Genomic DNA, 71,822 nt, shown 5'->3' with positions numbered 1-71,822 from the left:
TGGAGTGTTCCGAGCTGCCATGGGCCAGCTCGAGTCAGCTTTGTGAGGCTTGGGGCCCAGTATAGTTCGTGCTCCTTGCAGGGAGCTCGGGTTCTCAGTAGGGAGCTCGCTCTTAATAGGGAGCTCGGACTCCCAGTAGGGAGCTTGCTCTTAATAAGGAGCTCGGACTCAGTAGGGAGCTCGGGCTCCCAATAGGGAGCTCGGACCCTTAACAGGGAGCTCAGGCTCCCAGTAGGGAGCTCGGACTCTTGGTAGGGAGCTCGGACTCAGTAGAGCGGTCTGGAGTTCGGGCTCGGTAGTGAGCTTGGACTTGCTTCCGATGTTCGCTTCGGGCGCTCTACTGTCCCGTGTTGCTTGCCTTTGCCACGTGTCGGGCGATTGCGAGGTCGGGCCAAATTTCCCTTCATCAGAACCCATCACGCTTTGACTGAAGCCGAACCCGATCCCATTCCTATATATAATAATTAACAAGTACGGGAGTGTTCCCAATGCATGATAGGATGTGTGTGTAAGGCGCCAAGTGTGAGGAGCAGATCCGGCCTCATCTCTTTAGAGACATCAAGGTGACCGTGGTGTTCCGTCATCCGGGAGGTGGTCGTGGTGTTCCATCGTCACTGTAATTGCCACCGATGATGGTGTTCCAATAGCGGTAGTGAACAATAAGGGTATTTTAGGAATTTTAAAATAATTAACACTCACGTGATGTCACATGTGAACGGAGTGTGACAGAAAATTAATGGTAAGGGAGGTGTTAGACAATTGTCAAAATACTTAAGGGTACCACAAGACAATTTCTAAACAGTAAGGGTATAGTTTGTCAATTTCGTGAATAATAAGGGTAGTTTAAGAAATTTAAACCATGAAAAATATTCCTGCCCCATTTTACCAATTCTTTTTTGGTTGGAAGTTTGAAAGTCAAGTCCTCTGGACCAAAGTCACTAAACCCTCATCCTCTCTCTCTCTCTCTCTCTCTCTCTCCCTCTCTTTCCAAGGTAAAATCGATATGTTGAAGCAGATCTGGCCTTATTCTTTTTCTTCCTCATCTTTTTTCTTCTTCTTCATCTTCTTCTTGATGTAGTGCGATCTGGTCACTCCTAGCTGGCGGTGGCTTGGCTCCTAGTTGGCGATGAACAGTACCTGAGGTGAAGAAGACGGTGAAGGATTCCCGGGGAGTTCGCCCGGCAGGAACACTCTGATGCATAAGTTAGAACTCTGAGAGAGAACTGTGGAGAATAGTAAGAGGGCTAAGAGTGCAGATAGCGCAAGATCACATTGTTCTCGTCCCCCGTCCCTTGGGGACCTGGGTCCTTATATACTGATGTTCCGTCAAATCGGGTGTAACCGCCATTTGATCCTCTACTACAGTCGTTATCGCCAGGCTGATTCGATTGGGGCAGGTATCCGTCGCAGTGTACGGTCTTGTCAGCTGAGAGACGTTATGCAGGGCCGGTGTGTACCGTGCCGCCTGACGCGAGACATGGGAGCAGTCCTCTGGACTGGTAGGTGCTGCACCGTCAAACAAGAGACGTGGGAGCAGTCTGACAAGCACGGTCTTGCCGGGTAGGAAGCTTCCTGAAGACTTCGAGTTATTCAATAACGAGCTCCTTTATAGTGAGCTCCCCAGCAGCGAACTCCTTTGTGGCGAACTCCTTTGTAGCGAGCTCCAATAGCGAGCTGCCTCGAGTTGTAGCGAGTTGTCTTGTAAGTTACTCTATTGGGGTTCCAGCGAGCTCATTACGCCGAGTTTTGTCCGAGATGTCATGCTGAGCGACTCACACTGAGTCATGTCCATGTGTCACCTGGTTAGGACGCCGGGTCAAATCACCCTCCATCAATTGCCCCCCACTCCTTGAGTTAAGGATCTTGCCTTAGCGCGGGGAGTTCGTGAAGTGACGGGTGGATTTGACCCGTAATTCAAATTAGGTTGACCGTTTGCATGATGTACACGCGCGGGTGTCAGACAATTTCTGGATTTTTCGGGTGCAAAAAAACACGCAAAAATGCATTCAATTTGAGAAGACGTGCAACCGTCTCTTCTTCAATTTCAGAGGACGTGCAGCCGGCTTTATTGTAAGCCGTTGGATCTTCTTTGATCGAAGCCGTTGGTTTTTCTAGCACAGTGGCTATAAATAGGAGGGCCCCAAGCCTCATCTTCCTTATGCCAACTTACCTTGCATTTAGTTTTGAGGTCGCGCCTTCGCCTTGCTTGCTCGAGCTCTCCTTGTTCTTCGTCGCTTTCTCAGTATACCTTTCCGGTGAGTCTTCTATTTATGTCCAAACAATGTCTGGGTAGCCCGAAGGGCGGTCTTTAGAGGCTCGGGAAACCTTAGGTAACTCTGCTTCTACTTCCCGGGATAGCTTCAGCCCCTCTTCCATGTCAATGGAGAGACTTTGGGCCTTAGTCTTCTAGTATGATCTCCCTAGGGATCTTATCTACAGCCTCCCGACTGGTAACTACCCCTGGGAACATGGTCACGACGAGATCGTGATCTTCGATAAGAAGCTCGTGGCTGGTCTCCGGCTTCCGCTACACCCTCTGATAGTGGAGGTTCTTTGCCATTTCAATATCACCATTGACCAACTGCATCTGAACTCTGTTCGAAACCTAGTGGGAACTATTTCCTTCTTTTTTTAATATTGTCTTCCTCTTTCTCTTGACATTTTTGCCACCATTCTGTCAATCAAGAATGCCTCCCCTGGAGCTCCTCCAGAGAGGCATTCTTATTACTTCTCCCCCTGCCCCGGCTTCAAGCTCCTTCACGAGCTACCCAATAAGATCCCGACCTAGAAGCGGGGTTACTTTGTAGTTCGCAACCCCGAGGGGTGGCCCTTTTCCAACTCACTAGAGGGCCGGCATCCAGGATCTAGGCATTGAGTTGGACCCGAAGATTCGGGAAACGCTGCAGTCCTAGGCAAGGGTCGGTTGTCTTTGTTCGGACTACTTGGCAGAGGACAAGCTCGTGCAGGCCGGCCTGAGCCCCGGTAGATTACCTTTAGGTCGCCATTTTTTTTTGCGAGCTGGACTAATGCCTTGTAATTCTTGCAGCCAACATGTTTGGTGTGGATGCATGTCGCCTGCTATCGAGCAACCAGAAGCACAGGGCAAAGAGGTCGCACCCTAACCAAGCGTTCACCTTTGGGACCACTGAGTTCGAGGCTGCTGACCCAGCCTTTGTTCCGCCACCCGAGGTCCCTCCTGTGCCGTTCGAGGGAGTAGCCGCAGGAGGCGGCAAAGAAGAAGAGGTCCCACCCTAGGGGCAGTACCCTCCCGCTGCACGGTCCGGTCCCACCGTCTTTCTGTCGTTCCCTACCGAGGGGAGGGACGAAAGCGTCACTAACTTCCTCATGGCTGCGTGGAGGAGCCGGCAGGCGGCCAGCAATGAAGATGTCGCGAGCTGGGTCGGGATGCATCACAGGGAGCTCGCCAAGGTGGCCTCAGCTCACTGCATGGTGGTAAGTGCCCGTTTTTTCCCTTTTTTCTCCCCCTCCTTTTTCTCTTCTTCTCCCACTTACCTCAGATTTTTATTGGCAGCTAAACTCCGCTATCCATGCCATGGCCTGCCAAACTGCCATTCACTTCCAAGACGCCATCAACCAGAGGTTGAACGTGCAGAACCTCCAACGCGAGCACGGCCGGGCCCGAGATGAGTTCCTTCAGGCTCAGAAGGGGAGCGAGGCCCAAGAGCTACTCGTCAAGGACTAGGAAGCACGGATCTCCCGTCTATCTGAGGAAAGCGCCTGTTACAGGGAGGAGTCTTCGAGGGTGGCGGCGGAGAGGGAGCTTCTTCGCCAACAAATCCAGAACTTGGAGTCCACGCTTCATGAGCGGACTCGTAACCTTGACGCCACAATGGAGGCAGAGCGGGCTAAGGTGGTGGAGGACTTTAGAGAGTCCCAGCAGTTCCACGACCTCCAAGTCGAATACGGCTCTAAGTCCTACCGTTCGGGGTTCAAGCTTTGCCAATGGCTGGTCTGGAAGAAGTTCTTCGGCCTTAACCTTGAGGGCGTAACAATGAGAGACCTGGCCCCAGGGACGGCAGACGTGGTGGAAGAGGAGGAGCCCGACTCTCTAGAGGAGAGTGACGAGGACGTAGAGGAGGTGGGGCGTTGAGGCTGGTTGCTCTCTATTTTCTTCTTATGAAAAAATGATTCTCTGAAGTGGTTGCTCCCAGGCGGCTGAGCCCAGTTCTTTTTCTTTTCTCTCTGCTTTGTTGATGTATTATCGGGCTGTTAGGCCCGGTTTCTATTTTAGTAATGAAAATGTTTCTTTTTTTTGTTAAGTGCTGTGCTATTTACTCTTTTGCCAAAGTGACTGTTTCACCCCAACTGCAGGAGCTAAGCACCCAAGGTCTTCGTTAGCTTGGCATTTTAGCCCTTAGGCTGGGAGAGTAACTTATGGTCCACTCTCCTAGAGTTCGTCCATACCATAGAGGTGACTGGGTCTTGTAGTGTCGAGGTCCCTTGTTAGCTCGGCGTTTTGGCCCTTAGGCTTTGGGAGTGACTACAGTCCACCCCTCTTCTGGAGTTCACCCATGCCGAAGAGGCGACTGGGTTTTATAGTGCCGAAGTCTTTTGTTAGCTCAGTGTTTTGGCCCTTAGGCTCTGGAGCGACTACAATCCACTCAGCTCGGTGATTATAGGTAATACTGCCTTAAGTTGACAATATTCCATGCCCAAGGTATTTGTTACCCTTCTAGGGTTTCGAGCTCATATGTTCCTTCCCCGAGCACTTGCTTTACTCGGTAGGGTCCTTCCCAATTTCGCCCGAGCTTACCAACACCAGGCTCAGGCACCATAACTTTACGTAGGACCAGGTCTCCGACACGGAGGTTCCACTTCTTGACCCTGGCGTTATAGTACCGAGCTACTCTCTACTGGTAGGCTGCAGTCCTAATGTATGCGAGGTCCCGTACCTCGTCAAGTAGGTCGAGGTTGGTGCGTAGCTCGTCTTCATTTGCCTTGTCATCATACGCTTCTAGACGTAGCGTGGGGACTTCGATCTCGGCTGGGATGACTGCTTCAATGCCATAAGTAAGGTTGAAGGGAGTCTCGCCTGTTGCGATCTTTACTGTGGTCCGATAACCCCAAAGTACACTAGGTAGCTTGTCTTCCCATAGTCCTTTATCTCGGTCGAGGCGTGCCTTCAGTCCGCGGAGAATGGCTCTATTTGTGACCTCCGCTTGACCATTTGCTTGAGGGTACATCACCGAACTAAAATTTTGCTGAATTTCCATATCTCGGCACCAGTTCTGGAACTTAATATCCCCGAACTGCTTACCATTGTCAAAGATCAGTACTCGGGGTAGTTCGAAACGGCACACTATACTCTTCCAGAAGAAGTTCTACACATTCTGGGTTGTGATCGTTGTGAGAGGTTTAGCTTCTACCCATTTAGTGAAATAATCAACCACCACCACTAAGAACCTCCTCTGCCTTGTCGCTGGTGGAAATGGTCCGAGTATATCGATCCCCCACTGTGCAAAAGGCCACGGGCTGGTGAGATACTTCAGGTCGACAACAGGCTGATGGTGGATGTTGGCGTGCTTCTGGCACTTGTCACACTTTTTGACAAGCTTGATTGCATCTGCCTTCATCGTTGGCTAGTAGTATCCCTGTTGTAGCGCTTTCTGGGCGAGGGCCCGGCCCCCCAAGTGTCCACCGCATAGGCCCTCATGAGTGTCGCGGAGCACGAGCTCGGCTACGGAAGGTCGCAAGCAGCGTAGGTAGGGGGCGTGTAAGATCTTCAGTACAACCATTTCTCTATCATGACGTATTTGGCCGCCTGACGCTCTACCCTTCTGGCGGCATTGCGATTTGCAGGGAGGGTCCCATGCAGCAGGAAGCTTGCGAGCGGATCAATCCAGCTCGGCTCTGCTTGAACAACAGGAGTGACATCCTCTGCCCCCCCGAGAATGCTAGGCCGAGGCAAGTTCTCTATGTACACGGTTCTCATGGTGTTATCACTGGTGCTGGCTAACCGGGACAGGGTGTTGGCCTCAGCGTTCTCTGATATCGGGATTTGCTTGATAAAGTGTGACCGGAAATTGAGCAGAGCCTCTCTTACTTTGGCTAGGTAGGCGATCATAGTTGGCTCACGGGCTTCGTATTCACCTGTAACTTGGTTGACCACGAGCTGAGAATCACTGCAGATGACGATGTGTTTGGCTTTCACTTCGTTTGCTAGGGCCAGCCCGGCTAGTAGCGCCTCGTATTCCGCTTCATTGTTGGATGCCGCGAACTCAAAGTGTAGCGCGTACTCCAGTTTCACCTCGCTTGGCCCATACAGAACGATTCCAGCTTCGTTGTCCCGTTGGTTGGACGAGCCATCTACGTGAAGGATCTAGGGCTCCTCATCCCAGCTCGGGTTCAATCTAACTAGGAGAGAAGCCGCACTGGTTGCTACTTCACGGTGCTTGGGCTCAACCGGCTTGGGAACCACGGGCTCGACCGACCTAGGGACTTCGGTGCTAAAAGTACATTCCACGACAAAGTCGGCTAAGGCTTGGGCCTTGATAGCAGTTCGCGGTTTGTACTGGAGGTCGTACTTGCTGAGTTTGATGGCCCACTTCGTCAACCTACCAGAGACCTCGAGCTTGAGTAAGACTTGCCTCAAAGGCTTGTTGGTGAGGACGACAACAGTGTGATCTTGAAAATACGGGCGAAGCTTCTGAGCTGCAATAACTAGAGCATACACCAATTTTTCGATCTCTGGATATCTCGTCTCTGCTCCCTGCAACACTTTGCTAACATAGTAGATAGGTCATTGGACTCAATCTACCTCTCTTATTAGTACTGAGTTGACCACCTCGTCACTTGCAGAGAGGTACAGCTCCAAAACATCACCCTCCTCGGGTCGGGTTAAGACCGGGATACTAGCGAGGTACTTTTTGAGTTCGTCGAACGCGAGCTAGCATTCTTCGATCCATTCAAAGCCTTTGCTTTTAATTGCCTTAAAGAAAGGCAAGCAGCGATCTGCCAATTTGGACATGAAGCGGCACAGAGTGGCTATGTGGCCATTCAACCTCTGAACCTCCTTCAATTTTCAGGGTGGTCTCATATCTATGATGGCCTTAATTTTATCCGGGTTGGCCTCAATGCCGCGCCGGTTAACGATGTACCATAGGAATTTACCCAAGGTGACACCGAAAACACACTTGTTCGGGTTTAACTTCATATTGAATTTATGCAAAATTTCAAAGACAGAATGCAAGTCTTTTATTAAATCATTTGAGAACTGAGTTTTGACGACCATGTCGTCTACATAGCATTCTATTTTCTTGCCGATCAACGGCTCAAACAATTTATTTACGAGTCTTTGGAATGTTGCCCCAACATTTTTCAGTCCGAAGGGCATGACCTTGTAGCAGTACAGGCCGAGCTCAGTTATGAAGGCAGTTTTTTCTTCATCAATAGGGTCCATCCTGATCTGGTTGTAGCCTGAATAAGCGTCTAAGAAACTCAACAACTCATGCCCTGAGGTCGCATCCACCAGACGGTCGATCCTGGGGAGTGGGAAGCAGTCCTTTGGGCAAGCTCAGTTCAGGTCGGTATAATCGATGCACATGTGCCATTTACCATTAGCCTTTCTTACCAGAACAGGGTTGGCTACCCAGCTAGGGTAATGGACTTCCCTGATAAAGTCGGTTGCAAGGAGCTTCCCGACCTCCTCGTCAACTGCTTGCTAGCGCTTTGGGGCTAAGTTGCGTTTCTTCTGTCTAACGGGCCTAACTACAGGATCAGTATTTAGCTTGTGAGTGATGATTCTAGGGTCTATGTCGGGCATCTCTGCTGTGGACCATGCAAAAACATCTAAATTTCCAAGTAAAAATCTTACTAATTGGGATCGCAGAGGCTCCTTGATTGAAGCGTCGATCTGGAGTGTTCGAGCTGGATCCTCTGTTGAAGTTGGGACAAGGGCAGTTCCTTCTGTGGGTGCAGCTCGCTCCTCGCACTGCTCTGCAGGTCACTCCAGCTCGAGGTCGTCTGCCACCATGGCTTTCCCTTTGAGGGCGGCGACGTAGCACTTGCAAGACTCAAGCTGATTGCCTCGCGCCACCCCAACTCCGAAGTCCGTAGGGAACTTCATCACCAGATAGTAGGTGGAGACCACCACGCGAAGGGCGTGGGTGATGGGCCGACCTATTATGCCCTTGTACGGGGAGGGAGTCGCGACCACCAAGAAGTCATGGTTGAGTCTCACTATGCTAGGTCAAGTGCCGACCTCCACAGATACAATAATTCTCCCCAAGGGCTTGACTTCCTCTCCGCTGAAGCCCACCAAGGGATTGTTTACGGGATAGAGGTCGCTTTCATGAAGCTAGAGCTTGTCAAATGCCACTTTGAAAAGAATGTCCGTCGAGCTGCCGGAGTCGACGAGAACACGCTTGACTTCGAAGTCGTTGATCCTTATCTTCACAATGAGAGCATCATCATGGGGGTAGTGGACCCCGCGCGCGTCATCCTCTGTGAAGAAGATCAGATCTTTGATCTTCGGCCGCTTCGGGGGTTCCGGTCTTCCCTTCCGACCTTGCAGGCTGACACCCGTGCTGCAGCCGAGGTGCAGCCTGCAACGATTGATCCTCCGACGATCACATGGATAGTCCCTCGAACTGGTCTTTCTTCCGGGGGCTGCCTCTGTGGCTGCTCTGCTTGCCTACTGGATTCGGGAGAATCTCTACTTTACTCACCCTACTGACTTGCTTTATTATTATTATTCTGTACAAAATTTCTTAAGTATCCACGACGGATGAGCTTCTCTATCTTGTCGCGGAGGTTTTTACAACTCTCGGTACTATGACCGTGATCTTTATGGAAGTTACAATACAAATTTTTATTCCTTACATTAGGGTCCTCTTTTAGCCGAGGTGGCCATACGAGGCGTCCTTGATTGCCATAAGGATCTCGGCCCGCTTTGCATTTAGGGGCGTGTAGTCTGTCCTCTCCGCTAGTGGAGCTCGGAAAGGCTGACATGGCCTTGCCCCCCGAGCAAGGTCTTTCTTCTTCTTGCTGTCCCCTTGGGCCGAGGGCTCGTTCTCCCTTTTTCTTTTTTTAGGGACCTGCTCACCCTTTTGGTTGATTTCCTCCTCCATCCCTATAAACTGGTCCGCGAGCTTGAGGAATTCGGTTATTGTCTTGGGCCGATTGACAACCACGTGCCACTTGAAGTCTTTGTGCGCGATGCCTCTCTTGGTCGCAGTAAGCCGAACTGCAGGATCCAAGTCGGGTATCTGCCAACAAGCGTCATTGAACCGCTTGATGTAACTTCGGATAGATTCTCCTTCCCTCTAGACTATGCCAAGGAGGCTCTCCTAGGTCCTTGGGCACCACTTGCTGGTGACAAAGTGCGAAGTGAAGACTTGCGCGAATTGCACCCAGCTCCTTATTGACCCGGGCGCGAGGTTCCTGTACCATGTACGGCCACTCCTTTGAAAGTGGTGGAGAAAGCCACACACATGCAGGAATCACTGGCCCTTGCCAAGTGCATCTGTGATTGGAAGGCGTCAACATGATCATTTGGGTCGAACGACCCGTCATACTTGTCTAGGGGAGGTAGTTTGAAGTCCTTGGGCATTGAAACAACCAAGAGTTCTGCAGACAGAGGGGATGGTACAGAGAGGAGCGGAGTGGCTTTCACCTTGCCCGAACATACCTCTTCCTTACCCTTGAGCTAGGGCAGGTTGTGTGTTGCAGTTTGGCGAGCTTGGCGACGTCTCCGCTGCTTCTTTGTGGGCTCCGCATTGGTGTTGCTGGCCTCGATATTGTCGGGTATAGTTTTCGCAGGGAGGGGGACAGATTGTTGGTGATGGCTGCAGATAGAGGGGTCTTGCCTAGAGTCTGCGGCCAAGACCTCAAACCGGTTCTCCACAAGCGGGGCCACGAACTCAGAAATCTGCGGTGATGTGAGCCTGGTAGGCTGGTACCCTCCCGACCTGACGACGCGCGGTGAGGCAGGGGTGACGGGTCTTTCTTTCCTCCCGCGGGATGAGACTTGGCTCTTGAGGGGATTCTGGGTTTGAGAGGTCTCTCCCCGGCGAGAAGGACGCTCATTCTGACGGTGAGGCCAGACTTGTTGCGCGACCGGATGCCGAGGAGGAAGGGGCTGTTGGGTCTGATGCAGCGAAGGAAATTGTTGTTGATAGTGATGCTGAGAAACTTGGTGCAACACTTGTTATTGATATAGTTGGAACTGTTAGACAATTTTGTATGCCCTTAGCTTCAATTAGAATGATGAATAAAAGTGCATATTTGATTTATGTTCCCTTGGTATGTTTCTGTGTAATACCCTTAAACTGGACACTTAATGAGACTCGTGTTAGTTTAGAATGTTCATAGCCAGTGGGTTGGTCTAGGGAGACCTATCCTGACAAGGTTGACACTGTGGTGCCACCAAGTCGGTTGGGGTGGCCTGTCTCAGCTACCAGGGTGAGACCCTAGGCACATACAGTGTAGGATTAATTGAATCTTTGAACTGGACCAGATTTTCAGTATTGCCCTGGACCTTGGAGATTGATGGGTAAAACTGGAAAGTTACACCCAACCCCTAGACTCGATTATGATACTGCACTAGGTGTCGGATTGGGCTGTCTTTGATATACCATTTAGTGAGATCCTTAGCGGGGGTCAAAACCTGGGTATGTTGGGACTGTTCAAGAATTCATCTGAGTGGGTGATCATACTGACAGGATCAGCCCCTTTGTTAGACAAAGGTAATGATTGGGGATGCACTCTCACTGATGGAAACCAAGACTGCCGGCAGCCGATTTCAACCGTTGAGATTTGTTTTGCAAAGTATATTTTATATGAGATATAAAAGTATATATTATGGTTTCTAAAATGTTTGCAAGAAGGTTTTAATTCCCATGATCCATATAAGTGGAGAGTGCAACACTGTTCCTTGCAGCTGAGGGAGAGGTCCTCTCTTGTCGGGCAGTGTATGATCATTATGGACTGAGAGGTTAAGTGTAAGACCATTGAGGATAATACCTGATGGGCTAATCTTGCATCTGCCCACAGCCCCTGGGTGTTACAAGGTGGCTTGGCCCAGAGACCACTTAGGGTAAGTGTTGGGCCCATAGAGCCCATTCGATGGGTTTCAGGGGGTGCACTGTCTTTAACAGTGTATTCGACCAGGCCTTGTAACAAAGGCTGGGCCGAGCCCATGTGGCTGATGTGTAGATCAATGCTTGGGTCCCATGCCATACAAGGAAGCCCAACTAGGCAGTAGTTAGGACGGTTAAGTGAGCACATAAGCTTAATGGGCCTAAAGCCCATTTCGAACTGGACTATTTATTTAGTTAATAATGGGGCGAATTCTTAGATGGATTAGCAGATAGGATAGGGTCTTGATCCTATCCACTCAGAGAGTCCAAATCTGAATGTGATTCAGATTTAGAAACCTCCTAATGAGATTAGGAGAAAGCTAATCTAATCTGCAGATAAGATAAGGGTTTATCCTTATCACCTGAAGAGAAGGCTGATCCAAATATAATTTGGATAAGTAGCTCCTAATGAGATTACCTACATAGATGCCAAATATGGAAGTTCCTTTGACTGTTTCAACAACTCCACTAAATGATCTGACCAATATCTATTGGAAGAAACATGGGAAACTGGATTACCTACATAGATGTGAAATAATATGAAACTAAAGAGTAGAGAAAAGCAATCATAACCAACATATATGGATGAAAAGCAGTTGGGATTTAGGAATAGATTTAACAAGATCTAATGAGAATGCATCATTACAAGAAAAGTTGAACGACTCAAAACTCATTTAAAACTTAATGAACCATATAAGGATACTGCCTTGGTACTTCGATCTTGGGTAGTAAATATCTTCACATTTTGGACAGTGGATCTTCACAGTGCTGCACTGAGGAATATCTGATTGACCAATCGGAACTTGGAAGACAGGGTTGTCCACAGCAGTAAACTCTTGGGCATCTCCCAAAGTCATAGTTCTTGTACTTGTCCAACTGTAGAGGTTCCAATGTAAATCTTAGCCATAGTCAAAGACTAGCTACCAGCCGAAAGAATAGGAGAAAATACTCTGGGGTGAGCTCTCACCATTGATCTAGATGGTTTAAATGTTCACTTGAATGATTAAACTGGCAAATGGACAATTCTGCAGTTCAACAACCAGTTTTGTTTCTAAGGAAATTGCTTGAGCAACATTATCAGAAGCTAATACAAAAGCAAAGAAACAATTCATGGAGAATTAAATCACTTTTCCAAGTCCTATGACAATTTCAGAATTTTTGGGTGATAATATATTGGTATTGTTTCAGTTTTTTATTTATTTTCTATTTTTAGGTGTCTTAAGAATAGGATTCTGTTTTTTTTTTTAGAATTTTATTGCTATTTCAGAATTACTGGTTATGATAACTTTAGGACTTTGCTATTATCTCTCTCTAAGTTCTTGGATCATTCTTTGGTAAACAGCAAGCTGTCTACTTTAATCATTATTCTTCATCCTTGATCACCCAAAGCCACTCCATCCAACAAAGCCCATCAGCAGAACTGAAATTTGTAGGAGTACTACCCCATCTTACATCATTATCTTCGCATTGAATTTGATCTATTAGAGGAGTAAGCAAGTAGCCTGACTCTATGGCCTAGAGGTACAGGTAGCCATTGGAGTGCAATGGCAGAAAAAGAAATATTTTGGCATACCCAGAGCAGCTAGGTTATGGCAGAAAAAGAATTTTGCATTAGAGGGATAAGCGACTAACTCTATATAGTATCCTGTTACTTTTTCCATGGATTCTAAGATCAGTGAAAAAGATACTTACACAAGAGAATTATTTATTGTTAAAAAATAAACCAGTATAAGGTGATTAGAAACAGATAGCTTGGGGATTCGGATTCACAGGCAGACTATGAGTAGGGGTGCCAACTGGACTGGATTTGGTCCAACCCGATCCAGTTCAATGTGAGTCCATTATAAATGGACCAGGTCCAATCCAACCCAATGAATGTTTTGGACCAATTTGGACTAGTCCAATTCAATGTCTGGACTGTCTAATCTGTTCAAATTCATTTTGGTTTAGATTGGTTTCAACCCAAACCTGATCCATTGACAAATATATTATTATCTTATATCAATGGACCAGATATTGGCTTAATCCAACATAAATTTGTTATGGATGGACCAAGTCCAATCCAACCTAATAAATATTTTGGACTGGATTGGTCCAATCCAATATGTCTTATTGGTCCATCCAATCCGTCCAAATTGATTTTGGACTGGACGCATGAGGGAGATTAGAAGATTATCAAGGGAGTTCAATGCATCCTTTAGATGGGTGAGAAGATGTGCAAATGGATAGGGCTGAATTTTTTGGGTTCCATTGTAATAGTGAAAGCTTTTGGGAGGCTAGTTCCCTATTACTTGGGGCTGGACCGGTTTATCCTTAATGGCTTAATCTACATTAATGAAAATTTCCATTTCCAATAAAAAATACCAATATAAATTTTAGTATTTGTTTGTCCCATTTCTGGGACTATGAAACATAGGGTTGTTCAAAGTTTTCAATAAAAAAAAAGAGAAAAGAAAAGAAAAACAAAGCTCAGAAAGGAGACTCCGGGAAGACCAAATTTTCAGTTCACATAGATTTCCAGAAAGAATGAACTTTTAGGAAGGAGACTCCAACACCTTGAATGTTTTGACAGTTGATTCATTTCTCATTAAACCTAAGGTAGGCTACAGAGACATCTTGGCTTCTACAGCCTCTTCATTAACAACTGGTCTCTAAAACAACCCCTTTCACAATTGTTGTAAGGGTCTTTATCCTAACAGCTTCTTGTTGTACTCTCTTTTTCTCAAGTCTTAATAAAATTTCTTGAGTTGCTGATCAAAAAAAAAAAAAAACTTTATGAGATGATTTTCACCCTTCAAAAGAATGTTTTTTTATAAAAAGCATATTGCTTCTTTTCTTTCTTTAATTATACTGTTTTGGTGTTAGAAAGTTGGCTAATTAGTTGGTTCAAAAGTTGAAATGTTAAAAATTATTGAAAAACACAAATTTGTACAACAGCTATGATGGCGTCCAACACTCCAACATGCCAAGATGGTCTGCTGTTATGGGCATATTGATGTTGCATGGCTGCAGCAGTCACCAATTGACACTGCATAGGATCTGTCTTCTTTATGCAGCAAAAGCAATAGCAATACGATCCTAACCTGGTTAGCCCCATGGTAAAAAGGTTGACAGTGATTTTGGCCTCAGAATGAGAAAACCTGTCTTGGCAGCTAACACTTAAAATAGATTTCTTAACCTTTTACATCGACTGTCCAACACCCTGTCTAGTGGTTAGTAATAAAGCAGCCATAGTCAAAAAGCAGTGTATGGGTTTTCAAGATGATCAGAACAGACTTGGGCATTGGTGACACCAGACTTGGGAAAACTAAAGCTAACTCTGATGGATGTGTACTTGGAAACTGAGGACATATGTGCACTTGTATTCTTAGTAATATTTAAATCAAATAAGTGCATAGGACCATCAATTATGATTTTTTTTTAACGTTAAAAATGAAAAGTTAAGGCGACTTGTCAATTTATTAAAGGGAATATCTATCCCATGGAAAATTTACAGGAATACCTGCGATAACTTGCCAATGTTTAATTTAATTTACGCTTAATATCATTTGTTGTATAATTTTCCTATTCTCTTTGTGTTGAATTTCAGTCATTGGGAATTCTATTTGTTAACTCCATTTAAGGGAGATATTCCAAGGGAAGAGGATCGATTGAAGCCATTCTCTGAACCTAAACCTTTCTACTCACAACCTACCTTTGTGATGAATAACTATGATCTATATTTAGAGCTGGTGATGGATTGGCCATTAACCCAATAGAGAGAGAGAGAGAGTTTTAAGAATGATCTTATTGAAGAGAGTAATGATTGACTTTATCATTGAAAATTGAGACTTTTATTTTGATTTTTTATATTTGTAATCATTTAATTTAAAAATAAATAACCAAAAGTGTGAGAAATGAGAGGATAAGGAGAAAAATGATTTTCTTTTATTTTTAATCATTTAATTTAAAGTTTTTATATATTTTTAGTTATCTACATATAAATTAGTAGAAAAATGATTTTCTTTTCTTTTTAAGTTGTTGAACTTCAAATTTATTCCTTTTTTATATAGCTTATATATTATGACAAGTACATAAACCAACTGATGGTAGCTCAGTTAATAGGTTCTTTCACTTCTTTGGCTAGTCGTATCAAAGACCTAGGATCAAATCCTATTGCCCCTGGGGTTGGGGGATTAAGGGTTTAGGGAATGGGCTACCCCCCATTGTGTAGCCCTATAAAGCCAACAAAATGTGCTTACCATGAGATCAATAACTAAGTTTAAAAAAAAAAAAAAACAATTTCAAAATTAAACTAACAAAGATATCCAAAGGCTCATGTTAAGTTCTTTCTTACTACATTTTATTATTAAACCAAAACAATCCATGAAACTAATCTATATAAAATTAATAGAAAAAGGGAGAAAATGTTATAATCCATGGAAAGGAGTAATGGTTTCTTTAGAGTTTTTAGAAGAAGATTGGTTCACCCTATGTACTGGGTTGGCAAATTTGGATTTTGACATTAATTTGGGTCCAAGTTAGGTTCATATTTAGAGTTGGCCCTAAACCTAATCCAATTCATCTAATTTACACTCATACTTTATTAGAGAGAGCCGAAAGGGATCAAGAGAGTTTAGAGTAAAAAAGGGATTTAATGGGGAGGGGAAATGTTACAAGCATTGAATATCAAGGTGTGAGTGAGAGAGAGAGAGAGAGAGAAAGATCTAAGAATGATCTTATTAGAGAGTAAACATGGATTTTATGAGAGACAATGAAGATCTATATGGGTTTACTTTTGACTTGTTAAGTTTTTAATGATTTAATTTAAAAATAAATATGCACATGTGAGAAAGAGGAGAAGAAGAAGTATATGTGAGCTCTCTGGTAAAAGGACCCCTCACCTTAATGAGGTTCCACCAATTAGTGACTATTCCAATTTCCAGAGAGCTATTTCGATAGAAGGTGAGTATGCCCCTGTTCATCTCCTTCGTGAATCACTTGTTATAATAGCTTAATAGCTAATGAAACCTCTTCACAAAAGACCAAGGCCTTCGCTAAACAGACCCAAAACCATCCATCCTGAGTTTCTAATAACCTTACAACCAATTCAGCCGAGGAGGTAGAAGATGCACCATCAACATTTATCTTCCACTACCCAGCTAAAAGGAGGTTTCCCACTTGGGCTCCATTGTACTCCGATACACACCGATCTCTTATATTCTTGTTTCACAAGGGTTTGATTGGTCAAAGCTCTTCTACTATTGTATCTTTTTGGTATTACTGATTTGATTGATCAATCCAAGTCCGAAGTGTAAAATGGTAACTTGAGCCAACCTGAGCTGCGTTCGTAGAGGTTTGGAGAGAGAGAGAGGCATACAAGGATATTGTATTGATGGGTGATAGCCCACCTAGGGTCAGGTATTGACATTCTTGAAAATAGTCCCATTGCACATCTTCCAAAGGTGAGCAATAATCCAATCAAACAGAATCAAAGCATATATGAGAATCACATCTAGACAAAAACAAATAGACAAAGGTACACCAAACCAAATACGTTTTGCCACCAAGCAATTAATGAAGATTGAAGAGATGCTATTTAATTTCTTATACTTGAAACTACGACACATAATGACTCTGGCTCGATAAGAGTGGGTGTCTGGATAAGACCGCACGAACAGGTAGTATTAGTAATGCATTGCCACATAAATGAGAAGAACCGAGGGGGAAGATGTTTCAGTTCCAGATTTTCCTACATAAGAGTTGGAGCAATGGGCAATAATGGGCGGTGGCATCTCCAAATGATTAGCATTACTTCATAGCAAGTAAAACTAGTGGGGACATGTGTGATGCAATTTGTTAAGTGAAAGTGAAACAATAAAATATATATATGAATACATATTTTATTTTTAAATAAATAATAATAATTTGTTTTTTATATACTATTTTTTATATTTTTTATAATACAAAAATAATAATAATTAATTTTAGCTGAATTAATTGTCTAATCTCTAATAAATAACAATAGTATAATCTTCGATATTTGTTGAAAGTTTATGGAAAAAAAGCATAATTATTGAAACTAAATTTATAATTAAAGTACAACAAATAATTACTAAAAATACAATAAACAACTAATAAAAATATAATAAATACAATAATTATGAAAATATAGTAAATACTGAAAATATATTAAATTAATCAATAGTGTAATCTCCAATGACAGTCTAATCTCTAATAAATATTAATCAATAAATTATGATGAAAATCCATTACTACTGAAAATAATTTATAACAAAAATACAATAATTTCAATATATACAATAAATTAAATTTCAAAAAGTTAAATAACAATAGTTTAATATCCAATAGTTATTGAAAATTTATTATCAAATAACAAAACAAAAAATTGACATATACATAATTTTGTTAGTTAACATTTTAAAATATTATTTAGTTATTAAATTGATAATCCACAAAATTATAATTTATATTATTGTTACATAACTTCGTTATAATATTTAAATAATTTTTAAATTTTTTAATTCAAACTTTCTTTGGATAGATATAGACGAGAAAGTGAGGGAGAGGATAAATAGGAATTAGAGATAATTTAGGAGAGAATAATGGGTGTGCTTTTTTAAGAGATATATATATTTTCTTAAAAGAATAGATGGGAATTGGAATGGGGCTCTACTAAAGGGGATAATGGTGCCGTGTGGCTAGGTATAAAAAAAGCAACTATCTCTTTCTTTATTTATTGGTTGTTTGTAAAAATGACATGGAATAAAATAAAATAAAAAATTCAAAAAAATATGAGAAAAAAGATAGACTTCCTTGTTTTAGTGTCTATGTGTGTGTCCTGCTATCTAATTCAATGAATGAAAACACTATAAAGCCACCCCCCAATGTGCCATTTTGATCTGGATTCATGTTTCTTTCAACTCGACCCCTGGTCCAACATGACTATCATTTTGGGTTGGGTTTGGGTTAACCCAACCCAAGTTGAAAAAGGATCTACTAAAAGCAAAAAATCGTCTACATATGACAATGTCATAGCCCCTCACTGAAACAAATAAATTAAATCCTTTGATTTGTTGTCATGGCCCCACTTGAATTAGATGAAGTGATTTCTTAGTGGGGCCACTGCAATAGATCCAAGGCCATGATTTTCTGTTTTAGCCATGCACTACAAGAGTATCGTAGCAAAAATTAACTCATCTTGGCATTCAGTCTAGGGGTGTTTATGGTCCAATTTGATTCGATTTGAAGAATATCTCATACCAAAAATTAATCATGGTTTGAAAAAAAAAAAGATCAAACCAAACCATTTTAGTACAAAAACAAAATCAGACCAAACCGTAATAGCATGCTTTGGTCCAGTTTTAATAACATGCATACCTACATAAATAACATTATAATTGAAATATTAAATTGAAATGTTAAATAGTACCCAACTAGTAGGACCTAGAATGTTAGTGCAATCTGTTCTTTATTTGGGGATTTCTCTATAGATTTAATTCTGATGATAAATTTGGGTAGGGGTGAGTGGGACGACGTTCTCTTGTGGTTGCTGGATGGGAAAGAAAAGATTCGATGTTCGTTCAGCTTAATACATTGCAAAAAATGGACCTTTGGAAGATTCAAGTAGAGCCCAAAGTAAAAGCTTTCCTCTGGAAATGTTATAAAAATGCGATCTTGATTCATTCTAATCTAGTTAAGAGGAAAGTTGATGAGTCTGAAGAGTGCAAACTTTATGGAAAAGGTGTTTTGTCAGTTTTCCATGCTTTGTGTCATTGTGACTTGGTCAAGGGAGTATGGTTTACTAGCCCCGTATTCAACAATGCTCTAGATCCACTATTATCGATAAGGAGCACTTGCTTTCTTATATTGCTTATCTTATATGGTTTATTTGGAAAGATATGAATGTTGCCATTTTTTATAATGCTAACTAGTCTTTGGACTCCATCTTGGTGAATGTGAACAGACAATTGTAGCACATGATAGAGAGTAAGAAATATCAATGCATCTGACCTGCCCCATGGTCATCCTTCTTTTTGGTGACCCACAGATCCCAGCTTTTGTCAAGGTGAACATGGATGGGGTTTAATTAGTAATGGTGCTGGGAGTTTTGGTGCAGTAGTGAGGGACAACTGGGGTATCTGTTAGCGGCTTGTTTTGGTCCCATTTTATTCTAGTTTCCCTATCAAGCAGAGGCAATAGCCATCCAACAAGGTTTGGATCTGGTGCGTATGGCTGGTTTTGAGAGCTGCATTATGGAATTAGATTGCCAGGATTTGGTCAATGTTTTGTCTAAAATTGCTTAGGCTTTGTTGATGCCTCTCTTATTTTAAAAGACATCCAGAAGACGATGAAGTGTATGGATGTTAGTTTCATTTTTGTTCGCAGGGAACAAATACCATAGCTCATAGGCTTGCTTAGCAAGGTCTGCAAAATCATGGTTTTTTCTTCTTCTTTTTTTTTTTTTGTTTAATTGCCCTGAGTGGATCACCCAACAACTAGCGAGGATTCTGCTTCACTTCGTTTGAGTCTCTGTTTGTTTTTCTTGGTCTTCTTGTTATCTAACTCTTTTAAGTTGCTTTAATACATCCACACTTTCTCAAAAATAAACAACAATAATGCATCAAATGTTAAATGAATATATGCACTTTATAATTAAAGGAATTCTCAAACGAAACCAAATCGTTTTAAGGCTAAACCGGACCAAACCACCAATTGCAGTTTGGTTCGATGCAATTTGGCGGTTTATATCATATAATGAACACCCCTAATCCAATCTTATGTTGGGAATATCTTCCGTGCTAAATTGTAAATATTCCTTATTTATGGCTGAATATTATGCTCTCAAGGTGTGTGGGATGACCAATGGGATACTTGTGTGTTTTTGGGGATGGAGAATGGGGTGAGTCTACATCCGCTAGCCCAACCCCCTTTAATTGAAAATTGATAGGAGTCCAGATTAGCACCAAATAATATTTCAATTTTATTAAGACTTGTCGTTGAGTTCCATAACCAACGAGGTCTCTTTCTTCCCCAAAACTGATAAAGCTTTGAAAACCCTTTTCACCCTTCTCCTAAGCTATGAACTGTGAACTCTGGAACTAGACGATGACGACCATTTGAATAGAAATAGTTTGGACGACGAAAATAACTCGAACAACCACCTATGAACTTCATACTATCTATTAGTGGTTAAGCATGAGTAACTCTATATTGGTCTGTTGGTTGAAGCTAATAACTCTATTACTTGGTTTCTTATTTTAATAACTTATTTGCTTTTATACAACTCCGGTGTCCGGTAGAAAAAGAAGAAAAGTTGAGTATGTCGGAGAAAGCTTGGGAGGGTCTACTGTGGAAGAAGAAGAAGAAGAAAAAGAGATCAGAGGGAGATATAGCTGATTATGCCAGAAAAAGTAATGGTTGAAGCTTTTTTGGTTTTCGGTGAAGATGACCTAACAGTCGATGTAAGTTATCGTCACCATTCAATGGTTGTCGGAGCTCACGGGTTACAAGTTGGGGGGAGGGTAATCGATCCCTTGTCATAGATTTTGGAACTCAACTACATGTTAATTGTTAAATTAGATTGAAAAGTTATTTGGAGTCTAAGACTGCCGTTAGTAGGACTAGCAAGATGCTGGTCCAAAGGACTAGCAGATGCGGTCTTGAACGAGGTAGCCCATCCCCATACCCTTAAACCTCAAACCCTTGTGTTAGCTGGATAACAACTCATCCTTGAAATTCTAGATTAGTACCATGTACTTTGGGTTTAGTGTCACTTTGGTCCCTGAACTTAAAAATGTGTCAAACTAGTATCTGAACTTTCAAAGTGTGTCAATTTAGTCCAAAATTGTTAATTGCCATTAACGGATGCAAATGCCCTTCGGCTATCTTCTAATTTTCTTTATAAACCAAATATACAAAAACTGTCAGTTGGCTTTTGTCATAGTTTAAAAGTTAAACAACAACAACAACAACAACAACAACAATAATAATAATAATAATAATAATAATAATAATAATAATAATAAACCACCAATACAAAAAATTAAAAAAAAAAAGAAAAAATATCAAGTCAGAGGAGACCCGTAAAGCAAGAGGTCCGAGCTGCTTTCTAGATCTGGCAAGTTCAGCCTCATCAAGGACCCATAAAGCTTAGGAGCCACATCGTTGTAAGCCACGACAACTTCCAGCGACATGTTGAATGTGCCAGCCAAACCCTTGCACCTCAAATTGGCTCCTAGACTTCGGCCACCCATTTCCCCCATGTCCTTTACCTTATGCCTAGGGGTGGCCACAAGTCGAGTTCTTCACGAGCTACTCAAGCTTGGCTCATGAAAATCTCGGCTTGACTCAGTTTCAATTGAGCTTTGAGCTGAGCTCGAATAGCTATATAAAATAATAATAATAAAATTATAGAAAATAATATATATATATAATAAAAAATATTGTATATATAATATTTTTATTTATATATAATAATAACTAATTATTATAATTCTTAATTTTTTAAATATCAAATAAAAATATTATATATATATATATATATATATATTATTTTTATAAAACATTTTTCTCAAGTCGAGCTCAAGCTTACGAGTTTTTGACTTGAGCTTGAGCCTTGTACTACCTTGGCAAGCTGAGCTCAAGCCTTATACTATTCGGCTCAGCTTGGCTCGAATCCACCCCTACTTACACCCTTGTAGGGGCATAGAGCATTCTTAGGCCCTCCTTTGCCTCTCAATTTTGCAGCAGGAAAATTGCCGATTGAAGGGTGGTTCATCTCAATTCAAGGTTGCTATCTTGGGTGTGGTTGGTGTCATTGGCAGCCAGCCTCTCACAATGTTTATGAAGATGAATCCATTGGTTTTGTTCTCCACTTCTATGATGTTGTTAATTCTCCTGGTGTTACAATAGACATTAGCCACATGAATAGTAGTGCTCTGGTAATTTTCTTCTTGCAACACTATTATTTTTTTCTTAGAGATTGAAACCTTTGGTGCTTTTTAAGACTATTTAAACTTCTATTGTTTGGATTGGAAGTGGGTTTGGTTCGTTGTTGCACTACCACAATGGTGACGACAACAGAATCCCGATGAACAATAAGAAGAAGAGGTTTTAGTTGACTGCTTTGCTGCTTAGTGAAAAGGAATGGGTAAGGAAAAGGTTGGGTCAATTTGTTCCCAGGATACGACAGAGCCTTAGGCGAGAGTTCAAAAATCTTGTGTGTGCATTTGCTTGATTCATGTTCCTTAAATAATTTCGAAAGAGCTATGGAGCAAAGGAAGGTGTTGGTTGAGAAAATGCTCTTTGAATAGTCACATTTTCAAACATTGTGATGTTAACTTTGAATAGTGCATTTTGATCACACCTGATCGAATCGTAACCATCGAAATATCAATGAGCAAAATGCACCTCATTGTGCTGCACACACGCATGTGTGTTGCATGGTAGCAAGCTTCCATACTCTCTTTTTTATTTCTAAGGAGTGTAAATAAGTTCCTATTTAAAAACTCAAAACAAGTCTTGTAATTTCCCAATGTGGGACAAGTTAAAAACTAGTTTTAGTAAGAAAAATAAAAAAAAAAACTATTTTTCAAGACATGTATACAAGTGTGTTTTTCATGTAATTGATCAATCAAACCCCGTGGATTGATGTGTCCCTTTATTCCAATAGAAAATTTACCTTGTTTCAAAAATTTGTGAGTCATTTCATGGTGATTGGTTATATGTTTTAAGCTTATCATCTAATCACTACTGGTATGCAATGTACACTTGCCTTTGTTCTTGTTTGCACAATGGACCTGAGTTCTTAATTCTCAATAACCGTACTGCCTATTAACTAAAAAAAGATTGGAAATTCTTCCAATCCTTCAATTACTGATGGTGTAGCTCACAGGACATCGGATGTTCTTGCAGTCTATTTGTTATTTTATTAATTCTCTATCAAAACTCTAGTAAAAGATCGAAGAAAAATATTTAAGGGGTGGACGATGGGAAGCATTGATCTCTATGCCTTCCCACGTTCCATCATTCATGTCAAATAAGCGAATTTGCAACGTTAAGAACTGATGAACACTTGTTAGATTAGCAGGTTGGCTTGATTCTCGGCAATGAAAGCTAGGATTAGCAGGTGTATCGATTGATGAATACACCTGAGATGTTTCTATACACCTTAGGCTGCTTTTAGAAAGGATGCAAATAAGTCTGAATGAAAATAAGTAGAGTGTAAAATGGTCCTTATAAATGTAAATCCTATTTTTACATCTTATTTATCAATATATATATAATGTTGCATGTTGCCAAATACAGATAAAAGTGAGCGAGAGTACAAATTTACCCGGAACTTCAATTTACACTCCATTTGCATCGTTTTCAAATGCAACCTTAATGACTTTAGCTTAGACAGTCCGAATGAGACACAAACACCTTGTAATAGATTCTGATAATAGATTTTTTTCTAGGTTTAGATTATTGAATGAATCTATCCATCAATGTGAGAGATCTCATTTTTGAGCAAACATTGAAACCAATCCAAGCCTAACCTGTAGACTAGATTGATAGTGTGGTCAGAGTCGGTGGTGGACGATGAATGGTATCTTGCAAAAGAGTTTTCATTTCCGTTTCATTAAAACCAATCCAAAATCAATAGTGTGATTGGAGTCGGTGGCGGACAATGAATAGTGTTTCAAGAATAATTTTGAAATTTTGAAATATTTGATATGCATGTGAGATCATGTGATACAGGTAACTAACAAATTACTAACGAGAGAGGCTAAGCTGACACATTTTAGAAGCTCAGATATTAAATTGACATATTTTAAAGTTCAAGGATCAAAATGACATTAAACCCAAAATATAGGGTACTAATGTGGAATTTCCCATATTATTATTATTATTATTTAGGAGTGTATTAAGTTGGATTTGGACTAACTCGGCTCAAGCTACACTTAAATTGAGGGCTGTTCAATAAGGCTACAAATGGGTCGGATCGGATTCGGTAAGGACATATCTGATCCGATCCATTAAGAAAAATTGACTGATTCAAAACCGATAAGGATCCATCAGATTTTCAAAAGCTTGATTTGAAAATTTGAATTCGAATGTATTATCGGACATTTGATTTGATTAGAATTATATTTATATTATCTAATATAAATAATATATAGAATATACATATATAATATATAATATTTCATAATTAACGGATCAGCTAATATCCAAATCCAATCCATTAAATTAATGGATCAGCTTTCTAATAAGATCCGATTTGTTATGATGTCTCTTAACGGATCGGTATCGGATTCAAATCGAACCTAATCTGACTTATTTACAAACTTACAGTCCTGTTCAATAACGGCTGACAGGAGATACTCCATTAGCGTCATAATTCAGTCCTCACAAAACCGTCACCACACCGTGTTCACAGCTAGCCGTGCATCGAGAACATTTCCGTACTTTTTTCATTCACGAGGAGATATTCGCGATGCACAGCTGCAAGCGTCTGTGAGCACGGTGTGAGGAGGGTTCTTAGAGGACTGAATCCGAATTCTACCTAAATTAGCAAAAGCAACCATACCATACACTTGCCCTAGAAAAATTTGAAAGGAAAAACCCTAGCTAGGGTTTAAGCAGCAGCTCCTCTTAAACAAAACGAGTAAAACGGAAACAAGCTCTTCCTCGTTCTCGCCTGTTTATATGGTGCTGCGGGTGTTTCCAATTATGACTTCCCATTTCTCTATCTTCAATTCCATGCAGGCTATATCCTACCTTGATTTTCAAAATCCTTTTTCTATCTTTCGCGATGGTGGAGTTTAATCACGCCGTAAAAGAACCCAACGAAGTTGAAAAGCTCACAATACCAGAAGGGTCTCTCGACCCTTTTATTCCCTTTCTGGACGACTTCTACCTACCGATAGTCGAGGATTTTAGCGGTTTCAACTGTATACAGGATTGGATCATGGAAACCGGTTCAATCGAAATGCCAATTGAAGAAAACCAATCCCTGGACGGGTCTGACTTGAAAAAAGTCGAACTTGCTTACTCCGGGGAGCCCGTTCAAATACCGGTTGAAGAAATCCATGAAGAAACCTATTCACGAAATCAGTTTGAAGATGGAGTTGATGAAAGAACGGCTCAAGGAGATCTTTCTGAGAAGGCAGAGGATATAGGTTCTTTAATCGAAGAGCGAATGGAGAAAGTTAGTTTGATTGGAGCCCCAGATGGTAGTCTTCTTGGTGAGCATGATCCGATTTCAGTAAATCGTGAAAGCAATGAATGCTTGCTTGAGGCATCCGTAACTTTGGATGCTTTGGATAAGAAGGAATTAGATGGACCAGCCAAGGCTTTCGGGACTGTTACTCAAGAGGACAAATTAGAGCTGAGTTCAGATAAGGACAGCAAAAATTCTTTTGCAACTGGGTTGGTAACTACAGAGGATATTTCTGGTAAAAGTGGCAAGGAGAATGTTGAGTTAGTAAGTGATGGAGAAGATGGTGATAGTTCAGAGTCCGAGAGTGACAGTTCTTCTTCATCTTCCTCTAGTTCTTCCAGCAGTGAGGAGGAGAATGACGACGAAGAAGAGGAGGACGAGGACGAAGAGGATGAAGAGACAAAGATGGTTGAGTTTGAAGAAGGTGAGATAAAGAATTTAGATGGAGAATATATTGTCGATGGCAGCGATGATGATGGCGAGGGAGTTATAACTGGACCCATAAAGTCTAAAAACGAGCTTGAGGTAAATATGTTGGCCTTAATGTCCCTTAATGTTTGTAAATACAGAAAAAAAGGTCTTATGTTTATACACTGCTTTTGTATATACTCTTCAATGCTGTCATTTTTGTCAAGTTTATGGTAAGACTAATCATGAGAAGACTACTTTCTGCATTTTTTTTTCTTATTAGGGCCATTACAGGTTGGTTGACTATTTGTCTGCTCTTGAAAGAACACAAGCTGGGAATGTTGATTCGTCCGTGCTATTTGTGTCGTATATGTGAACTGCCTAGCTATCAAATTATATAATAACATATTTCCTACTGTTTTAGCTATTGGATTTGCTTAAGTAACTCTGGCACAAAATGACACTCACACACTATCAAAATCTTGATTGACTTGCTACCAGAAAAACTGAAATGTTCAATGCATTGCATTTAGATTATGAAGGTAATAGTATAAGTAACACCATCAAAAAAATCTGTGTATAGAACAGAGCTAGGGGAAAATACAATTACATCATGAAGTATGAGCTATAGATATTGAAACTAGTGGAGATATAAATGAAGTTCTACTATTTACATTTATTTTGTGTATGATAATTTGTCTCTGCTACTATTTTCAATTTATTATGTTTTATATATCTGATGTGAGTGTAAAGTTATTGAATGCTTCAAATGTGTATCTCTTTATACATGAAAAGGAACATTTAGGCAAACCTTTAAGACAAAGATGAATCATGAATGATAAACACTGATAGAGAGTTGAGCAAATCAATTTCAAGCCAGATTAGTTTTAGTGATCTGAGAGTTTCTACACTTGAAATGAATTATACTAGTACACTTATGTGGTTTGATACCTAACTCACCCTTAAGGAATCATATATGCAAGTTTAGAGTTCTAAAACGGCTGGTTGGTGAAGTAATAAGAAAACATCTATGGACTGACCATTTAAATGTGGTTATGACCATTGATGGAGTGAAGTGGAAGAACAGTATGCATGCAGCTATCCCAAATAATATGGATAAGGTTGTGTTAAATTGAGGGTTAGTCAACACAACCTGGGAAGTCCCCGTGCTGCACAATCATAAAAAAAAAGTCCCCGTGCTGCACCACAACTCATAAGTAATAGTTTCCTTTTTTCCTCCTTATTGAAAAAAAGAAAATCGAGGGTTATTCAGTTTTACTTGGATGATCAACTGATGATGCATCTCAATCTGACTTAGTATAGACATAGCATTTGGTTGGTAGTTGGTAGCTCACTATCTAATTTAATATTTAGATGCATGTTGTAACTGATACAACTGCACGTGTGTGTTGTGTTTGTAAATATAATGTTTGTTGGCTTATTTATTTATTTATTGATGAATGTTTGTCGGCTTTTTTATTAATTTCTTTTCTTTTTTGATGTTAAGTCGGCAAGTCCTCTTTTCTTGCTATAGTGTCTATTTCTTTATAATTATGTGTTATATTGTTTTATTTTTGTTTTACCCACCATGTTTCTGGCAGAGTTTATCATTTTAAATCTTGAATTGAGATTTTTCACATGTTGGTAGTCAATCAATGTAATTGGGGTTTTAACCAAATATCTTGCAGTTTCTCCCTGAAGTTCCTCCAGTGAATGTCACTTTGGAGCCACATCATCAGATCCTATCTGTTGGAGTTATCTTATCAGTAAGTTCATATTAAACCTGGAAGCATATTCTTGATTAAAAACCATGGATGATTTCATGACATTAAGAAAATTGGGCACCATCACACAAGTATATAATGTAGAACATACTGCACAAGAGGGATAATCCATTCAACAGCTCATTTCAGAACGTCTTGTTCTATTTCTTCAATGCAAAGAAGGATGACTCAATCAGATGTTCATTCCCATCTGAAAATTGCATGTTTGATAATTAGTTAATATTAATGCTTATTTATCAGGTTTTACCAAGATCATCCATCTATAGTTGTGTGCCAGTTTAGTTCTCTCAATTGATTGGTGGTTTCTTTTTAACTTTTCAGATTTTGGGTACCAAAGTTGTTGTAGAAGGAACTGAGAAGCACAACCCTCTTAATGAGGGTTCTATTCTCTGGATTACAGAAACCCGCTTGCCACTAGGGATTGTAGATGAAATCTTTGGACCTGTCAAGAACCCTTATTACATTGTAAGGTACAACTCAGACAAGGAGGTTCCATCTGGAATCAGCCAAGGCACCCCTGTGTCCTTTGTCCAGGAATTTGCCAATCATGTCCTCAATGACAAGAATCTGTACAAGAAAGGATATGATGCATCTGGTGAGAATGATGAAGAAGTCTCTGGTGAAGCTGAGTTCTCTGATGATGAGAAGGAGGCTGAGTACAAAAGAATGCAACGGATGGCAAAACGAGGTGCAGATGATCGGAAATGCAAAAATCGGGAGTTTGCTGATAAGAAGAAATTTCAATACAAGGGTGAGGCCAGGAAGAATGTCCGACCTCCAATTCATCCACCAGCATCAGAAAGTCGGCCACAAATTCCAAACCAGCTCCATACACCACATGTTGCAGCACCATTCAGTTGTGGAAGTTGTGTTTGCTCACCTGGCGCAGGGCCAGGCAATGGTAGCTTGCCTGTTATTGTTCCTCCTGGGCCCCAGATGGTGCAGACAGCCTGTTATACACCTCAGCATTTATCGATACCTTCAAGTGGACTTTGGACCAATGGAATACCTTGTCAGCAGCAGCTCAACGGATTTCCAGTGAATGGGATGCCAATCCATCAACATCCACAACAGACGCTAATAAGTTTCCCAAATGGAATACCAGTTCAGCAGCAGATAGATCCTAGTCAGATGCTACTGCCTAATGTATCATTTCCTTTTGGGCAGCCGAACCCCTTAGCTGGGCCCACTTCAACATCTTGGCCAGGGGTTGTAAGCCAGAATGGGTTCAGCCAGGTACCATTTGGAATAGGTTTACAAGGTCAGTGTTTGCAATCATCCATGAGTGTTGGTGACCAAAGAATTCCATCCAGTAACTCATGTGCCGAACAGGGTTATGGACCTGCTGCTACACAAGGCAACATTACAACACCCTTGCAATTTAATCAAGGATCAACATCCAGTCATGGGAGAAAACCATACCGGCGTGGTGGTGGTGGTGGTTATTTTAGAGGTGGGAGAGGTCAGAGGCGATCTGGGTGAGATTGATTATTTTAATGCTGTAAAGTATTTTCTTAATTGCTAGTCAACCGCCATGCCTACCCCCTAGAAAAAGAAGGAAATGAAAAGAAAAGAAAAAGAAAATTTGCTTATAGTTATCTAAAATTTTGTACTTGTCTTTTTTTGTTATGTAATGTAGTAGTAGTTCTCATTTCTTCTTTGATAGATGCTGGAACCATAATCATTTACATGTTTATCAGCAGGCTATAAGGATAATATGCATAGTTGGAATTATGCCATCTCATCCATTGGGCTTAATACCGATTGCTTTAGAAATTTGAAACTTTGCTTGCTTTACCACTGATTTTGTACTAGGTATTGTAGTGCTTATGAGGGGAAATTATTGAACCCACTTGATGTTATTGTTTGGTGTACAAGAAAAACGTAAGAGATGCTCTACGTTTTCTAGATAGAAGAAAATCTTAAAATTGCTTTATGTATTTTCTTGACTATCTAGACTACAAATCATAAAATGAAACCAAATGTTAGTAGATACTGCAAGAACTTGAACAATTAGCCTTCATCATCTGAGTTCATTGGCTATACAAAGGAACAAGTCAAGTTTATGATTTGGATATAATGCCGATTTAAGTTGGAGCTGGGATTTCATGTTCATGGTAACCAAAAACTCTGTTCAGAATCATGGCTAATCTAACTCCACCCTGCGCTATCCGTTTGTTGACAATTGGCAGCCTTGAATTGAAGTAGTCATCTGTTAAGAGACAAAAGTAACACATTTATTTGTCATGAAGGCTAAAAAAGTTTCAAATCCAAAACAAGTAGACTGAGTATTTGATAAAAAAGGCCTGGAAGTGTGAAGGAAATCACAAAGTTGCTATATTTACATTTGATATATTTTTCTCCATATTTTACCCTAATGCATGTGATTAGGCTTTGAAAAAATTATGCATGTACTATGTCTACTGATTTTTTCAGCAGAAGTTTTATTTATTTGTAAAAATTGTTTTTAACATAAAAATGATATGCAGTAATTATGCTAGCAATAGAACAGAGTCAACTTATGGGGTATTATTAATATTATTGTTGAGCTGTATGGGCTATGAATAGTGGTTTACTTTAAATTCAGTAACTTATTGGAAGGAATAACAAAATAAGATTAATTTAGATGGATTATGGATGAGGTATGAAAAAGATGTGAGAAATTTGTGGAATAGTTCAGTAAAGAAAGCATATTAGCCCTTAGCCAAACTACATATATTAATTTTTACTACAAGAATCTTATAAATAACAACTATAATAAGGTGTATTAATTACTGTACTCCTTTTAAGAGATTTCTTAATAAGTAATATATTGAAGCTTACGTTGTGTTGATGTACAACCAATCAAAAGAAAATACTGCAGTCTTTGAGCAGACAAGCTTTTTTAATTTCTCTATATCTTTTTGATTTCCCAAATTCCCTTTGTCTTTTAGATTTCTGAGCAAGTTCTCCCAAAGCTTTTTTTTTTTATATTTAATTCTCCCAAAGCTTTTGCTATCTCTCTTTATTGCATGGTAGAATTTCTAGCAAATTTAAATCTTGAACCATCATTTCCATACGGAATAAATATTACCAATTTTGAGTCAACTACATGGTGTAGAATGCTTTTTGTAGTCTTAAATAGAAAATTAAAAAAAAAAGGGAATTTTAGTAAAATCTCTGAAGGTGTGGAAGTTATATTTATCATGTAAACATGATCACCATTTTTGTTGCTCAAATGCTTCATACATGATCCATTAGAGGGTTCCATTCCCAATATCAAAGTCATATAAACCTTTTTATGCTCCTAATCTTTAATTATCCTTGCATATGGACATCCTGATCATCTTTTTGAGCAATTCATAGTGCACTTCATATCTTAAAGAATTTTTTAGTGAGGATGACTCACTTACCTGCTAGAGTTTCACCTGGTGTGACACCTTCATAACCCCATTTGCAAGCCAAGTTTATGCTCTCTGTAGCATACCTGCATGTATGTGTAGAGGAAGACTGCAGATATGAGAACCTCAATAAGAGAAGGGAGTGATTTTAGATGGTTTCTTAAGAACAATGGAAGATCTTAGGGTTTAATGGTTGATTAGAATCATTAGATCACCATACTCACTTCTTAGGACAAGAGAAGAGATCCTCACAGTCTCCCCATGACATTATATCATCTGACCAGATACCCTGTTTTGTTTATTAACAAACACACCTTGTATGAAACTCACTCTGATAACTGAGGAAAGGAAAAAAAAGAACATTTCAAGACGCAAGAAAGCCATTCAACTGTCCTTACAGCAGTGAAATTCTTCTGTATGTCTTCTTGGAAGAGATCCATGTCCTTATCATAGAAATCCTTCATAGCAGTAAGAATTATCTCTCTGTCCCACACCTAAACACAGTAGGGATCAGTCATAATCAGTGCACAAGAAGTCAAGAATGATCTCCTTCCGCCATTCCATTGACATTGATGATCAGTCTTAATGGAGGCAAGAATATCCCTTAGTGGCCTTTTACACTATTAGAAATGACCACTTGTGATCTTGAAACAGTGCTAGTAGAGAGACCTCAGCCCCATAAATAAGTTCATCAACGATTATTCGTCCCTCTGAAGTCTGAACTCTTTCAGAGAAGACAACCAATAAAGGTTGTGTTCCAGTGTTTTCAAAACTGGACTGGACTGGATGGACGGACCGGAAAAAATGGGAATCAGTCACCTGACCGGTTCCGTTTCACTCCAAAACCGTTTTTTGGCCAAAAACCGTTGGTTTGATCACCGAACCGCTGATTCGGGCGGTCGAACCATCAACCAGGACAATTGATGTTTTGGTCTCTTTTTTGTTTTTTTAATTTTTGTCCAAACAGTTGGACCGTTTGACCCAGGAACCAAACCCAGAATGGTTCCCTGTCCGGTCCGGTTTTAAAAACCTTGGTATGTTCTTATATATGCACTGATAATCAGAAAAATAAAGATCCTGTAATGTTGCACATAACGGTTCTGTGAATCAATGCCGGTAGGCATATTAGGCAATACTGATAGTGTTTTTTTTATATTTTTTTTCAAAACCGGTTCAGGGGGCCGGTTTAAGGCTCCTCCATCCCCTGAATCGGTCAGAACCTCGATACATCCTCGGTAGGGGCGTATCAGGAGCTCCTGAAATAATACATATCGACCAATACGGGCTGATACGTACTTGCTGTGAATAACATGACAGTTTAATTTGGCTCTTTTAGAAATTAGGGATTCCCTCTTTTTGATGGTAGATAAAATCCACGTCACCCATACATTTTGTCCTTTTTTGATTTAAAGGGACCATGCTCATGAGTCATGACGTATCAAATTGACCATGTTCAATTTAAACAGTCATTCTCGGTCTGTGATTTTCTCTTGCTGTGGTAACTGTGAGTTCTGTAAGATGACCCACCTTGGAGCTACCAAGCAAATAAGAAAAGGTAGATTGCAGAGGTACTCTGTATTTTTGGGGTAGTGGCACTATGAGTATGAACTTTCAAGTACGCCCTTAACTTTCAATATATACACTTAAGTCGAACTCTATTAAACTATCTTATAATGAGATTGAAAATTACTAAAATGCCAATATTTTACATTATGCTTTTTTACTGTTTTTCTTGTGTTATTTTGATGCAATTCAATAGTGTGGCACAAAAGAAACACCGATTCACAGAATAGCAATGCAGTTAAAGTCTGCACCTAAGGCTCAGTTTGAAAGGAGTACAAATGTAAAGTGCAAAACCTGGTATTTTGTATCTATTTGTACTATATATATCTGTATTTATACTCCTTCCAAACTAAGCCTAAATAAAAACATTTTGAAACAGTTAGAACATTTCCAGATGACGAGGATGGATGAATACTGAACAATTCTTACGTTTGTGGTTTTTGTACTCCTACAAATACACTGCCCACCATAATTTTTTGCCGCTACTATTTGCGTCAGAAAATATAAGAAGATGAAAAAGAGAATCTAAGCATTTTTATAATTTTATTATAATTTTAATAGAATTGGACTAAAAGGTTAGATTGAAAAGAATACAAATACTTTCTCCAAATTGAGCCTAAATTTATAAAAGTTAAGGATACTTAACTGTTGGAATTGAAATTGTAGACCCTCAATATCACTGCCCTCAAAGTACAGGGTACCTATTTGCATGGTGGTTTTCGAATTGTCATTGACCCGGACGGTCGAACCATTCAGTCCGAAACCATTCCGGCAACCAGTTTTGTTTCACCTTAAAACTGTTCATTGGCTAAAAACCATTGATTTGGTCAGTGACTTGCTGACTCAGGTGATTAAACCATCAACCCAAAAAACGATTTTTGAGCATTTTTTATTTATTTTTTTTTTAAATCAGAATGGGTTGGACCACTGACCCAGAAACTGGTGGGCAAAGCTGTTCCGGTTCCAGGTCGATTTTTAAAACATTGCCTATTTGTAATTTACCCAATAAGAAATCCTGGTTACTGGTACTTACATGGTGCAAATTAGATTTGTGCTTGAACCAGATTAAATCTATAGTGTTCCCACCTTCATCGCTTGTGAATCCTACATGCATGGGCTGAAAAAGAAAACAAGGAAAGCATTACAAACCAGAGTGCCAAGAGAAAATGAGGGATAGTTAATATTGAAAGATGAATACCATATAGATTACCTGGTGGATGTCTCCCATGAAGTGTGATAAGAACAGCAGGGCCTCAGTCATATTATCTACAAGAGATGAACAAACAAGGAAACAAGTAGAGAGCCATCCAGCATCAATGACAAGATTTTCAGTAGAAGTATGTGGAGAAGAGATATATTAATTTGAATTTTGAAGAGAACATAAATTAAGGGTCCATTTGATTTATAATGGGAATCGGAATCAAAATCCTTCAGAATTGGAATCAGAATAGTTTATTTCCAGTCTGTTTAATTCAAACAAGAATTGAAATGAAAATTAGAATCAATTGAACTGGTATTTCATTCCCAAGAAATGGGGAGAGAGAGTGGACATTCGGATTCCGATTCCTCATTCCCATGAACAAAACGGGCCCCAAGCATAAAGAGGTGAGGCTTTGTTACATCGACGATCAGAGGTTCCATGCTGATAATGCATGAGCTGAGTGGTGAAGTTCTGAACAGCACCAGCAACGCACATGCCCTTTACTCCTTGTGGGTCGTGGCAATCCCCTGTTCGTGTACAGTTTCACATTATCACTTCACTGTATATAAACAACAAAATCAAACAATAACGAAACACAGAAAGAATAAAAACTTGGGTTCCAGTCAGGTACTTGAATAATCGAAGGTACAAGCCTTGTCCGGGGTGTCAATGAAGTGAAGAGAACTTGTCCAGCGATATCTGTACCAGTGGCGGATTTGATCGGGCCACGTACAAAGGGATGACAAGTCACCCTTGGCATATTCAGGTAGCAAATTCTGAACAGCGTGTGCTGCTTCGGGATCTAGAAGAGACTATTGGCATTAACATTTCTTAGTTAGTTACTCGTACTTAAGCTGCTTTCCAGACAGGTTTTCTAATAATTAGTACTTGGAAAGCTCCAAAAAGCGTGTGCTTATGAGATGCTTAAAAGTCATATGATGATGCTGATTTTTGGCCCAGCCATATGCTAGTAGGTCTTTTTGTTTTTCAACAACTGAGGCCATATTAACAAAACCTCCCACATTTCCCATAGTTAGAGGATCTGAACACAAAGTGTATGTGTGTAATCCGGGTTTCCCTCTCAGACCCACCTCACAGCACTTCCTTCTCAAACATACTATGAGAATGAGAGATGTTTCCGATGTGCTATACTGCTATTACAACGTGCTGTGAAGTGGGTATGAAGAGGATTATGCGAGGAGGATTATACCCATCTCCAAACTCCAGCCAAGGCAGGATTTGATCTCAAATCTCTACTACACTAGTGGGATCCATTCATTAATGGGTTCTGACCCTCCAAATATGCAGTACTGGCAGGTCGTTTATGGGTCCTTAATTTTCATTTGAATGAAAAATAGTTCCATGGAACTACCCTAAGATAGAACTTGGATAAAGGAATTGATTTACCTGGGCAATCCGGCATGTCATGATATGCCCTTCTTTGCTCCATGCCTGAGCTCCGGGCACCGGCAGGGAGACAGAAGCCACCAATATAACAAATGCAAGTTGAGGCAACCCCAGCAGAACTGCAAACCGACCCATTCTCCCAAGTGACTCTCCGCTTCGACAAGCAATGAAACCATCAAATTAGGTATTATGCTTGCTTATATATATATATATATATATATACGTATAGAACAAGTTCTTATTGAGTACAAGGATCGTGTTTCCCACATGTTGACTTTGGATTGCTCCAAAAGTAAGAGATTCTAACTTCCAAACCCTCCATCATTGGAGGTGGAGAAAGGGGTCATGATGGCGTTCTCCCTAAGGCTGAGAGAACAGCTAAAGCTGGCCCTTGGATTAGTACTTTACACTTGGGAGACGGATGGAATGCATCCTAGTTCATATAGTTCATATTAAGGATATAAGCCATGCATAAGCAGTAGCACCACTATATTGGAATATCATAAGGTTCAAAATTTCAATAACCCATATTCGCCGATATATATTGTATGGGGGTCTTCCTAATAAACCCTTACAGGGGGTATTTCAGCTCGGCAAAAAATATAAAAAATAATAAAAAAAAAACAGTATCAATACAGGCCCCCTACCGGCATATCACCATGCATCGATATTTTGAACCTTGCCTCACTCTAGAGATTAAAAATTCCAACTACACGGTTTTAGGCTTTTAACTCAAGGGAGATGGTCTTCGTTGTCATCAAGAAGAGAATAGGAGGATAAAGGTATATACTTAGAATAACGAACATAAGACGCACCTTCACTTCAACACAGTTAAAAAAACTTAATGTACAGAGAGAATATTATACATGCTCAAAATAAAGAAAACAGCCTCAATACTTGCAAAGCAATAAAAAAAAAAAAAAACGAAATCAACTATAATATACATAGTGTCTCGAAATGGACAAGTAATGACTAATGAAAGAGCGTCATTAGCTCACAAATGACAAGGTTGGCGTGTAGAGACGTCAAATCAACGTAGGTCCTTGGACCGACCCCTTGATCCGAAGCCATCCTCTACTGGCGTTACTCCCATCCCCTGTTGTGAAATGTGAGGGTAGAGGTTTGGAAGCAAAGAGACGGTTGAGGGTGGCAGCTAGGCGGACCCCACTTTGAGCTAACCTCTTCTCCACGACAGGCAACCTTGAGAGGAAGTAATCGTCTGCAAGCAACAGAACAACACAAGGAAGAAGTGAGATTAAGAATTTTCAGAGGGGGGAAATAAGCTTCAATTAAAATAAGCAATGCTGCTGAAAGAAAGAGGGATTCATCATAACAGCTATGAGGTCATTGAGGTGTCCTCAACTTCCATGTGTCTCACAGCTCATATCCAACTCAAAGATTCTATTAAGCTATGTTTGATTTGATAAAAAATAAGAAAAATAGAAAAATTCTATAGGCTCATTTTGGAAAGAATACAAATGCAAATATATACAAAGTAAATACATACAAAATAATACAAAATATAAGATTTTACACACTACATATTTGCATTTGAACTCCTTTCAAACTGAGCCATAAGAATTTTCCCCCAACTTTCTGCTTCTTTCCTATTTTCTACCAATCAAACTAAACACTCCTTAAGAGCTTGGGGAAACTATAAATTAGATCTTTAAATGTCACTTACATATGCTGCTTTTTTTTTTCTTTTGATTATTTGAAATTATGAATTGGGGATCCGTAGCAGTTGAAAGTTTCTTTTCTTTTTAAAATATGTATTAGTTGAGAATTGAGAATTGCCCTTTGAGAGCATCATCATTGAAAGGGAGTATTATACTTCCTATGGACTATGTCCCATCCAACCAGAGGGCAAGAAACACAGAAGAACCCTGTCTGTGCTTTCTCCAGTCCTTATTGGCCCTTAAGGATGCCCTTATGGACCTTGCTGTAAAGAATCTGAACTCAACATATGCACTCACAGGTAAAACTGCAAGCCAAGATGTAAATGTTTAATTATCGAAAGATCATCTATAATTACAAATTTACAATTTGTGTCGAAAACAGTGCTGATTGGTGAAGACACTTCAAAGGTTCTTCATCTGTGTTCTTTTATTCTCGTTGAAACCCCCCTCCCCCCAAGGAAAAAGAGAAAATGAAAAAAGAAAATAAATTGTAAATAGATCCAAGAAAGCAATGTAGGTCATGTTTGGTAGTATTTTATATTTTATACTTTTAAGAGTATCAAAATGCAAAGCACATGGATTATTTTTCTTTGAAAACCGTTTTGATGAAAACTTTTCAAAACATATTTTTTAAAGTAAAAAAAAATTATAGCATTTGGATAAAACAAAATATTTTATATATGTGCATGCCATGTGTCATTAATTATGTTTAGATGTTATGTGTCATCCAAATATGCCATGTGGCACCATATATGGATATTACGTGGCATCTGAATGTTAGGTCAATGACATAGATGCCATGTAGCATCTTAATGCCAGGTCAATGACATGTGAATGACACATGGCAACATATAAAGTTGTCATGTGACATCTAAAGGTAAGTCAATGATACAATATGTCATGTGGCATCTATATATAATACCACGTGGCACACACATGATTGAATACATTAATGTGTTTATACTTTCCCATGGCATTCATATATACTACCGTGTAGTGGATGTATAAGTATCACATGTATGGTTGATGCATACATTTTAGAAAGTATAAAATATGTCAGAGAGCTAAAAAGTATGAAATATCAACGATTGACTTCGTGCTTTTCATGGTTTTTGCACTTTTACTTGCATCTTTTAAAAGTTAAAAAAAAAAAGTCAAATAAATGTGTTTATTACTTTTCATACTTCAGTACTTTCGAAAGTATGAAAAATACTACCAAAAAGGGCCATATATTCCAAGGATTATTAGTATCCCTAGCAGGTAAGAATCATTTGATTATTCGTATCTTGCCACTCAATAGATTTCTTACAACACAAATGCTAGCAAATGACTTAGTTGAATGATGCTCAAATCAGGTAATCTTATTCTAGTACGTGGAATTTATTCTTATAAGAAGTAACATGAGAAATTTCTCCTAATTTGCTTTTAACCATGACTAGTGTAATAGCACTGCTATGCACATGTGCAACTAAAGATAAAAGGGTAAAAACTAAAAAGATTAGAAGACATTTAGATTTTGAACCTTTTTACTGAATTTCTTTAAATGTCTTGACTCATTGATAGAATTTAAAGATTAAAATACTAGGACAACTTCCATTTGTAAGCATTAACTGTATATGATAATATACTTGTAAAATGTTGTGATTGAATTTTTATGGCTGCACAGAAAACATGGCAAGGATTGGCATTATATAGTAATTGATACGGCCAAAATCGACCACCGGTCAAAAACAGCCAAGTGGCAGCATGTTAGGGGCAAAGTTGCCAATTGATGAATTACGAGCTGACTTGGTCCTAACTAGTTGACCTGTCTTGATGAATTAACCTAATCTTGAAGAGTTGATCTAACACCAATTCATAACATGCACAAGCAATACATGGTCGAGCTTATTAGAACATCAATGCAAGCGTATACCACATGCATACAATGTGTCAACTAAGGGCATGACATGTGGACCAAGCTCCGACCACGTGTGAGAAACATGTTGGTTCTTAGATGAAGCCCCTCTCTTATAAATGGGTGAGCTCCACATTCATTTGGACACAACACAACACTGCATTACACAAGACACGCCAGACACCTTGGCACACGGAGCTCTCCAGCTCTCCTTCTCTTCCCTTGGTGTTACTGACTTGATCGTCAGAGTTCACGCCCCTGAGATAACACCCGGGCCTTTGACGTCTCTTCTGGTTGCAGGTCTCCTCCCTTAGCAGCCAAGGTGCTGAGGTGTCGAGCCGAGGTGATACTCCAAGATGAGGTGCAGCCGAGACGAGGTGACACCCAACTTTAGCAACTTTCCATCTTTGCCCTCGTGGCCAATTTTAACGTCAACAGTAATAGATGTGTTTTGGTTACAATAAAATATTATTTGTACCATTCCCTCAGCGTACAGCCCCAAGAAGGTTACACTAACGAAAATGAATTTTACATTCTCCACAAGTTTCTTCTCTTCTTTCACACATTCTTGATCCACCATTTTTTTCTTTAGGCTTGGTTTGTTTGCCGTGCAACTTCATTTGCAATGGTGCAAAGTTTAGTGCAATTCTTTTATTTTAGTTCCATCTTTTACCTTATTTTGTTTGTTTTATTACTTTATTATGCAGATGAAGTAAAATAAAACCTGAGGCAAAGTAAAGACCAAAGCAAAGTTGAATCATAATTTGCACTTTTCTCAATCTCATCTGCACTCCCATGCATTTGTACTAGTTTAAATGAAATTGCACTGCAAACAAATGGAGCCTTATAAATTTCTGAATTTGAAAATTCCTCAATTGTATTTGATTTTTCAAACCCCAGAATTTAATGTCTTTAGTCTCGAAGACATGACATGACAACTAAACCAGTGTCCTTGTTAGGTTTTGAAGACTCACTTATCAAAAAGGACATTTAAAGGTTCCATACCAGTAAGAAGGCTTCTTTTGGATCATCATCATCTGGTCCTTACCCCATATTTTCAATTCAATCTCTACGTATTACAAGTAGGACACCTTCTCATTTTAAGGCTCTTCTTTCTTTGGTAAACCTTTTCCACTCAACACTCTACTTCATTGTAAAATAGGCAGAAATTTTCACTCAACATTTGGGCTTTGAGGGACATTGTTGAATGCTTAGACTGCCCTACCTTTTCTTGGCCCTTGTCCTACTTAGGCCTTCTCCTAGGGGTAAACCGCAAGGAAAGTCGATTTTAGAATCCGGTCCTAGAAATGAAAAGAGATTGGTGGCGTGGGAAAAAGAACTACATCTCCTTGAGGGATAGAGTTACCTTGGTAAAGGCCACACTAGCTAACCTACCAGTTTACTTCCTTTCTGTCTTTAGAATCCCCTCTAGGGAATCTAAAAGGTTAGAGAAGCTAATGAGAAATTTCCTATGGAACTTAGGGAGGCTGAAAAGGACCACCTAGTCAATTGGGAGGTTGTATGTAGGACAAAAGAACAGGTAGGACTGAGCTTAGGGAACTTAACAAAGAAGAATATGGTTCTTTTGGGAAAATGGATGTGGAAATGGCCTTTAGAGAGAGAGGTTGTGGCAAGAAGTAAATGGTAGTATTCATGGCTGTTTGGAAAATGGTTGGGATGCTGGTTTATCACAACAGGCTACTTTGGCTTCACCATGGAAGACAATCCCTAGCCTTCTACCCCAATTCCAACAATTTATCAAGTATGATGTTTGCTCTAGGAATCTAGTAAAATTTTGGGAAGATGTTTGGGTGGGCAATTCAGCTCCTAAAGACTTATTCATGCTCTTTATTAAATCTCCTTGCACAAAAAGAACAGGTTGCCAATTGTATCTCCTCTCCTTTAACCCCTTTATCTCCTAATTAGGATTTTGGTTTCTGTAGAGGTTTAAGGGATTTTGAATTAACCAGTGTTGTTGTGTTGCAGATCCCCTTTCTATCCTTGGTAACGTCTACCTAAACCCTTTGTCACCAAACAAAAGAATTTGGTCTGCTTCCCCAAAAGGTTCCTTCTCTGTCGCATCCTTCTTTAATTCACTTTGTCTTTCCTCTGCTCATCTGGGTTTCCCAGTTAAGGAAGGCCTATCCCCCCTAAGGTTTCAGTGTTTTACTGAGAAGTTTTTCATGAGAAAGTTAACACTTTGGACCTTGTACAGAAGAAAAGGCCTCACTTATGCCTTTCCCCTTTCTGGTGTTTTCTTTGCAAATCAAATGGAGAGGATTGTTCTCACTTATTTTTATCCTGCCCTTTTGCTACAGCTATTTAGTCTTGGATTTTTGCTCTTTGTTAGTGCAGGTGGAGTTTGCCTATAAAAGTAGCTCTTTTGTTTGATTCTTCAGCCCTTGCTTGGCCTACCAAAAGAGGGAATTTGATGCGGAAGTGTATCAGAGCAACTTCACTTTGGACTCTTTAGGAGGAAAGGAACAACAAAATCTTTCAAGAGAAGGAAAGAAACCTATCTGAAGTCAAGGACTGCATACTGACAAGGGCAAGATATTGGCTGAAAACTTCAACTTTGTTTCTTCCATTCTGCTTTGTTGACTTTTGGAGAAATTGGGCTGCAGTGGCTTTGAGTTCTTCATGCAAGGAAGGGGTAATTGCAGATTGGGTTTGCCCTCCTAAAGGCTTTGTAAATTGAACTTTGATGGAAGCAGCCTAGGTTACCCTGGTCCTTCAGGTATAGGAGGGGTGCTGAGAGATAAGGACAGCAGTCTCTTAGCTCTGTTCTCAAGACCAGTGGGTTTAGGAGATTCCACTAGAGCAGAATTACTAGCTGCACTGCAAGGAATTCAGCTCACAAATCAACTTGGAATAGAGAGACTACAAATCGAAGGTGACTCTCAAATAGTTGTGGGGTGGCTAAGGGACCAAGAATCAGCAATTTGGTGTTTCAGGGACCTCCTCAAGAGAGTGTTTTGGCTAACAAGAAATATGACTGTCAAAGTCCAGTGGGTACGAAGGTCAGCAAATACTTTGGCCGACTCTCTAGCCAAGCAAGGAGTCAATAGAGAACATCTGTTATGGGCTGCTTTGTAATATACTATATTGCCCCTTCCTTTTCTCTGTTAGTCTGTATGTCGGGCTACTTGTACTACTGTCTTTGATTGTTGATCATTGTGGTTGTAATTTTCTGTAGGCTGCACCTCGTGCCTCTTTATGTTGGGCGGTGTGTACTGTTACATCATTTGATTAATGAATTAATTTTTCATCTATCAAAAAACTAATCTCAGTTATATTCCTGCATCTTTTTATGCCCAAAACCTTGTCTTCTACTCCTTAAAATGAAAACAAGGACAGCCTAAAGAAATAGATTTTGCAAAAAGCTCAAGCTTAAAAAGGAGACCTTTAACTTGAACCTTGAACTGTAAATTCATAAACATGTCAAATGATCAGGACCCACTGAGAGATTATTAGAGTTCCAGACCAAAATACATCCACATAATAGCCGAGTAAACTTGATCATTTGTCATTTGAACAGTTAAAAAACACTCTACTGCAATTCGAAAACTACACTGCATATCATATGGTAAAAAGTAATCAAACCATGCTGCTTTTTTTGTACATTCACTCTCCTAGGAAGGATCAATTAAATAGTGGTCCTGGTCTCTTTTTATGTACTAATCCACAGCTTATGGCTCAAGGTAAAAGGATCTTTTTCCTATTGTAGATCAGGCAATTTGCAACATCACTCTTAAAAGAAACAAGAAGTAGAAAATTTATTCATGCTTCAGATTACCTGAAAGAGTGCTTCCTGGTGTTGCATTCCTGTATGCAAATTTGCATGCCAAGTTAATGCTTTCAGAAGCATATCTGCAAAAGCAGAGTCACTTATCATATCTGGATACCATCATTCCTTATAAGAGACAAATGGAATCAATTCCTTTCTATTTTCTTCTATGATTTGCATTAGCATCTGTGCCCATTGCTAAGAAATGGTGAAAACATGCTTCAGTGATCAAGAAAGTAGGGTGCACTTGAGCTTTACACATTTGCTCCAGCATTTATGACTATCGAGAACCATGCAAGAGAACCAAGAATTTTCCATGGCTTTTGTCACCAAGCATCAATGAACTTCCATGGTTAAATATGGCTTGATGATTTTTATTTTTTCCAATTTCCTATGTAGATTCTTTTCAGTTGTCTATCATTTTCTTTCTGTTCTCTACTTTATCCTCTGTGGACAAATTGCGGATAGAACTGCAGAAAGTATAGTAATGATACTTAAATACGCTTTTTGTGATTTTTAAGTCCATAAACTTACCTTGTTTTAGGTATAAATATCTACTAATTACAATATCAAGCGTCAAGAAGCTCCAGGATCATACATCTTTTCTCTTTTTTCTTTTCCTTTCTTGGGGGCTCAAGCTGTAATTGAAGATAAGAAAGTTTGTCTTCCTCTTTGTTATTATTCTTATGATTAATCAATGAATTTGTTATTGATCAAAAAAAAAAAAAAAGAAGCTCCAGGATCATACATCCAAATGCAGCTTACTTTTTCTATTGTATGCACAAGTGTAGCAGGCATATTAGGGTCTATCTATGCTACAAACACTGCACCAGAAAGGAAAGAACATGCTTACAGGTCTGGACAGACTAAATACTCTGATGAGCAATTTCCCCAGGATGCGATGTCTGATGACCAACCATCCTATTCACAATATAGTAAAAAAAAAATTGAGAATGAAGACATGCACCAATAAATAAATCAAAGAAAATGAGATCATAGTTTATTTTTCAGCAATTAATCAAGTTTGTATGCACCAAATAAGAATTTATTGTAAACAAGGTAAAATCGTGCATGCAGACAACACGGTTAAAAGTATCAGAAGTAATGCATTGTTTTAATGGTTTGACCAGCTGATATTCCAATGGAAATTATAAAAAAATAAAAAAATAAAAACTTCTTGAACAGGATTATATGGATTTACTCTTAAAAATTCTTGTAGATTATTTTGTTACCAGGAGTCTCCCTTCCATTATCTACAATTTTATGGGATTTGACCCTTCACCAATAATTTTAACTTCTATTTGGATGATCTTGAAAGACAATCATAACCAGAGTCTACTGGAAAAAAAGTGTTCTGAACTATTTCATTGGTATTTTCTGTTACCCATTGGAAAATCTCCTTCTGATATAATTGGCTTCTCTATGGCTAAGCGGTTCTATTTCATCTTTATTTTTGTTTCTTACATGAAATATTTTCCTTGAGACAATCTTCTGATGATGGACATTTGATACTTCCTTATGTGAGGCATTAGATGATGGGTCTTTTATGGCAACTCCTCTTTTCAGCACCTTGAAGATTTCCTTTCCTATCATGCTCATATACCGCCAAATCATGCTTTCAAGGATCCCTCATAGACCTATGAATTCTTAATGTCTTATGCCTACAAATTTACCCATATCCAATCAATCTTCAATTAAATAAGAAAAGTTATTATGAAATACTTTTAAGTAATCTGGAGTGTTTAAAGAAGCATTTGAGTATGTCTTAAACGCACGTAAAAGAGGGAAAATAAGAAAGAAGAGTTAGAGAAATAAAAATTTCATACAACAGTATTTTGACTGTCAATATAGGTAAGGTGCAAGTTATCTGGGAGGCAGTGCCAAGTCAAAACAAAGTTTAAAATGGAAAAAAAAAAAAGAGAAAAAAGAAAAAGTGAAAGAAATATTGGCCCTAAACTGAAACAGAGATCTTTAATGTATTGACATCCATCTTGTAAGAGAACCAGAAATATGATAAAGCTGTTTCTTTCTTCCCTTTTTTAGAAAGTCAAGCAGGGTTTAAATATATGCTTTTGGGGCCATTTTGAAACTATCCACTTGAGAACATCTTTTTCTTAAAAAATAAGGTTTGTGTGTGTATAAAGAAATAAGAGGAAAAAGGAAAGTCATACCGTAATATTCCTCTGAAGAGCTTGTATCATGATTGCACGATCTGAATTATAAAATGTCTTCAAGGCAGAGTCAATGATCATATCATCCCATACCTAGAATTGACAAGAAAAATCTACCATTGCCACTTAGGTCATTATAATAATGGAAAATGAACCAATTTCCTCTTCATTTCTTGACAGAGATAAAAACAAACCCAATCACAGATTATCAGCATCCTTTATAATTCTACCACTTAATAATCTGCATAATTCTCATGATCTTGTCTTTCCTAGAATAAGAAGAAAATAAATATCACAAAAATGATACTTTCTTATTCAAGTGCTATTGTCACCTACATGATGTAAATTGGTCTTTCTCCGGTACCAACGTACTATTATTGTGTTCCCACCAGCATCCCCAGTAAAACCAACATGTAGAGGCTGTCATAACACAACAAAATGTCATAACAAGATACAGGGTCCATTTATGGTTATGTTAACCACTTTGTTTTTAGCCATCCATGTATATCTCTTGTAGACATTTTCTATAGCAGATTGACACAAGTCATGCAGTGCAACATCAGGCTTCATATATAGTGTTTTCAGTCAACAGCACAACTTTTGCATTAACACAAACAGAAACATCTAACTTTCCTTTACAATTATGGTAAATAAAAATAACAAGTGTGTGCATGACATGTGCGGCTTTAAGAAACCATGTTTTCTAAGTCTGGTAGGAAAAAGCAAACCTGATGGACATCCCCAATAAAATGTGATAAGAACATAAGTGCTTCAGTCAAATTGTCTGCATTCAGGGTAGCAGGCATTATGATTAATACAAATCAGTAAAACCATAAATTTATCACATAAATGAGATGAAAACCACTGAAAGTTTGAAAAAATAGGAGAATAATGTTTGGTTATTACATTTCCACTCTGAAGTAGATTTAGACTCATGGTAAGTCATTAGCTGCATGGAATAGTTGAAAATTGCTCCAGTGACACACCTGTCTTTATTACCACTCAAATCATGGCAGTCCCCTACATGAAGGTCAAAGTCATTTCCAGATGCATATCTCTTAACCATGCATCAATCAAACAAAGAAACTAAGCAATTTTGCTGAACCATATATATCATTCAACATAAGCACCACAAATTCCCAAAAATCAAAGGTAACTAGTATAACATCCCACCAGTTACAACATACACTTGACTAATATTGTGCAATTGGTGTGAGGCAAGACAAGATTTACAAACTTACTGCAATATTCATAGTTACACCTGAAATCCGGTGTGTCTACATAGTGTAAAGGCCCACTCCAGCGCCAGTGGAAGTTATGACGAATTTCATCGGCCCAGGAACAAACAGCAGCAAGATCGCCTTTTGCATAATCTGGAAGCAAGGCTTTAACTGTGGTAGCAGCATCTTCATTAAGAAATCCCTGAAAAAAGTACTATTTCAATCAAGCAATAAGAAGTAGAAAGTATGCTATTCTCATATGACGAGAATACAATTATTAATATTTTTTCTTAAAGAGGTAAAGTCATAACGTAGGTGTTTGGTTCCGTGGGCGTTTATAGATGTGGTGTTTATTGTTTTAAACATTTATTTGAAAAACTATACTTTAAACATTTTTTACTTTAAGCGTTTCTTGCTTTTGTTGTTTGGTTGGGCATAACTTTAAACGTTTCTTACTTTCCACCTCAGCTTAACACCCCATAAAGTATGCCACGTAAGCATTTCATTTCAAAAAATACTGGGGCATTGGGGGAAACAAGGATTTGACGCTTCCCCAAATGCGTTTATGTTTTTTAGTGTTTATTTGATAAATGTTGAAACCAAACAGTGGTTTCATGCACAATAAACGCCAACGCCTATGTGGCACTGATGTGGTAGCGTTTTTTCAATAAACACCCACGGAACCAAACATAGCTAATAAATTAATATCAAAAGTAAAAGGGTCCTGTACAATGAGAACACAATTATTATTAATAAGGCTTGGAGCAATAGACTAGGTTGGCAGTACTCCCTGTGTTTCTCATTTCTAAATCTTATGTTCTTTTCTTTTCTTTTCTTTTCTTTTCTTTTCTTTTCTTTTTTGGCTGGGGTAAAGTTCTAAATTTTATGTTGATTCGGAAAAGAAAGATTATTAAGTGAAAGAGCTTAGAGTCCACCACAAAAACCCTCTTATAAACTACACTGTCAAAGTATCTGTGGAAATAGACCAACTCTCCTATTATAGATTCTATGCAATCTGGATGATGCACCAAAAACACCTCAATTCCATTTTTAAATCTCAATACACCCATGAATACCAATAGTTATCAAACTACGTTTTAAAGATGCAAGAAATTCTACACTCCCTTAGGTTAGAAATTTTAATCTTGGTATTTCTTAAATTCTGCAAGCCATAGGATCTATATTTACATGTGGTTCCTATAAACTGGAAACTATTCTAAATGTAAATAAATTCAACCAAAAGTATGAATTTTAATATGTTGTGATTTTACCTCTGCTATCTTACAAATAGCATAGTGCCCTTCCTTCCCCCAAGCTAGAATTCCAGGAAGCACTTGCAGAAGAGCAAGTATTCTACCAATATAGGAGAATCGAGACCCAATCATTTCCACTGGTAAGGATAAATGAAAAGCTAAATAAGTAATTCAAGAAAAGGGAAAGTTACTTATACCTGAAAGGCATAACTCCCAAAACCCAAATTCTTATGGATCCCATATTTGTTCTCAAGAGATCTTGTTGAGTGTACAGTCCCAGACTCATAGAAGCATGTAAAGTTTCTTTAATTTATCAAAGGACTAAGAGCATTTTTGTTAAACCAAAAACTATCAAAATTTTCAGTACAATTGCAATCCTTGTGTGATACTCAAATGTCTAAAAGCATGTATGATAGAAAACACATGCCCCAGTAACTAGAAAGAAAACAACAAATAAAAAACATAGATTTCATCCAAGAATCAGAAAACATCTTAACAAGAACATTACCGAAAGAGCAAGTAATTTTGAATCATAAAAACAAAGCAAACTTCCACGAACAAAAGAATTAAGATTCGAGAACATAGCTCATTAATAGTCTTCAGAGGTTTACAGCTCAATGATTGCACATGTCGGCGTAAATTCATAAACAAAGGAATTAAGGAATAAATGATTCCAACCAGAAAGTGACGCGAAATCGTAGAGCGATTTCGTACCTGCAACAATCTGATCCTCGAGAAATTTAAAAAAGAGAAGGAAAGGGAAAAACTACTTCGTACCTGCAACAATCTGGCGTTGAAGATTCTACCTTTTGAAATAAATATATATTCTAAACTCGAAACTTACCACGAAAAGAAAGAAAACCGATACTGCAGTGCTGCTGAATGAGCTCTTGATCGGGTAACTTCAAGAACACATCCAAGGAAGCTTGGATATTGCAGAAAACCAGAGATTACTGCACTGACTATAGACTATAGTGACTCCGGATTGGCCGGAGACAGAATCATTAGACACCGACCGGGTTACCTATTACGAGCGAAGAAGCCAGTGGATGGGTGGATCCCATGATTCACATCTGAGCTCCATGTGTACGGAATAGGAATACTGGCGTGTTCAACATTTTAGGTCATTAGGATGGGACCGAAATACGGATTTGCCCAATGCAACGCAGATTTCTGATTTACACTGCAGAGCTATAATCAATAATTATACTGCTGACGTGGGGTGTAATTATTGGTTAAAAAAGTTCTTTTGATTAAAAAATATAGATTCGCATCAATAGCAACCATCACCACGCCAACGGCAACGGAAGCTCGCAGAGGGTGGGTGGGTCGCTACTGACGGTGGCGTTTCAGATACTAGTCAAAAATAATCTGCTGACGGCTAAGCTCACCGTGGAGTCGGTTGAGACCGTCAACAACCTCATATCTTGCACGGTGCAGAAGATGAAGGCCGCCCTTCATTGCAAAAACAGAGAGACAGTGAGGAGAGTGAAGTGCAGGTGCTGGCTGTAACTATCCTTGCGTGAAGACGACTAATCTAACGTTTGTGCAAATAAATAATTAGCAGCAGCATTCAAACCTTAATGATGGGTGGATTGACTGAAATATATAACTAGCAGTCATTTCCAATTCCAGTGTTTGGTTCCTTGTGTCAACTAGTGCGCAAAAGCATGAAATCACACTAGTGTGTGCATGTAGTTTCAGTCGTCTAGAAACATCAAACAATGCAGAGTACTGTGACTAGTCATGTTTCATTCCTAGAACAACGCCACGACTGCAATCAATAATCATGTTTAATGTCCTCCAATTAATAATTATACAAATCAATAATCATTCCAAGTTTTAATAGTATGAACATAACAGGAACAGGGAGTAGGTTTCAGTTCTCTTACGAGAAGGTAGAAAATGAGAAATGATGGAGGGTGATTTGGAGGGACACGTGGACATGACCCAACTAACAGAACGATAACTCATCCCAACGTACCCAAGTCTGCGACGAACCGAGCTCGGATAACTGAATCACCTCGGGGCAGGCCTACCTCGGAACAAGTTCACTTCGAGGCACGATTGCATCAAGATCACTTCGATTACCAGGCACTTCGGCGTTCATGACAGGTCAGACCCAGGGGGCATTAGTTCGGGTAATATTGACCGACCTCCACATGATAACCCCGAACATCTCGTCACTGGATTCCACGTTTCACGGGATCACGCCTCGTAATAGCTGGCCTTATCTCCTTCGACCGACTCGGACGGCAACAATATGCCTTATCGGCTGGCGACGTTATCTCCTGTTAATACGGTAACGGGCCTCATCACGGCAAGAATCCCAGAACCGCTCCAAAAAACCCGCGAGGACTCCAGTATATAAAGACCCCAACCCTTTGGGGGCAAAGGTACGTGTAATCACTGCTCACTAGCTCTCTTGTTTTCTAAATTACCTTTAGCTCGCAAGTTACTGACTTAAGCATCGGAGCGACCTTGCCGGGTAAGCACCCCCGGGTTCTCTGATTCTCTCTGAGCAGATCTGCCAAGTCCGTCGTCTACTGGAAGCCAAGTCATCTCCAGCTAGGAGCAACCAGATTGCGTCGCATCATTTGGCACCGTCTGTGGGAATCGCTTCGAAAAGCCTTTTTCCACCAAGCATCCTAAATTCAACTTCCATGGCATCTTCCAGTAACGTCGGGCAGAACGCCGACATGAACACCTCCGGGGGGCAACTTCAGGTCCCAACAGTGTGCATCGGACAGTTCACTGTACCTCTCTCCGCGAACGGGGTCTCCACTCTGAACATGCCTCAAGTCATTGCACCGGTGAATGTCCCACTCCCTCTCACGGTGGGTGCGACCTTCGCCGAACCTTCTGTCATTGCCCTGACGGTCGGACAGAGTCAAATTGACGACCTGGTACACTGCATGCGGGCCATGCAAGCCCAAATGCAACAGGTCCAGCAGTTTCAGTTGTACCAGCAACAAGTCCTGCACCATGTTTACCAACAACAGTACCAACAGCAGTTCCCCCCGCTGCCTCAGAATCAGCAGCCGGCTCCACCTCGGCATCCAACCACACAACAAACCAAGCCTCGCCGTCAGAGCGAACGCCCTCCTCGCCGGGGAGAGACCTCCCAAATCCAGAACCCTCTCGGGAGCCAGGTCTCGTCCTGCGGTAGGAGGGAGAGACAGGTTACTCTTCCCGCCTCACAGCAAGTGAATAGGTCGAAGGATACCCAGCCCACCAGAGCCGCTTCACCTCGGCCTTCGCAGTTTGAGGTTCCACTTGCAAAAAATTGGTTCGGGATCCTGGTTGCAGACTCTAGACAAGGCCCCTCAGTCCACAGCAGCCACCACCAGCAATCCGAATAGCTCCCAGCCAGAACCGTGCCTGCTAATACAGAAGCCAATAGCACTAATGCGAAGCCAGTGAAGAAGCAACAGAAGCAATGTCGCAAGGCTCGCCGAGCTGCAATCCAAAGTCAAACCGAACAGCCCAAAGGCAAAGAAGAGGCGAGCTCGGGAACAGTGAAGACCAGTCCGCTCCTTTCCGTGCAGTCTCCTCTATCCCCCGAGCTCCTAGCTATCCCAATGCCCAAAGATTTTAAGGTACCTCCTCTGAACAAGTACGACGGGTCGTTTAACCCGAACAACCACGTAGACTCATTTCAATCACAGATGCACCTAGCTGGGGCTGATGAACCCTGCATGTGTGTTGCTTTCTCCACAACCTTTAAAGGAGTAGCCCGCACATGGTATAGAAACCTCGCGCCCGGGACAATTAAGAGTTGGGCACAGTTCGTGCAAATCTTCACCTCGCACTTCATCACTAGCAAGAGGTGCCTGAGGTCCCAGGAAAGCCTCCTCGGCATAGTCCAGAGGGAGGGAGAATCAATCCGGAGCTACATCAAGCGTTTTAACGATGCATGCCTGCAGATCCCCGACTTGGATCCTGCTATGAGACTCACAGCTGCAAAAAGGGGCATCACCCACAAAGAGTTCAAGTGACATGTGGTTGCAAACAAGCCCAAAGATGTTACTGAGTTCCTCAAGCTCGCTGACCAATTCATCGGAAAAGAAGAAGAGATGAACCAGAAAAGCGAGAATCCACTAGAGAAGAGGAAGAGAGAAGGTGAAGCCTCAACCAACGGGGATAATAAGCAGAAGAAGGATGAACCAGCTAGAGGAGGAAGTAAACCGGATCAGCCTTTCCAAACTCCTCCAGTTGAAAGGACAAACTACATGCCCTTGAACACGAAGCGAGCAGAGATCCTTATGGCGATCAAGGACGCTTCTTATGTGAAGTGGCCACCTTGGATGAGAGGGGATCCGAATACCAGGAACAGGAATGTATACTGCCACTTCCACAGAGACCACGGTCACAACACCGAGAATTGTAAAAATCTCTACGACGAGATCGAGGAACTTATCCGTCGTCGGCGGATCGATTGTCGTGGCTGCACATCATCCGCATTGAAGACGTCAACTCGTGAGTTAGAGAGAGAAGAGCAAAACCCCTCGAAGCAGCAAAGGTTAGAAGAGCCCCTATTCTTCACCGAAGATGACGCATGCGGAATCCAGTACCCCCACGATGATGCGCTCGTCATAAAAATAAGGATCAATGATTTCGAAGTGAAGCGTGTCCTGGTCGACTCAAGCCCGCGAACACTCCCTTAGTAGGCTTCAGCAGAGAGGAAGTCAGGCCCCTGGGACGAGTTATAGTACCTGTAGAGGTCGGTACGTGGCCTAGTATTGTGAGGTTCGACCACACTTTCCTATTAATCGCAATTCCCTCCCCATACAACACCATAATCACCCACGCTCTTCGCACAGTGGTGTCCACCTATCATTTGGCCATGAAGTTCCCTACAGACTTCGGAGTAGGGAAAGCTAAGGTAGTAGACGACCTCGAACTAGAACGACCTACGGAGTACACTGAGGAGCGAGCTTCACCGATAGAAGAGACGGTCCTTATACCCGCTTCGATAGAAGATCCAGCTAGGACTCTCCAAATCGGCACATCGATTGAGGAGCCTTTGCGTTCTCATCTGGTAAGCTTCTTACTTCAAACTTTAAATGTGTTTTCATGGTCCGCAGCAGAGATGCCCAGCATAGACCCTAAAATAATAACTCACAAGTTGAACATTGATCCTGTAGTTAGGCCCGTTAGACAGAAGAAACGCAACCTAGCCCTAGAGCATTGGAGAGCAGTCAACAAGGAAGTCGGGAAGCTTCTCGCAGCCGATTTCATCAGGGAGGTCCATTACCCGAGATGGGTGGCTAACCCCGTTCTGGTAAAAAAGGCCAACAGTAAATGGCACATGTGCGTCGACTATATCGACCTGAATCGAGCTTGCCCGAAGGACTGCTTCCCACTTCCCAAGATCGACCGTCTGGTGGACGCGACCTCAGGGCACGAGTTGCTGAGCTTTCTGGATGCATACTCGGGCTACAACCAGATCAGGATGGACCCTACCAATGAAGAGAAAACGGCCTTCATAACCGAGCTAGGCCTGCATTGTTACAAGGTCATGCCCTTTGGACTGAAAAATGCCGGGGCAACATTCCAAAGACTTGTAAACCGGCTCTTTGAGCCGCTGATCGGCAAAAAAGTAAAATGTTATGTAGACGACATGGTCGTCAAAACTCAATTTTTGAATGTTTTAATAAAAGATTTACAGTGTGTTTTTGAAGTTTTGCGTAAATTTAACATGAAATTAAACCCTAACAAATGTGTTTTCGGTGTCACCTTGGGTAAATTCCTGGGTTACATTGTTAACCAACGTGGCATCGAAGCCAACCCTGACAAAATCAAGGCCATCCTAGATATGAGGCCGCCCCGTAAATTGAAGGAGGTTCAGAGGTTGAATGGTCGTATAGCCACTCTGAGCCGCTTCATGTCTAAGTCGGCATATCGTTGCCTTTCTTCAATGCAATTAAAAAAAACAAAGACTTTGAATGGACCGAAGAGTGTCAGCTTGCCTTCGACGAGCTCAAAAATACCTTACCAGTATCCTAGTTTTAACTCGACCCGATGAGGGAGATATTTTGAAGTTGTACCTCTCTGCGAGTGACGAGGTAGTCAGCTCGGTACTGATAAAAGAAGTAGATCGGGTCCAACGACCCATCTACTATGTTAGTAAAGTTTTGCAAGATGCAGAGACAAGGTATCATGAGATCAAAAAGCCGGCGTACGCGCTAGTCACCGCAGCTCAGAAGCTTCGACCGTACTTCCAAGCTCATACCGTCATTGTCCTCACCAACAGACCTCTGAGGCAAGTCTTACTCAAGCCCGAGGTCTCCGATAGGTTGATGAAGTGGGCCATTGAACTCAGCGAGTACGACATCCAGTACGAACCTCGGACAGCAATCAAGGCCCAAGCTTTGGCTGAATTTGTCGCGGAATGTACCTTCAGCACTACAGATCCAGAACCGACTGAGCCCGAGCACAGAGGAGAAGCTTCAACCAGTGCGGCACCTCCCCCGGTCAGAGCAGCGCCAACTTGGGAGGAGGAGCTCTGGATCCTCCATGTGGACGGCTCGTCAAATCAGCAAGGTAGTGGAGCTGGTATCATTCTGTACGGGCCAAGCGGGGTGAAGCTAGAGTATGCACTTCGCTTCGAGTTCATCGCGTCCAATAATGAGGCGGAGTATGAGGCATTGATAGCCAGGCTTGCCCTAGCAAACGAAGTAAGAGCCAAGCACATCGTTATCTGCAGCGACTCCCACCTCGTGGTCAACTAGGTCACTAGCAAGTATGAAGCTCGCGAACCAACCATGGTTGCCTACTTAGCCAAAGTCAGAGAGGCTCTGCGCAATTTCTAGTCGTACTTCATCAGACAGATCCCGAGATCCGAGAACGCTGAGGCCGATGCCTTGTCCCGGTTAGCCAGCACAAGCGACAACACCATAAGGACCGTGTACATAGAAAATCTGTCTCGGCCTAGCATTCTCGGGGGGGGGGGGGGGGGGCAAAAGAGGTCGCTCCTGTTGCACAAGCAGAGTCGAGCTGGATCGATCCACTCGTGAGCTACCTGCTTCACGGGACCCTCCCTGCAGATCGTAACACAACTAGAAGGGTAGAGCGACAGGCAGCCAAGTACGTCATAATAGACGGACGGTTGTACCGAACATCCTACACGCTCCCTTACCTGTGCTGCTTACGACCCTCAGAAGCCAAGCTCGTTCCCCGCGACACTCATGAAGGTCTGTGTGGCGGACACTTGGGGGGCAGGGCTCTCGCCCAGAAAGCGCTACGACAGGATTACTACTGGCCAACGATGAAGGCAGATGCGCTTGAACTTGTCAAAAGATGCGACAAGTGTCAGAGGCACGCCAACGTCCACAACCAGCCTGCTGCTGACCTAAAGTATCTCACTAGCCCATGGCCCTTCGCACAGTGGGGGATCGACATCCTTGGACCATTCCTGCCAGCGACAGGACAAAGGAGATTCTTAGTGGTAGCAGTGGACTACTTCACGAAGTGGGTGGAGGCCGAACCTCTTGCGACGATCATAGCACGAAGCGTGCAAAACTTCTGGAGGAGCATAGTGTGCTGCTTCAGACTACCTCGAGTATTTATCTCTAACAACGACAAACAATTCGAAGACATCAAGTTTCAGAACTGGTGCAGCCAGATGGGGATACATCAGAATTTTACCTCGGTGGCACACCCCCAGGCAAATGGTCAAGCTGAAGTCATGAACAGGGCCATCCTCCGTGGGCTGAAAGCACGCCTAGCCCGAGCTAAAGGACTATGGGTAGACGAGCTGCCCAGTGTACTGTGGGGTTATCGAACCACTGTGAGGACCGCCACGGGTGAAACCCCCTTCAACCTCACCTACGGCATGGAGGCAGTGATCCCAGTCGAGATCGAGGTGCCTACGCTACGCTTGGAGGCATACGATGAAGAAACAAACGATGATGAGCTGCGCACCAACCTCGACCTAGTTGAAGAGGTACGGGACCTCGCGTACATCCGGATAGCGGCTTACCTACAGAGAGTGGCTTGGTACTATAACGCCAGAGTCAAGAAGCGGAACTTCTGCATTGGAGACCTGGTTCTTCATAAAGTCATGGTGCCTGAGCCCGGCGCTGGTAAGCTCGGACCGAATTGGGAAGGACCCTACCGAGTAAAGCGGGTGCTTGGGGAAGGTACGTATGAGCTCGAAACCTTAGAAGGAAAACAGGTGCCTCGGGCGTGGAACGTCAGCAATCTAAGGCGGTACTATCTGTAATTGTCTGACTGGAGAGCAGACTGTAAGTCACTCATAGAAGTCTAAGGACTAAAAGTGCCGAGTTGGTAAAAGACATCGACATTATATAAGCCCCAGTCGCCTCTTCGGCATGGGTAGGATCAAGAAGGGTGGACAATAAGTCGCCCCCAAGGCCTAAGGGATAAGGTACTGAATTGACGGACCCGTCATTATATAAGTCCCAGTTGCCTCCTCGGCATGGGCACCCAAGACCCAGTCGCCTCTTCGGCATGGGCATATAAGTCCTAGTTGCCTCTTCGGCATAGGCAAAATACCTCTAATGCCTAAGGCATAGATAGCTCGGGTATAAGCCCTACGATGTCTAGCCCACTTCGGCATATAACAACAGGTTGAATCCGTTAGGGACAACCGACATCTAAATGTGCAGCCCGTGCGCAGACAGGTCGGGTATATGCTCTATAATGCCACTCACCTCGGGGTAAATTACATGAAGTTAATCCTACTAATAGCTTGGGCAAACAATTCAGAGTAATCGCCACTTAGAAAAATTTTTTGTTATCTTTACTTATTGTCCAGGTCGGTAGCTCGGCAATTCGGGTAACCTATACATTTGCTGCCCAGATGGGGAGTCACTTACACTTAGAATATTTTTACGCAAAGATTAGTCAAAAAAGTATATTTCATTGATGAAGTGATTTTAAGTACAAAGGTTCCATTGTGACCCGAGCTCAATGGCTTCGGGGTGTACATCCATGATTCAAAAAGGAACAGAAAAGATGGAAAAACTATCAAGAGGGAGGACTGCCAGCCTCATCCGAAGGGTCCACTACTTCGACCTCGTCATCGCTCTCCTCCTCTGACAAGTCAGGTTCCTCGTTCGCTGCCCTGGCCACCCCCGGAGCTAAGCCCGCCATCGTGATGGCACTGAGGTCGAGATCAGGGAATTTCTGTTGGACTAGATACCTGCACAGTTTGAACCCGGAGCGGTAGGAGCTTGAACCGTATTCAACCTAAAGAGCCCGGAACTCCGAGGACTCCTTAAAGCGCTCGACGGCCTAGTTCCTCTCTTCTTCCCGCACCTCCTGGATGGCGGTCTCGAATATTTGAGTTCGTTCCTGGACCATTGTTTCGAGATTTTTGACTTCTCGTTGAAGCCGCGCCTTCTCCTCGATCATTGTCATGATCAACTCCTTTTGCTTCGCGTTCTCCTCGGTCATCGCAGAGATCTGCTCGATCAACGAGGAGATCCACCCCTCCTGGTCCAGAACCAACTGCTTCTAGCCCTCGGCTCCCTTTTTTGCCCAAAGTACCTCACCCCGAGCTAAGTCCAGCTCGCGATGAAAAGACCACCCTTCCGGGTTATAGACGATGAGGTACCATCTTTTTCAAGCCGGAACCTTGTTCGGGCAACTGGACAGGATTTTGAATCCAGGCCTAGGAAAGATGTAATAGCTCTGTCATACGTCCCCGCGCAGACAGGCTGAGTTTCACTTGATCGCGTAGATCGAGCTGAAGATATCAAGGGTTAAAGGTCGGTTATAGGCGTGGAACAAAGAAACAATACCAACTATGTTCCGAATAGAGTTCGGATGAAGCTGGTCAATGGTGATGTTGTAAAACTTAACTACTTCTATCAGAAAAGGGTGAAGAGGGAAGCGCAGCCCTGCCGCGAGCTGCTCCTTAAAAACAGCGAGCTCGTTATGGCCGTGAGCCCAAGGGTATTGACCTAGTGGAAGACTGAAGACCAAGCCATTAGGAAAACGATAGCGAGACGCTAAGTACAACAACCTATCCGAAGACAGTTTGGAAGGACTAAAGTCGTCAGGTTCCCAACCTCAGGATGAAGATGGAGCCTCCGATCTAGAGGATGGACTCTCCTCCTGAGCTTCGAGCCAAGATGGCTTGACTTCAGGGGTAGAGGTTCCCTCTAAAGACCGGTGAGGGGAGGCACCCTGTCGTGGGCTGACTTCCCTGGCAGGAACAATGGCGCCCTCCACCTCGCTAACGCTATCAATAAGCCTATCTACGCTAGAACTCAACATAATCGGAAAACAGGAAAAAGCTAAAGAAGGGAGACTCACCGAAAACAAGGAACAAAGTGGGAAACGGAAAGAAAACCGAGCTGGAAGACTCCGACGCGACCTCAGGAGAGCTCAATCGCAGAATTTGTGGCGAGAAAAATGGGTCGCGAACCCTCCTATTTATAGCCACTATGTCCGAGAACTAACGGTCAAGATCGAAGCAATCCAATGACTCCTAGGAAAACCGGCTGCACGACCCCCGAAGGTAAATTCGGTTTAGCGCGTTTCTTGACGTTTGCGGAGTCTATAATTCACGTGACGTCCGCACGTAAGCCAGACGCGACCAACGTTTTCCTAGTTGAGCCGGGTGGCCAAACAAGTCCGACCCGTGAGTCATCTGACTAGCTGCCTGAGCCTCGGACCAAATCCACTTGGCTCGTCATGAACTCCCCGCACCAGGTCAGGACCCCTGGCCCGGGGAGTGGGAGTCAATTGATGTAGGGTGATTTGGCCCGACCTAATAATAGAGGGACACGTGGACACGACCCAACTGACAGAACGACAGCTCATCCCGACGTACCCAAGTCTGCGATGGACCGAGCTCGGATAACCGAACCACCTCGGGGCAGGCCCACCTCGGAAGCAAATCCACCTCGGGACAAGTTCACTTCGGGGCACGATTGCATCAAGATCACTTTGGTTACCAGGCACCTCGGCGTTCGTAACAGGTCAGACCCAGGGGGTATTAGTTCGGGTAATATTGACCGGCCTCCACATGATAACCCTGAACATCTCATCACCGGATTCCACATTTCACGGGATCATGCCTCGTAACAGCTGGCCTTAGCTCCTCCGACCGACTCGGACGGCAGTGATATGCCTTATCAGCTAGCGACGGTATCTCCTGTTAATATGGTAACGGGCCTCATCACGACAAGAATCCCGGAACCGCTCCGAAAAACCCGCGAGGACTCCAATATATAAAGACCCCAACCCTTTGGGGGCAAAGGTACGCGTAATCACTGCTCACTAGCTCTCTTGCTTTCTAAATTACCTTCAGCTCGCAAGTTATTGACTTAAGCTTCAGAGCGACCTCGTTGGATAAGCACCCCTGGGTTCTCTGGTTCTCTGATCTATCAAGTCCGTCGTCTGCTGGAAGCCAAGTCATCTCCAGCTAGGAGCAGTCAGATTGCATCGCATCAAGAAAGAAAAGCAAGATAGAAAGAGTGAAACTTACCTCCGGTAAATGAATCTATCGGAACAACCGTTAGTTTCAACCGGTGGAACTCGAAGGGGGCTTCCACTCCTATGGGTTTCAGATCTGAGAACGGTAGAAAATGAGAAAAAACAAAAAAAAAAAAACAAGGTAGAAAATGAGAAAAACTTACGAAAGGTCGAGGGAAACTTACCTCCTGCCGGAACAGTCATGGGCGTAGACCGACGGAATTCGTAGGGGATAATCTCCGGCAGATTACCGAAGGTGGAGGGCTTCAAGTCTGAAATTGGAGAGGGAGGATACAAACCCAGAATAAGGGGATGGCCTGATAGAAGCCGATCTCTTTAGGGCGAGAGAGAGCTAACGGGACGGAACTAACGGCCATCCCGTTAACTTCGCACGAATTTCTTTAATCCGCGTGTGGATAAACACGCGGCACACCCACAACGCATGAGATGTATTTGGGGTGGCAACTCTGTGGAGGGGCGGATGCGAACCCAAAAAAATGTTTCTTAACACATCCATCAGCTGCAGATCATTCGGCATGGTAATTGGAGTCTTTTTGGGGAAAGCAAGACGCGTAACGGGGTTTTTTGTTATTTTTTTTTTTACGTGTAATAGTTGTTGAAATGGCAAATGAAGGGACCACGCTCTTCCATAATCCTTTGTTGTTTTTTTTTTGTCCAATGAATGTAATGTTTGCTCCCCAAAAACTTTCACCTGAGACGTCACTAAATGCTTATATAATTCAATTAAATACTTATTTAAGTTACCTTTAATTACAGCATTTAATATATCATTAAATGTTATTTAATTCAAATAACTTGTTAAAAATCACAAATCAAAGGTAAGAAGTTTTGAACCCAAGTCATTTGCTTGCAACACTAATTAATTAACCATTATGCCAATCTCAATTACTTATTAAAAGAACATGTTTTTTTATACTTAAAGTAATATTTCTTGCCTCGATGGATGTTTCCCAACAAATGCTATAAATTTGATTATTAATATTTATATAATAATAAGATGGATACAAGTTAAATTTATTTATTAAAAACTAAGAAATATATTAACTTGTATACATAATAAATATTAACTAATAAATGGCTTCAAAAAAATATTAACTAATAAATATTAGTATGTATACACATACATTTTAGTTCTTCTATTATTTTTCAATGGTTATTAATTATACCCAATACTTCATATAAATCATTAAAGAATGATTTTTTATGTATAAATAAATTAGTTATAATCACATAAAACTCATTTTTATTATTGTTCATATTTTTTTAAAGATTTTTTGAATTTTCTAGTGTATCTATGTGTATCTTAATTTTTCATCCGTATCTATACATTTCCAAAGCGTATCTTGATACGTCTCTTGAAATTACCTTTCCGATACGCCTTGTGTTTCCAATACTTTGAACCTTGTTCTATATAACTGATCGAATTCATATTTTGCAATTTGCATCTAATTAAAAAATGGATCAGATTTATATTTGACTCCATCCGATCGGAGAAATTCTAATTGGATTATATCATAACATGTATTGATTTTAATATTTAAAACTTATATAATTATATTTAAAATTAGAAAAATATATTTTTATATATGAATTTATATATAAAATAAACTTAGTATGTTATGTTTACATTAATTTATTATATATAAAAGTTTAAAAGTAATTAAATTCTTAATTTTTTCATATTTAAAAATTAAAGTGGAGTTAAATTTATTATTATTATTGTTATTATTATTATTTTATTAATTATCTATATATTATTTAGTTACCTATTTAATTTATTTTATTATCTAGTAATATTTAATTTATTATTCAATAAATTATTTAATAATTTATTATTTTCATTAACTAATTATGAAATATATAATTGTTAATTATTAATTAATTTAAGAACAATTATTAAATAATTATTAAAAATAATCAATGATTCTATAGTTATTTATTTTAAATGCTTATTAGTTAATTAATGATTTTTTAATTCTTTAAAAATATTTAATTATTTATAATTTTTTATCAATTCCATTATTTAGAAATTATTTATATTCATTTTATTAATTGTTATTTAGTTTTTTAAATAATTAAACAAACTTTTTCATATCCAATGTTAAAATGGTCAATTGTCATTTTTCAAAACTCAACATTGATGTCCAACTTCAGCACAAATGAATAGGCCCTTAATCATAATTTCTAAAGAATGACATTGTTCCTAAGTATGGGATAGTTATAATTGATGATGCACAATTTGGTTGCTCCTATCTAGATGACAGCTTGGACGTTGGTCTGCTTAGTTGGCTAGTCAAACTGCAAGGAAAGTGAGATTAGAGGACTTGGGGTGGCTTACCCGGTGTGGGTGCTCCGATGCTTAAGTTAGTAGTTGTTGTTTGCGAGCTAAATGTTTGTAAGCTAGAAGGCTAGTGAGCAAATAATCACGCGTACCTTGTAGCATTGGGGTTGAAGCCCTTATATAAGCGAGCTGCTGTAGGTTTTACGAAACACCTCCGAGATCCCTGGCCCACATTACTAGGAGTTCGTTTTGCACCCAGAGATGGGCTTCGTGTGAGCTGATGAGGCTTATCTTGTTCGTTCGATTTGAACGGGATAAGGATAAGGCTTGCGGATGTGCGGCGTGACCCCTGAGAGGTCGGAGACAACTGGCTAGCTTCTAGAAGTTGGCTATGTGTCACCTCGACAGGTCAGGCCATCACAAAGCTGCTCGGGCATCAGTCTGGGCCGAGGTGCCCGAGGTACCCAAGCTGTGAAGGGATGGGATATCCATCACATGGACGCCCAAGTCTTGCGGAATGGATAGGGCGAATTTCAAAAATTTCTCCCATCTTTGCAGGGAATCGAATTCCCTATCTTTGAAAAACATGTTTTTCAAGGATCAATCTTAAATCAAGAACCAAACCAGATCTGAACCAAAAGGAGTAGGAGGGAGGATGTACCTGATACAGAGAAGCAATATCTCCCAATGGAGGTGTTCACGCCCAAGGAAGGATCCAAAATCTGCTCCCACTGAAGATGGCGCAGTGCAGGATGGAGCAGAATCAACAATGTTCTTCCAAAAGAACTTGACCCTTCACAAGAATCAACTGGACGGATTGTGAGTACAACTCCAACCAATCTTTTCCCAAAAGATTGGAATCAAGATCAGATCTTGATTTCTCCCAAGAACTGGAGATTGAACTGAAGGTGATGGCGGCGGCAGGAAGGAGGCGGCAAGAGAGAATTCGCAGGGTGCAGAAATCTCTCTTCTTGTGATCTTCAGCTCTAAAGAGAATTGAACATCAATCACTAACTGCGTATCGCCCATTTCTTTCTTTCATAATCTTAAAGGGATCAGCTCCTAATCCCATTAGGAGTTGCTAATCTAAATCATATTTGGATTAGAAGTCCCTTTAAGTGATAAGGAATAACCCTTATCTTATCTGCAGATCAGATCAACCATCTCCTAATCTAATTACGATGCTTCCAGATCTAAATCTCATTTAGATCTTGGACTCTCTAAGTGGATAGGGTCTAGGCCCAATCCTATCAGCTGATCCATCTCAGAATTCGCCCCTTTAAGTGACTGATCAAATCAGCCCAGCTCGAAATGGGCTTAAGGCCCATTTAAGGATATGTACTCACTTAGCCTTCTAAACTACTGCCCAGTTGGGCTTCCTTGTATGGCATGGGACCCAAACATTGATCTACACATCAGCCACATGGGTTCAGCCAGCCTTTGTTACAAGGCCTGGTCGAATACACTGTTATGGACAGTGCACCCCCTGAAACCCATCTTGTGGGCTCTATGGGCCCAACACTTACCCTAAGTGGTCCCTGGGCCAAGCCACCTTGTAACACCCAGGGACTATGGGCAAATGCAAGATTAGCCCATCAGGTATTATCCTCAATGGTCTTACACTTAACCTCTCAGCCCATAATGATCAAACACTGCCCAACAAGGGAGGACCTCTCCCTCGACTGCAAGGAACAGTGTTGCACTCTCCGCTTACATGGATCCCGGGAATTAAAACCTTTTGCAAATCATTTCGAAACCATAACATATATATCTTTATATATAAATATATTTTGCAAAACAAAATCTCAACAATTGAAATCGGCTGCCGGCAGTCTTGGTTTCCATTAGAGAGAGTGCATCCCCGATCATTACCTTTGTCCGACAAATGGGCTGATCCTGTCACTATGATCACCCACTTAGATGAATTCTCGGACTGTCCCAACATACCCAAGTTTTGACCCCCGCTAAGGATCTCACTGATTGGTACATCAAAGACAGCCCAATCCAACACCTAGTATAGTATCATAATCGAGTCTAGGAGTCAGGTGTAACTTTCCAGTTTTGCCCATCTATCTCCAAGGTCCAGGGCAATACTGGAAATCTGGTATGGTTCAGAGGTTCTATTAATCCTACACTGCATGTGCTTCGGGTCTCACCCTGGTAGCTGAGACAAGCCACCCCAACAGTTGGCTGCACATCAGTGTCAGCCTTGGTAGGATAAATCTCCCCAGACTTACCTAATGGCTGTGAACATTCTAAACTAACACAAGTCTCATTAAGTGTCCAGTTTAAGGGTATTACATAGAAACACACCACAGGAACATGAATCAAATGTGTACTTTATTCATTTACAATAAATTCATAATGTATATCATTCTGATTGAAGCTAAGGGCATACAAAACTGTCTAACAAGCTGACCTGGCTTGCTGAGGTGGTAAGAAATGTTGAGTGGTCGTCCATATCATCAGGTCGATCCACGTGTCTGGGTGTTGACAGGCCGGGCCAAATTACTCTTGATCAATAATAACATTTTATTATGTATGATTTTTTTTGTAATAATATTTTTTATTTGAGATTATTCCTTTTTTTAATTAGGAAATTAAATTACAAAAACAAATATGGGCTCACATCCTTTAGAATGGACATTTTTTATAGGTAGTCATATGTCTAACATTAGCTTATAAATTGAAATGGATACTTTGTTTCTATAAATATATAGCCATATACCTAAGGTTAACGTTTCTTTTTTTCTAGAAGTTGAGTTAACTAATCTCATTTTCCCCAAGTGTGGGCGGGCAGTCACATGTTAAAGGAAGAAAGCTTTTAATTTAGAATAGAAAGTACCCGCTTCTCGGATATCGTTTCTTCAAAAAATAAAATGTCATGTGTTTGAAAAAGATGCTTCCTAGTGTAAAGGTTTTCCTTTAAAATAGTCGGGACCCTATGAAATGCACAGGCTTTGTTAAGTGAAATTAAGGCAAATGGAGTCTTATGAAATTCTTAATTGGGCTAAATTGGGTTGTATCTGCCTCAAGAATTATTTTTGGGTATTGTATTGTCTTCATTTTTTTATTCATGGGTCATGTATTGTCCAATTACTTTGTATTAACTAATGACTATGGTTGAGTTGGTGACTCAAGTGGAATGCAAGCTCCATATGGTTAGATCAATGATGAACCTTAGTTTTACCAAAAGAAAAAAAAAAAAAAACCTTAGGAGTTGTCATCAAACCATGGACACACATTATATAGATTTTTACAATTTAATCATGCACAAAGCCATTATTACTTCATTTTTTATTAAAGTCTAAGGCACAAAACATATGCAACTAATCTATTCAAATTATTATATCACTTTTTTTCTATTTTACTATTTATAATTTTTAACATTAACAACAATGTCAACTAAAAAATTATTTCTCAGATATTTTGTAACCAATATTTTCATTTTTGTAAACAATAAATATGTTATTACAAGATATAAATTAAAATGTTAATTAATAATTTATAAAAAATATAATCCTAACTAAAAATATATCAAATCTAATAAAATTCCAAAGATACATATCATATGAAAATTCAAAAAATTTAATTACTAAAATAATTATTCCATTATTTATATTTTATTTTTATAAATTTTTAAAATAAAAAGTTAATGTTTTGGTATAAACATAGATTAGTGGATTTGATAGATTCAATTTATATTATATTTTCAAATTTGTTGTAAATAATAAATAAAGTGTTATTTAATACAAATTAAAATATTAATTAATAATTTATAAAAATTTTAAGATACATATCATGTGCAAATTTATAAATTTTAAGTATTAAAATAATTATTTTATTATTAATATTTTTAAATTTCTTGAAATGAAAAATCATATTTTATATAAATGTGTATTTGATAAATTATTTATTTCATTGATTTATAAAATACTAATTTTAAATATTGTTCTTTTTAATTTGTAACCAGAGTTGTTGTAAATGAGTGTGTTTCATGTAGATATTAAAGTTAATAAAACTATTTTTGTTTCACTTATCATCTTCAAATAAAGCTTGGCTTCATGGTTAAGAGCGTATATGTAGTTTAGCGCCAGGTGACTTGTCTACTTGGGTCTGAATCACGTTGGAAGCTCTTTTTTTTTTAGTGTGAATGGCTTCGTCCAACTTGGGTTTGATACTCACTGATACAATAGCATCTTAGACCTATACACATAACTGGTAGGATACACCCCTAGTCATGATGTATCCTGTGTCAGTATGGTCTGGTACCAATACGATGCGCCCTGTATCGAGCGTATCATGTCGATATTTTAATCCTTGTTAACTGGAATATAGTTATTAAGAACCCTACATAAGAATAATTGGTACTAGGGGGAATTGGAAGTTTCCAAACCCATTTTACACATTTTTTCAAATTGTCATTCTGCATATTAGAGTTTGGAGACTGATGAAGAAGATAAGCCTGCTTTGTAGAAAATTTCCCTGATGCATGGGGAGTCCAAATCCAGGGGCTCAGATGATCTTCTATCAAGATAAAGGTGTTCCTTATATCATTTATTTGAGAATGATCCATGTATTATATTGTTCTATGTCCCATGCGTCATTCGAAAATAAATTTGAAAAAGAAAGGTTATGAAGGTGTGGAGAGACTAGTTGCCTCAACAATTGGAACTCATTGTTTGAGTGGATACAAGGATTATGATCTATAGGTTGATAAGAATTAACAAATACAAGATAGCCTACTTCTTGAAACAGGTCACGAATCATGGGAGTTGTAAACTTCCAACGCAAAGAACCTGAAGCAGTCATGGAGTAGGGAAAGATCTATTTGTTTTTTAGGTATTTGGATTTCCAAATTGGAGCCCAGAGTTTATTTTGTTAATTTAGGTATCTCCAAGCCAACTTTTTGAGCATGATCAAGTTGACAAGTTTTATTTTTCTGAATCCTAAACCTCCCATGCACTGTGGTTGGGTTAGTTTGTGTCAAGCACACCAACAAAAAGAGTGCAGATTTGAAGTAGACTTACCCCACCAGAAATTTCTAGTGGTCTTTTCGATTTCATTTATTGTTTTCTGGGGGAACTGAATAACACTCATAGTGTGATTATTGCTTGAAAAACAAATTGTATGAGAACTCTTTTTCCAACTTGGCTCAAAGCAGAAGCTTTCCATTTGTTAAGTTTTGAATTGACATTGTCGAGCACAATAGGAAAGCTAAGAGTGTTTGTTCCTTGACTAGATAAGAGGAACCCCTAAGTATTTAGAATGTGGGTGAAGGGGTTTAATTTGTAGCTGCCACTTAATCATTTTTTGATGTCTTGTGTGGATGTTTTTACTAAAAAAATGCAAGACTTCTCAAAGTTTATAATCTGACCCAAAATGGATTTGAAGAACTCTAGAATATTTCAGAGGTTATCTAAGTCTTCCCTATGAACTCTAAGGAACAAAAAAATTATCATTGACAAAAAATAAATGAGAGATAGAGAGAGCTCCAGGAGCAACTTGTATTCCCTCGATGCCCTCTTCCTGTTGAGATTTATACAAAAGTCTTGAGACACTTTTCATGGCTAGAATAAAAAGATAGGGTATAGGGGTCTCTTTGTCTGAGTCCCCTAGTAGGCTAGAAGTGACCCTCCAAGGAACCATTAATCAGGATTGAGAAGGAGACATAAGATATGCATTTTGAAATAAGTTGACAGGACTCTTCAGAGATGCCTAGGCTTAGCAAGACTTTTAACAGAAAAGGCCATTCAAGCCTATCATAGGCTTTTGACATGTCAAGTTTGATGGCCACGTAGCCTGTCCCTCTATGATGATGTTTTAGGAAATGGAACATCTCATGGGATATGATAGTGTTGCCTAACATCTGACGACAACGAACAAAAGCTGCTTGGGTAGGGGCTATGCATTTATCCAAGATGGTACGATGTTCATTGGGTAGGATTTTAGCTATGATTTTGTACAAAACATTACAAAGACTTATCAGCCTAAAATCATGGACTTGAGCACAATCCACTTTCTTGGGAATAATACAAATGAAAGTGTGGTTCAATCTCCTCAACATTTGTTTGTTCTGAAAGAATTCTTGGACCAAATCTATTATTTTAGATCCCATTATGTCCCAACACTCTTTATAAATAATGGCAAGCATGCCATTTGGACTAGGAGACTTAAGACTATCAATACTGAAGAGGACTCCTTTGACCTCCTCTCCTAAGGGAATTGTAGTAAGAAAACTATTATCCTCTTTAGTGACTATTGATTTGATCAAGTTTTCTAAGAAGCTCAGATCCCTAGAAGATTGGCTAGTGTGAAAAGTAGCAATTTCCTTATGGTTAGTCACCCAGATTCCTTAATCATTTTTTATTTCCTCTATATTGTTTCTTTTTTGCCTAAAGATGGTACTCCTGTAAAAATAGTTTGTGTTTTTGTCTCCTAGTTGCAGCCAAGTTTGTCTTGATTTTTGTCTCCAAAACTCTCCACCTGGCTTGAGGTATCTTCATATTGTTTATACAAATCATTTGTACTATCTGGATTCCAAGGGGAGGAGTGTTCTTCTGCAATGATTTGACCTTCCAATTCCTTTAGTTTTTAGAGAGAATGATGGTTCAGCCCAAGGTTAGAATTTGTAGGCCCAAAGTACTATTGGGGTAGATACCAACTTGGAATTTATGCCAATTCACGGGCGGGCGTTAGTTCATAGAGTGTGGATTGTTGACATTTTGAATGTTTATATCTCTACAGTGGAAATCAGAAATCTGCATTGGGTCTGTCCGTACTTTTCCATAGTTTTTATTAGGGTCCTTAAATTTTGTTTTGGTCCATTTAATTAGATTTTGGTCCATTTTGTTTTGGTTCATAAAACCTAAAAGGTTTGGAATATTGATTTTTCTTGGGATTGCTGTCAAGGATGAGGGGGTGATGATCAGATCCCCATATGGCTTCAATCTATAAACTAGCATTGGGGAAATTTGAGATCCAATCTAGGGAGGAGATAACCCTATCTAGGGTTCTTTGTATTATTAGCCCAGAGGTACATTTGTTTGAGCAGGATATCCCACCTCCTCTTATTCCTATTTCAAACAGATTAAGGTCCACAATTAGATTCTTGTATTGGCTTGAAACCTTTCTATTGGAACAATTTGGATCTTTTCTTTCAACTGACCCAACTTCATTGAAATCACCAATTAGAGAACCAAAGGCAAGTTTATAGTTTCTAACCAGGCTTTCAGGTTTGCCCAAAATCTATTACGATGTGCATTGATAGAGGGGTTGTAAATAAAGCCTAACAACCATTGATGTGCAGTAGTATGGAAAAAAATTTTTTAAAAAATGTACCTTGCACTTACCACAAAAAAGAGAGACTTGAATACCGAATTTCCAGAAAACGGCTAGCCCTCTGGCTCGATCGAGCCAGGCACATCATCAAAGAGCACAACCAAACCTGCTCCACCAAAGCTATCCGAATTAGGAGGTGTCAAAACTATGATTAAATGGTCAAGAAGGACAATCCTATCCATAGGATTTTGTATTAAAAACTTAGCACGATCAAATAGAGGAAGATCTGGACCCTCTGAGTTTGAAGATTTATATCTTTTTGAGAAAATTTTTACTTACTCCTTCGACTTCAATTGCTTTCAAAACACTTAACCAATTTATATTATATTTCTCTGTAATTGCTATTACCACTTATTCTAATTGTCCATTAAAATACACATTTTTTAAGAAAGAGAAAGAATCAACATTCTACATGGGTTGAAAAAGAAAATAATATTTCAAATAGTATATATGATATAAACTAAGTTGTAGGTTTACCTGCAAAATGTTTCGATAGTGCATGAGAATGATAGGAGTTTTTTTTGGCAAAATTAGGGTTTCAACAAAAGTAAAGGGGACCAGAGGGCATCTTATACGAGGAAAGGTTATCACACAAACATAGGATAGTTGTTGACATATCATTAGGTTAGTACAAAGAGCAGTAGAAAGTGGTTAGGAGATCTAGAGTCCATACTAGAAATCATACTTTCATAGTGACTTTTTTATGAATACACTATCACGATGACTCTAAGGGCATCAAGGTTAGTGAGATCCCCGGCTATGTCTAGTGTCTTCCAATAAAAATGCACATTTAAGGCAAAAGGGATCTACTACAAAATTAATCCATGTACATGGAACACTGGTGTCTTCACTCATGAATGGTTTTGTAGCTTGGTTCACACACCAATGTTTGCAACAGATCCCATCTCCATTTAAAGTGTGTACTTATTGGAAATCTAGATCGCAAATGGATAATCATCTGCTCTAGATGTCCTAAACTAGAAAATTTGTACTAAGTTATACACTAACCAACGAGAATTCATCAAAATACACAATGTGATTTTGATTGCTCCAACTATCAAAAAGAGATCTCTTGGTATCATAACCATCCACTCTCAAAATTGATCCATACATAAAGGGTGTGGGCCCCAAGTGTGTAGATCATTGACATGTTCACTTCTGATTGATTATATAGCAGTCAATTTGTGCAAAAAAATGCTGAAGGTTAGGACCCTATCCATTCTACACCTTCCAATATAGTTAAGGACCAACATTGGGTAATGGCCTCTTTATAGCATATCTCAACTTGATATGGAATGATTTTGGAAGGGGAAAAAAGATCTAAAGAGTCTTTAAATAGGTCATGTGATCAAACAACTAAGGCTGCATTTGTTTTAGGTGTAAATTCAGTTTTACACTGATGGGAAATGTGAACTGGTTTAGTTGTCGATGGAAATTGGGACCGATAGATTTTAACAATTTACACCAACCATGTTTGGTTGTCAAGGTGTAAATTCGGTGAGATGGAAGCTACTGCAGTTGACACAGTAGTTAAAGATGGTACTACATTGCATTCGACGAGAGCATTGACACGGAATAGGTTGAAGACGAAAGCTGAGATGGGAGCTATTGTAGTTGACACAGAATAGGGAGTGCTGAGAGCGTTGCTGCACCGTCACCGGTTTTGCTCGAATATAGGCCTGACTTCGTTGTTGTGACAAGGGATCGTGCTATCAAGAGAAGTTTCATGTAGTCACTACTACAGTCGATTCTACTTGCTCAGCAAATGGAACAGATTTTAAGTGATGGTTTCAGGGTGGCAAAGATCAAAGTGAAGAAAGAAGAAGGACTACTATTCTACGTTCACCTTGAAGGGGAAGATGATCTACAGTATCTTCGGGTGATTTCAACGATTCAAAAAAATAGAATAGAGGAGGAGGGAAGCAAAGGAAGAAGAAGAAAAAGGAGGAGGCAAAGAGAGACAAATGGAGAGAGAAAGGTCAGAGGTGGGTTTAGAGAAAGAAAAAAAGGGGGGAAGAAGAAGAAGAGAGAGAGAGAGAGAGAGAAATCTGGTTGCGGGAGATTAGATTGGGTTTTGTCGCTGCCACCCTGGGTTCAAATCCACCGCTGCAACAAGTTGCAACATCCAGTTTCAAGCCAACTTCATTCGTGTGTAAGTCAGGAGGGAAAGAGATAGGGAGGCAAGAGAGGGATTTGTTGCAGGGGACGAAGAGGGTTTCTGTTATTGGGAAGGTTGAAGGGTCAGTGGTGGAGAGGACTCCCACCTAGTTGCCAAAATCGCCGGTGCCGATCAAAGCTTCGTCGGTGCCAAAATCCCATACTGGATGTTTGGCAAAGATGCATCGGCGCTAGCGAGAGAAAAAACGATGGTTAAAATAGAGAGGAAGAAAGAGATGTTAGGGTGAGAAGAGTATGATAGAAGTCGATGAGTTTTAGTTTTACATCCTTAATTTCGATGTTTATTTTACATCGATTATCGGTGTAAAAGATTAAAAAATGAGTTTTACACTGATTTACAGTATAAAATTAAACTCTTTTCAAACATGTGTAAAATCAAGCTAGGGTGTAAAGTTTACCCTAGTTCGATTTTCCACCTCAAACAAACGTGGCCTAATTGGAATATGGAACATTGCATTTATTAGTTGTTGATAAATTAGGTGTATCTTCTTTTATTGGTTTTTAATGCCACAAGATTATCTGCAAGTAAAAATTCTATAGACACTATGCAAGCATGCAGATTGGGAACATCTTCCCGTGATTTTCAAATAAATGTAGGGAGATAATCCCAATGTGTATTTGGATGCCATGTGAGTAGAATATAAAGGGTATATTTGCATTGGTTTTAGTGAAGGGTATATTTTTTACCTTTCATCTTTACTTGCACATAGTGTACATGTCCCTTCCCTTACACTAGTTATCTTTTCTTTTCTTTTCTTTTTATTTGGAAGCCCCAAAGGCAAAAAAAAAAAGCCTTCATTAATCCTGCTCAGAAAAGAATGGGCATATCAAAAAAGTAAAAGTTCTTAAAATTGAAAGATCATGTTTAGCCATCCGGTGAGCATCCTCCTTCCCTGTTTGGAATACATTACACTAAGCTATGTGAAAACCTTTAATTTTGCCTTGCAATTGGCAACAAGAACTCTAGTGCGCTAGGGAGGAACTGCATTTTCATCCAACAAGGCTTCTAATGACATTCAAAGCATCCCCTCAATAACAAAATCTTGTAAGCCAAATTCATTTGACAACTTTAGGCCTTCAAAAACAGCCAGAGCCTCACTTTTCTCGAGTTAGGTTATTCCAAACCCAACTCAAAAAGTTGGGTTGAATTGGTCTGATTAATTAAGTTTGGTTAGGGTACAAAAATATGAACCAGACTTTAACTTCACATTGAGTTAGGGTTGAGGCCTTAGACAACCTGGACCTAACATGTCTTTATTTTTGTATGCATGAGTATGGTATAACACAAACATCTTTTGCTATATGCTTAATCAAGTAAAGCAACATAAAAGCCTTTCCATGGGGGTAGAGCCAAGGGGTGGCAGAGTGGAGCCATGCCCCCTCCCAATGCCCTAAAAATCCCCGCAATCCCTCTTTATATCCTATTGATATTTTGGCCTCATCTATGTTTATTAATTCCCCCTCCCCCCCCCACCCCCACCCACCCCACCCA

General features: G+C 40.3%; 3 protein-coding genes across 11 annotated transcripts; 1 reads left to right on the top strand and 2 right to left on the bottom strand.

The window, feature by feature from the left end:
- The first annotated feature begins 24,674 nt into the window (after positions 1-24,674).
- LOC104605648 (uncharacterized) lies at positions 24,675-29,352 on the top strand. Its single transcript, XM_010270492.3, has 3 exons — positions 24,675-25,833; positions 27,405-27,482; positions 27,822-29,352. Exons 1-3 carry the CDS (start codon positions 24,901-24,903, stop codon positions 28,980-28,982), a joined length of 2,172 nt encoding a protein of 723 aa, XP_010268794.1. The 5' UTR covers positions 24,675-24,900; the 3' UTR covers positions 28,983-29,352.
- Positions 29,353-29,401: 49 nt separating this feature from the next.
- Positions 29,402-35,243, bottom strand: LOC104605649 (endonuclease 1-like). Of its 2 annotated transcripts, none has more exons than XR_736659.3 (9): positions 35,052-35,243; positions 34,276-34,456; positions 34,064-34,171; positions 33,654-33,709; positions 33,477-33,560; positions 31,279-31,374; positions 31,105-31,169; positions 30,893-30,989; positions 29,402-29,712 (listed from the first exon to the last, which is right to left on the bottom strand). XR_736659.3 is itself a non-coding variant. In XM_010270493.3 (9 exons), the coding sequence occupies exons 1-9, from the start codon at positions 35,184-35,186 to the stop codon at positions 29,588-29,590; spliced, it is 924 nt and encodes a 307-aa protein (XP_010268795.1). In that variant the 5' UTR covers positions 35,187-35,242; the 3' UTR covers positions 29,402-29,587. The 2 variants fall into 2 exon arrangements, 1 of the variants encoding a protein (XP_010268795.1); XM_010270493.3 differs by having other exon boundaries at positions 30,893-30,966; positions 35,052-35,242.
- Positions 35,244-35,841: 598 nt separating this feature from the next.
- Positions 35,842-48,586, bottom strand: LOC104605650 (endonuclease 4-like). 8 transcript variants are annotated; one of them, XM_010270494.3, is made up of 11 exons: positions 48,450-48,586; positions 47,903-48,241; positions 47,077-47,195; positions 45,827-46,007; positions 45,492-45,605; positions 45,314-45,369; positions 44,922-45,005; positions 44,586-44,678; positions 43,268-43,335; positions 42,424-42,497; positions 35,842-36,270 (listed from the first exon to the last, which is right to left on the bottom strand). In XM_010270494.3, the coding sequence occupies exons 3-11, from the start codon at positions 47,188-47,190 to the stop codon at positions 36,077-36,079; spliced, it is 978 nt and encodes a 325-aa protein (XP_010268796.1). In that variant the 5' UTR covers positions 47,191-47,195; positions 47,903-48,241; positions 48,450-48,586; the 3' UTR covers positions 35,842-36,076. The 8 variants fall into 8 exon arrangements, with proteins under 8 accessions (XP_010268796.1, XP_088742859.1, XP_088742861.1 ...); XM_088886733.1 differs by lacking the exon at positions 48,450-48,586 and adding an exon at positions 47,773-47,835 and having other exon boundaries at positions 45,827-46,019; positions 47,903-48,238; XM_088886735.1 differs by lacking the exon at positions 48,450-48,586 and adding an exon at positions 47,773-47,835 and having other exon boundaries at positions 47,903-48,234.
- Between the last annotated feature and the right edge of the window lie 23,236 nt (positions 48,587-71,822).

This window comes from Nelumbo nucifera, chromosome 1 (assembly GCF_055504915.1).
Source record: "Nelumbo nucifera cultivar China Antique chromosome 1, China Antique-T2T, whole genome shotgun sequence".
NCBI lineage: Eukaryota > Viridiplantae > Streptophyta > Magnoliopsida > Proteales > Nelumbonaceae > Nelumbo > Nelumbo nucifera.
This window is presented reverse-complemented; position numbering and strand designations above follow the sequence as displayed.

Coding starts and splice junctions, on each gene's coding strand:
- LOC104605648 (XM_010270492.3), top strand. CDS start 24,901: ATGGTGGAGTTTAATCACGCCGTAAAAGAACCCAACGAAGTTGAAAAG. Junction 25,834..27,404: donor AGTCTAAAAACGAGCTTGAG/GTAAATATGTTG, acceptor AATATCTTGCAG/TTTCTCCCTGAAGTTCCTCC. Junction 27,483..27,821: donor CTGTTGGAGTTATCTTATCA/GTAAGTTCATAT, acceptor TTAACTTTTCAG/ATTTTGGGTACCAAAGTTGT.
- LOC104605650 (XM_088886731.1), bottom strand. CDS start 47,190: ATGATTGGGTCTCGATTCTCCTATATTGGTAGAATACTTGCTCTTCTG. Junction 46,020..47,076: donor CTATTTGTAAGATAGCAGAG/GTAAAATCACAA, acceptor TGATTGAAATAG/TACTTTTTTCAGGGATTTCT. Junction 44,679..44,921: donor GAAAGACCAATTTACATCAT/GTAGGTGACAAT, acceptor TGTCAATTCTAG/GTATGGGATGATATGATCAT.
- LOC104605649 (XM_010270493.3), bottom strand. CDS start 35,186: ATGGGTCGGTTTGCAGTTCTGCTGGGGTTGCCTCAACTTGCATTTGTT. Junction 34,457..35,051: donor TGACATGCCGGATTGCCCAG/GTAAATCAATTC, acceptor TAATGCCAATAG/TCTCTTCTAGATCCCGAAGC. Junction 29,713..30,892: donor ACCAGGTGAAACTCTAGCAG/GTAAGTGAGTCA, acceptor GTCTCTTAACAG/ATGACTACTTCAATTCAAGG.